The sequence below is a fragment of the Urocitellus parryii genome, chromosome 8 (assembly GCF_045843805.1).
Source record: "Urocitellus parryii isolate mUroPar1 chromosome 8, mUroPar1.hap1, whole genome shotgun sequence".
Lineage (NCBI taxonomy): Eukaryota > Metazoa > Chordata > Mammalia > Rodentia > Sciuridae > Urocitellus > Urocitellus parryii.
Genome location: NC_135538.1, coordinates 153821819 through 153891721, shown reverse-complemented (window position 1 = coordinate 153891721; position 69903 = coordinate 153821819). Strand labels below are relative to the sequence as shown.

At 46.6% G+C, this 69903-nt stretch overlaps 5 protein-coding genes and 6 non-coding genes across 11 annotated transcripts; 5 read left to right on the top strand and 6 right to left on the bottom strand.

The window, feature by feature from the left end:
* Window positions 1-69: 69 nt before the first annotated feature.
* Window positions 70-152, top strand: Trnal-uaa (transfer RNA leucine (anticodon UAA)). Its single transcript has one exon. It is a non-coding gene; the product is annotated as a tRNA-Leu (tRNA).
* A 14796-nt stretch (window positions 153-14948) lies between these two features.
* Window positions 14949-15021, top strand: Trnav-cac (transfer RNA valine (anticodon CAC)). The gene has a single exon. It is a non-coding gene; the product is annotated as a tRNA-Val (tRNA).
* A 6445-nt stretch (window positions 15022-21466) lies between these two features.
* Trnai-aau (transfer RNA isoleucine (anticodon AAU)) lies at window positions 21467-21540 on the top strand. Its single transcript has one exon. It is a non-coding gene; the product is annotated as a tRNA-Ile (tRNA).
* Window positions 21541-29733: 8193 nt separating this feature from the next.
* On the bottom strand, window positions 29734-29807 carry Trnat-agu (transfer RNA threonine (anticodon AGU)). The gene has a single exon. It is a non-coding gene; the product is annotated as a tRNA-Thr (tRNA).
* Window positions 29808-37162: 7355 nt separating this feature from the next.
* On the bottom strand, window positions 37163-37234 carry Trnah-gug (transfer RNA histidin (anticodon GUG)). Its single transcript has one exon. It is a non-coding gene; the product is annotated as a tRNA-His (tRNA).
* A 3285-nt stretch (window positions 37235-40519) lies between these two features.
* Window positions 40520-41791, bottom strand: LOC113201051 (histone H2A type 1-J). The gene has a single exon (XM_026414618.2). The coding sequence runs from the start codon at window positions 41788-41790 to the stop codon at window positions 41404-41406; it is 387 nt and encodes a 128-aa protein (XP_026270403.1). The 5' UTR covers window position 41791; the 3' UTR covers window positions 40520-41403.
* Window positions 41792-42078: 287 nt separating this feature from the next.
* Window positions 42079-44671, top strand: LOC113201048 (histone H2B type 1-K). Its single transcript, XM_077802064.1, has 2 exons — window positions 42079-42476; window positions 42937-44671. Exon 1 carries the CDS (start codon window positions 42089-42091, stop codon window positions 42467-42469), a length of 381 nt encoding a protein of 126 aa, XP_077658190.1. The 5' UTR covers window positions 42079-42088; the 3' UTR covers window positions 42470-42476; window positions 42937-44671.
* A 98-nt stretch (window positions 44672-44769) lies between these two features.
* On the bottom strand, window positions 44770-46569 carry LOC113201017 (histone H4). The gene has a single exon (XM_026414583.2). The coding sequence runs from the start codon at window positions 45601-45603 to the stop codon at window positions 45292-45294; it is 312 nt and encodes a 103-aa protein (XP_026270368.2). The 5' UTR covers window positions 45604-46569; the 3' UTR covers window positions 44770-45291.
* Window positions 46570-49628: 3059 nt separating this feature from the next.
* LOC113201036 (histone H2A type 1) lies at window positions 49629-50418 on the bottom strand. Its single transcript, XM_026414598.2, has one exon. The coding sequence runs from the start codon at window positions 50393-50395 to the stop codon at window positions 50003-50005; it is 393 nt and encodes a 130-aa protein (XP_026270383.1). The 5' UTR covers window positions 50396-50418; the 3' UTR covers window positions 49629-50002.
* A 281-nt stretch (window positions 50419-50699) lies between these two features.
* Window positions 50700-51080, top strand: LOC113201038 (histone H2B type 1-K). The gene has a single exon (XM_026414600.2). It carries the CDS (start codon window positions 50700-50702, stop codon window positions 51078-51080), a length of 381 nt encoding a protein of 126 aa, XP_026270385.1.
* Window positions 51081-60887: 9807 nt separating this feature from the next.
* Window positions 60888-60969, bottom strand: Trnas-gcu (transfer RNA serine (anticodon GCU)). The gene has a single exon. It is a non-coding gene; the product is annotated as a tRNA-Ser (tRNA).
* Window positions 60970-69903: the final 8934 nt, after the last annotated feature.

Sequence of the window (69903 nt, the reverse complement as noted above, 5' to 3'; positions counted from 1 at the left end):
TTCTGAAGCCCTTTAGAGGATGGAAATTCTAGTCCAGTAAAACCTAACAGCTAGGCGCCCTAGGCCACCACCGGGATGGCCGAGTGGTTAAGGCGTTGGACTTAAGATCCAATAGACGTGCGTCTGCGTGGGTTCGAGCCCCACTCCCGGTAAGGACTGGCGGGTGTGCTGCTTTTCCTTAGCAGGAGCTTGAGAATTTATTATGCAAAAATGTCATTTAGCGTCCCACTCTCACCGGGAATCTAGGTGCTCCTGCAGACGTGCCCAACTCTCAACACGCGGGGGACGGTCGGTGGAGTCCAGAGGGGTTAGGAGTGGTCACGGTTTCATAGAAGGAAGAACCGTGGGACCGGGTTACCTCTTTGTTTAATGGGAGACCGTTTGGATGATGGCTGCAGCCAGTTAACATTTGACCCTAGCTGTTTTCAGGCCAAATCTGCTCCTGTCCCCGGTGATACTGGTCCCCAAAGCAGTGAGCATCACTTTTGCACAAACTCCAATATTGTTTTGCAAAGCATGTGTGCCATTTTAAATTCCTGCCAGCAACGTATTAGAATTTAGGTTCCACCATTTACCCTCATCAATACTTGGTGCTATCAATTATCTTTAAAAATTTTAGCTATTCTAGAGGATATGTATTAGTATCTTACTATGGGTTTTAATCTGAATTTCTCTGAAGATTAAAGACTCTTTCTCATGTATTTATAGTCATATATTTTCTTTGAGAAAATGTGCTCAAATATGCCCATTTTGTTGCATTGTTTTCTTATAAATGAATTTTGAGAATTGTTTATATTTCCGGGACACATCACAATGATCAGGTATATATTTTACAAATATTTCCCATTCTATAACATGTCTTTTGATTTTCTCAACAATGACTTATGCAGAGAAGAAATCTTCCATGCCAGCAGTCTGGCTGGGCACAAAATAACATCCAGGTCAGGAGCCACTTGTAGGCTCAAACAGGAACTACTTTATTGTCCCAACCCCACAGGAACTCTCTAGAACTCCACCGGGAACTCTGCTAGAACTCAAAAGTAGCACGGCAGCAGGAGCCGCCCCACTGCCGGACAGCAGAGGTCCACATACACAACTGAATACACAGCTTTTTCAATTCAGCATCATCCAGTTACAGCAATCAGTCATTATCTTAATAATTATACACTGCTTAACCTAATTATCATCATCTTAATGGCTCGCTGGCATCACCTCCCAACCACTCCTTCTGGCAAAATGCCAGGCGCCATCCGGATTGGGCTGTGGTTCTCAACACTTCCATTTGTATAAGATCTAACATTAACCAAAGAAAGTAGAGCAAATCCAACGCCAAAAAAGATTTTTTCTCCTATATTTTCTATATGAATGTGCAAACTCCTTGTGAGAGTTGGTCTGAGAGGTTCTATTGGATCTTAAGTCCAGTGCCTTAACCACTCGGCCATCCCGGTGGTGACCTAAGGTGTCTAGCTGACCCATGCTTAGACTTTAGCAATTCATTATAAGTACGAATATTGGCTGAATTCCTATCTTTCTGCGTGAAGGGCCTGTCTTCATCCCAGTGCACTGGGTGACCAGAATTCATGTCCTGCTTCTGGGTGGATCCACCAGCTATTCCTTAGGTTTCAGATTGCTTTGGTTCCTCTGAAACCCCAGCTCTCTTATGGGTTGAAGGAAAGTTATGCAAGTCTGGACCTTGTCTTAAGCAACAATCTTTCTGGCTTTTTACATCCTAGCTGGAAGCTAGAGTTCTTCTGAGATTATAATCTGAACATGAACAATGGCATCCATTCTGTGGTCTACTGTATATTTTCCTAGTCTTCTGAGTATCCAGCATTTTGATAAATCAGAGCGAATCGGGAGTAGAACTACTTAAAAGAATGTCATACTAAAGACAAGCATCTGATGTCTGTTTTCCCAAAAGTCTGCTAGGAGGAAAGGAACGGAGGGAAGGGAGAGACAGGGCAAGAGTGCGTGCGGGTGGGGTAGGGGGGAAGGTGTTCAAATACATAAAAGGACAATAATCTAAAGCTAGGAGTAGCAGCAAAATTTTGGGATTCACATAGCAGATGGGATAGTGTTATATACAGGAAGCTTTGTTTTGAGACACACTTGGGAAAAACTGAATATCTTGTGGAAACCCACCAAGTGTAAGGAATTGGTGGTGCAGGTGTAAACATATGTAAGTGAGAGTGAGGCTGGTTGGAATGTCACTTTGAAGGAATTTCCATTCACATGACCTGTCCCTCAATTTCAGGGTTTGGGGATACTGGTGGAGTATCTGGAGGATGAGGCTCACTGGCCCTACTGGAGCTAACATATCCCAAAGACACCTGCCATTCTACAAACCAACTGACTCCCACCACATCACTCTAGTCTTACACCCAGGGCTATGATCTCCTGCAGTTGGCTGGAAGGTCCCTTTCTGGGAATCTGCCCAACCCAAATGCTGATCCCTACAGTGGAGATTTTCCCCAGTCAAAATGGCCCTGCGATGGCCGCCACAGTCAACTTCTCACCCAAGTGCTCTGAGCTTCCACTGAGGCCAGGGGTGTGGGGTGAGGCTGGTCTTGTTGTGCCAAGTAAAGGCCAAGACCTTGGCCTCACGCTGTCCTTCTCTGAGGCCACTCAGCTGCTGATCAAAGTGGGCTAAATCCCCAATGGACCTTCCAAAGGGAATGAAGGACCATCACCAGGCATACAGCATCTTCTGCAGAGTGATGGATCAGAGGTTTTTAAAATTTAAAAAAAGATTTTTTTTTTTTTTACCCCAATTGTGCCTGTCTGGCTAGGCCAGCCTTTCTTGAGGATTTTTGTCCATGTTAGTTGACACTCAGGATTGCTGATTTCTCTAGCACACTGTTCAGGACATATGAAGCAAAAGGGAAACGCAGATCTTCCTACCACTTCTTTCCTCAGATTCCAAGGCGCCTAGCTGTTGTGTGAACTGATAAATACAATCAAAAAGAGTGTAAGTTATAGGTTATAGATTAGTTTAAATATATAATGATAAGATTTTGATAAGTGACACAAGACAATTTATAAAGCAAGAACTGTCACAGGCAGGCCTAAGACTCCATTTTGCTGCCTTCTATGAAAAACTGTTCCAAGACCTGTTTCTGAGAAACTGAAATGAAAGCTGTTTTCTTATAAAAATTGTCTTTCTGTACTTTGTACCCGACAAATTGTACCCTACTTAGGTTGCAGCAGTGGTGGTGGGGAGCTACATCCTGGGTGTGAATGCCCCTGTGGGTATACATGACTTTGAAATAGATTCTCGTCCAGCTGTGACCCCTGCCCAAATTCAGGATAAGACTGTTTAGCTCCTGCTTGAACCCAGGACTGTGCTCAACTGAACTGCAAAGCTAATGCTCTTTTCTTAGCTTCTGTTTACCGCTTGCTTGCTGACTGGAAAATTCCAGTCCTTCCTAGAGCCCACAGGCCCAACTTATTAATGTTTTAATCTCTGTAATTGGCTAGCTTATATGACGATACGCAAGTCACCGAGTTGGGGTTTTGTGCATATATTCTCCTTGGATGGACCAGGAAGCTGCTGTCCTCCCAGAGAGCTTGAGTCTCTGCGGAGGGTGGCAGCCCCTGGCCAGGTAAAGAAAGCTCTCTTTCGATTTGAAGTTCGGACTTAGGGGGCTTTCTGGAGGGGCTCCCCATGACATAGCTGGTGTGCTGCCTCTCTCTGCTTCTCAGAGCTGTCCTATGCCTGTTAAATGAACAGCATCCAGGGGTTTTACCAGTACTGAGTGTGAGGGATAGGAAAACATCTGCTCCATCTTCTCAATCCACACTTTAGTCCCTATTCTCAGATAAGTGTCTTAAAGACTAAACTATTGGTCCACCTCATCCATAGGTTGACGCTCTAACCACCCTGGGCTGAGAAAGTGACTGTTTTTGGAGACAGAGCTTTGAAAAGGCAGTTAAGTTAGATGAGGTCATCACAGTGGGTCTTAGATTGGGCCTAATCCAATCGACTGGTGTCCCTGTAAGAAGAGTCACTTAGGACACAGACACAGAAGAGAGTCCATGGGAAGATTCAGGCAGGAGTGGCTATTGCTCCTGCAGACCCAGGAGGGAAGATGCAGAAGAAATGTATAAATACCTCTGTTGTCCTACATAAACGGCTCCCATTCCTGCTGTATCAACGTGTTAAGGTCTGTAAATAAGTCAAAAATAACACCTGGTATTTTGCCAGAGAGAGTTCGTAAACAAGTCTGGATGGTGCCTGGCAAAATGTCAGAGGGAGTGGTTTGAAAAGTAACAAAATCGAGCCATTAAGTGTGGAGATTCCTTATTGGTTGACTGATGTATCTAGTTTATGCTAATTAAGATAAGCTGTGCAAAATGTATAAATAGCTCTGTTGTCCTACAATAAATGGCTCCTATTCCTGCTGTATCAACGTACACAAGTTATTCGTCACCCCCCGGCTATTTTGCTGCAGCCGGACCCCGGCAGATGGTGGCCCATTACGGGGAGCCCCGGGACACTCGGGGGTAAGTGACGAAAAAAAGCTGCCCATCCATAGATAGGACGGGAGCAATCTGCTCATCCCTAGGCAGATAGGGCGAGAGGAAAAATGGCCATTTCGAGAAAATGGAGAAGATTGATACAGTATGTTTGTGTCTTGTTTTGTCTCAGTGTATTGTATTGTCTTTGTGATGAAAATATGGAAGGGGTGAGAAGTAAATTGATAAGGGAAAGAGACACCCCAGTGGAACCAAGAATAGTTAGGGCATGTGTTGATGAAAGCCCAGGAACTCTAGTCAGAAAGAAAAAGAAAAAGAAAGTTCAGAAGAAGAAGGATTATCAGGAAAAAAGTTGCAGCAAAATAGCCGGGGGGTGACGAATAACTTGTGTACGTTGATACAGCAGGAATAGGAGCTGTTTATCGTAGGAAAACAGAGCTATTTATACATTTTGCACAGCTTATCTTAATTAGCATAAACTAGATACATCAGTCAACCAATAAGGAATCTCCACACTTAATGGCTCGCTTTTGTTACTTCTCAAACCACTCCCTCTGGCATTTTGCCAGGCACCATCCAAACTTGTTTACGAACTCTAACATTTCTCTGGCAAAATACCAGGTGTTATTTTGACTTGTCTACAGACCTTAACAATAAAACAGAAAAGAGGCTTTGGAAATAAAATCTATGTTAGCAGGAATTAATTTATGAAGCACATAAATGTAATTGAAAATAAAATATAGGAAAACTGAACATGGCAATTTTGAAGGAGTTGCAGGTGGCCCAGCCTGAAGATAAAGGACTTGGGGGAGAAGATGAGCCAGTCACCCTGGAATATCCATCGTGCAACACTCAAAATGCACAAAGCCCATCGGTGATGGGGTCTCCTTGGCAATCTTCAGTGTGTCCTAGGTTGAACATGAAGCGACAGGGAGTGGCTCTGGGCACCTGGCCATTGTGTGGCCACCTATACCAGTTATTGGTTTATGACTTCTCAGCTTCCAATTCATCTGCTTAGACTGCTCTTTTAAAAGGGATGTGAGCCCTTTATCTTGTTTATTGAGCCCATTTAATGGTGGAATTTTATAAGCTGAAGGAGCCACAAAAAAAAGTTTTCTTTCAGGTTTTAGCAGCTCTGCAGCCTCTTAGCCTCTCAACTCTCCCACTCCATTGTATAGACCTCCATAAAATTGGAAAAAAAGAAATTGGATGTTCCTCCACCCATTCCTAACTATTTATTGGCCATCATGTATGATGAATATTGAAAGTCACAGAAAGCACTAAGACAAGTTCCAAGGGTCTTATGAAATAGAAAATAGTGATTTCTGGCAACTGTTGGAGTTATCATTGCCGGTTCTCAAAAGGTAAAGTCATGGATGAAAGACATAATAATGATTGCAAAGGAAATCACTGATGATCTCATTGTGTAGGGGAGGGTTATTTTCATCAGATGGAAAATTCTGAATTTTTTGATGGCTGAGAGATAATTTATGGAGCTATAGTCATGCTACTTGGGGAGTGGTTCTCATGCAAAGTGATTTTCACTTATTCTATTCTTTCCTTTCCTTCCTGAAAGACACCTTTTGAAATCACATCTATAAAGTAGCAAGAGGCTCTTATTTTCTACGACTTATAACAACTTAATAATACAGGTGTCACCTAGAATAAAATTCCTCAAACAATATTCCACAAAACTAGAGTCAACACTTTTCAAAACCACAGAGTCTACAGACTGTGTCCCCTAAATTGCAATCCAGGATGTCGGTGTGCTACAGCTTGGTTCCAGCCATCCAACCCAGGGGGTCCGGGGACTGCGGTTGAGGCCCAGCTGTAGAGCAGTCGCCTACCACATGCGAGGCCCTGGGTTCAATCCTCAGCACCACATATAAGTAAATAAAATAAAGGTGTTGTGTTCAACTACAACTAACAAGTAAATATTACAAACAAACAAACAACAACCAAAAGAATTAACCGGAATTAACCATTTTTGAACACCAAAAATTCATTTTGGAGGAGAACATACACACTGAAGTAAAAAACAAAAATCCATGTTCTCTGGAATACGACAACGCCGTGGAGTTAGTTCCTAGGAGCTGCATCTTTGGCAGATTGATAGGACTTGATGGATGCTACACGTCAGTAATCCCAGGAAGATGTGAGTTAACGCACACTTATCATAGATAATTAAATAATTTCCAGCACCACATCGGGAGAGTAGAAATGGGGGCTTTGGTGGATGGCTGTCTGCGCCCCGGGCGTGCGCTCCCTCCCGCGGTAGGATGCCGTCGGAGGGTAGGGTCAGTGGGGGAGCCCCCTCGGGGAGCCCAACGCCCTTTCCCGCCTCCTTACGGACTCCGTCTGTAGGTTTGGTTTTGTCTGGACCTTCCCTGGGTCCTGGTCTTTGGCCGGGAAGTCCCCACACTGACGGCAGCGGAACCCCGGCTCCAAGATGAGGCCTAACAGGACACGGCCCTGGCCCTCAGCTGCGCTTCCCAGATTCAGGATCTGTCCAGGCAGCGCCCTGCGCCTTTTTCCTGGGTGGACGCTCGGGACAGACGCTGTGCAGGAGAGAGGCGGGGTGGGAGTCCAGCCCCTCGAGAGAAAAGTTGGTGGAGAAAATCTCGATCCATTTTTATTGCTTTTTCTTTGACGCTTCCTTGATTTTTAAAAATCATACCATGCAAACCATAAACCACATACCATAAAATTGACACTGTAATTCATGGATTTTCTTTCGTCCATCCTCTGAGTTGTGCAACAGTCATCATTATCTAATTTCTCAACATTTCATCATACACTAAGCAAATTCTGTTCCCATTTCCTTCTTTCTCTAGCCATGACCACCTCTAATGCTGTGTCTCTAGATTTGCTTATCCTGGACATTTCGTATAAATAGAGTTATATACAGTGTAGAAAATATTTTATTTAAAATTATTTTATTTTATCTTTTTAAAAAAAATTTTTAGTTGTCAACGGACCTTTAGCTTATTTATTTTTTTAATGTGGTGCTAAGCATCGAACGCCAGGGCCTCATACATGCTAGGCAAGTGCTCTACCACTGAGCCACAACCCCAGCCCCATTAACTTATTATTATTATTTTTTAAATGTGGTCTTTCCTGCCTGGCTTCACTTCTTTAGAACGATGCTTTCAGAGTTCATCGATATTGTATGATGCCTCAGAACTTCATTCCTTTTAAAATACTTGCATTTGAGTTTACATCCCAAAGATTCTTTCAGTCACTCCATTTCCTCAGTATCATTAAAAAGAGGAAGATATTGGGGTTGGGGTTGTGGCTCAGTAGCAGATTGCTTGCCTTGCAAATGTGAGGCACTGAGTTTGATCCTCAGCACCACATAAAAATAAATAGACAAAACAAAGATATTGTGTCCATCTATAAGTAAAAATTTTTAAAAAGAGGAAGATATAAATACAAAATTTCATAGTGATATTTTCTTGGTGAATGGATGGAAATAGAGAACATCATGCTAAATGAAATAAGACTCAGTAAACACACACAAAGTACCAACCAAAAACAAATAAAGGAACTCTGTAATCCCAGCAGCTCAGGAGGCTGAGAAGGGAGGATCGCCAGTTTAAAGCCAGCCTCAGTAATTAGCAAGGTGCTAATCAACTGAGTGAGCCGCTGTCTCTAAGTAAAATATAGAAAAAGGGTGGGGATGTGGGTCAGTGGTTAAGTGCCCCTGAGTTCAATCCCTGTACCAACCAACCAACCAAATAAATAAAATAAATAAATAAAGGAGTAAAAGAAAGATTAGTAGAGCTGAGGAAGGAGAATAGGAGGGAGGAGTGGATGAAAAAGGGGAATTTCAAATTAAATTCCTTGCATATATGTGATTTTGTAAAAATGAACCCAACTACTATGTATAACCTAATACTGAAATTAAAAGAACTAGGAGGAGGGGGAGGGGGAGGGGAAAGAGGAGGAGGAGGAGGAGGAGGAGGAGGAGGAAGAAGAGATTATGATCCCCTACTTTTACCTCTACTCCAGGAAAAATAATGAAATCGCAGAAAAGAAGTACTTGGAGCATCCATGCAGAGTTATCAGAAAGTCAAGATGGCACTGTTGTGCAGGTCATGCAAAATAAAATCTGCCAAGAACCAGAACAGGTGAATTCCTCTCTGAAGAACTTCAAGAAGTCCTTTCTGTTATCAATTTGAACAATGTAAAAAGATATAATTTTTTAAAGGGGTAAGCACAAAAAAGGACTTAAATCTAAAATCTTCTGCTACGTGGTCGGATGCATTATCCATTGAACCACTGGTCCTCAGCGAGTATGACCGAAGGTAATTATACGTTCTTCCTAAAGAAAGTAAGAACAGTTACATCAGGATGAAAACAGAAACAAGTTGAAAAAAAAATTGTTTCAAGGGCTGGAGTTGTAGCTCAGTGGTAGAGCACTTACCTAGCCCGTGTGAGGCACTGGGTTTGATCCTCAGCACCACCTAGAAATAAATCAAGGTATTGGGAAGATCTGCAACTAAGAATATTTTTAAAAAATCATTTCAATTTGCAGAAGTTACATTCTTTCAACAGAGTTTTAGTTTGCACGTTACATCCCCTTAAAAAATTTATATTTATGAAGGAATTTTCCGCTTTTGAATATCATTTATCTGATTGAGTGGTTGTCCTTTGCATTTTCATTGATTTGGTTTCTTCTGGTTTCTGTCGTTTATACTTGTGAAAATTTCATTAATTTAGGGAGTCAGTTCCTCTGTCCATTCATTAAGCAATTTTATTTTTCTTGTATATTTATGTTGGATTGATACTGGGAATAGATCAATAATTAGTGATCCATACTTTAAACTTTTAAAGAAAGTGAAATAAAATACAATCAAGGTATCAATCATGTTTTCCATCTCACTCTAGAAAGAATCATATCTTTCGAGAAAATAATTTCAGTCTCTAGGCAGCAGAAAAGACCTTCCGAAACACCTCCCCACATCCAAATCAGGCAAACGGGCAAGAATTCAAAAAAGGTGAATATCTTAACAACCTGTTAAGGTCTGTAAATAAGTCAAAAATAACACCTGGTATTTTGCCAGAGAAATGTTAGAGTTCGTAAACAAGTCTGGATGGTGCCTGGCAAAATGTCAGAGGGAGTGGTTTGAGAAGTAACAAAAGCGAGCCATTAAGTGTGGAGATTCCTTATTGGTTGACTGATGTATCTAGTTTATGCTAATTAAGATAAGCTGTGCAAAATGTATAAATAGCTCTGTTGTCCTACAATAAAGGGCTCCTACTCCTGCTGTATCAACGTGCACAAGTTATTCGTCACCGCCCCCCCCCCCCCCCCCCCCCCCCCCGCTATTTTGCTGCAGCCGGACCGGCAACAACCGAATTGGGTCAGCAATTTAGAAGCTCGAAATGGAGACAGTCATGCAGTTAAAGAATGCCAGACGTCATCAGAAAATCAGGCTAAACCTACTTAAGGGCTCGAGACAGGCAGAGAAATAAAGCAGCTGGTCCCGCACCCCGCCCCGCCAGGTCGCGTTTCCCGCCTTGGCCGAGTTTCCAGCAGGGTTTCCTAGGAGCGCTGGCAACCCGCACCTACACACCATAACCCTGACCCTTCGGGCTCCCCGCAGCCGGCGTCCTGCTCTTCCATCAGCAGCGCTCGGAGTTTTGTTCTGGATATTTTATTTAAAAATAAATCCGAGGGCTCTGCTGCTGCTCCGCGTTTAGCAGTTGCACACACGCCCCCCCAAAGCAGGGTCCAGACTGCGAGCCCCACGCCCTTCCTTAGTTACCAAAGGCGCTCCTCAGGATCCTGGTCCACAGTACGGATCCTGGTCCACAATATGGATCCTGTCCACAGTAGGATCCTGTCCACAGTACCTATCCTGTCCACAGTAGGGATCCTGGTCCACAGTACGGATCCTGTCCACAGTAGGATCCTGTCCACAGTAGGATCCTGTCCACAGTACCCATCCTGTCCACAGTACGGATCCTGGACCACAGTATGGATCCTGTCCACAGTAGGAATCCTGGTCCACAGTAGGATCCTGTCCACAGTGGAGGAAGAGCGACACCGAGGAGCGCTGTGGCAGGATATGGGCCTGTGCGGGAAGCCTTAACCACTCGGTCACCACAGCCTAGGGTTAGGGTTAGCACCTACACACTAAAAACACGGATTGCAGAAGGCCCTGGCTGGACTCTGTCAATGTTTGGCATGTTTAATTTCAGCAATTCACAAAAAGTACTCCTCAAACCCCTTCATCAGACCCGTCCACTCAACCCCTTCCCAGCCTTATGCTTGACCTCCCCCTCTCCAGGCTCTTTGCGGCTAAATCTCACCTTTTTGACAAAGACAGCAATAGTCCGGTATTACAAGAATCTCTGATCCATGCGCTACCCCCGCCCCGCCCATCCACCCACCACGGTTTTCTGAATTGCCTGTATTCATCTCATAGTTGTAGCAGGGAATGAAGCATGGAGTTGTGTGACCAGTGTTCTATTCAATTGTGCTCTTCACAGATAATGCATCGTGCATTGCTGCTATGGAGAACAAGTTTTCAAATGCACATGCCCTTTGAAGCAGCTTTTCCACCAATGTGCAACGTATACTTGCACACATGAGAGATTTTGTAGTGTTGAAGCTTATTCTCTGCACCATCATTTAAAATTGTGAGATTGGGAGAAACTCAAGTAATTCGGGTTTTATTAAATAAGTGTTTTTAAACTTATGATTTAACTGAATAGATCAGAATTATATGATTAGATAAATTATGGCACAACCACATAGTGAAGTAGTGTGCATATTTAAAAGGGAACAAGAAAGAGCATGATGTGTGCAGACGTTTGAAAAAAAAAGTTTGGAGTAATGTGCACCAATGGGAAACAGATTTGTGTTAGATTGCATATGTATTTTACAAAGTATCTCTTCAAGAATAGGGAATTGATGAACACAGACACTCAGAAGATGGCTTCTTGGAGGCTTTGGCAATCTTTCAGACTCCAGTGATAACCAATGCTGCACTGTGGGGCTGTACCTCCCAACCCAAATTTCAGTTCAGAACCATTCCTTTTTAAAGCACTTTAATAGTTTGCTTCACTACCACTGACTGCTGTGAAAAGTGTAGGAAGGAAGCTTGCCGCAGGCCGGCTGCAGCAAAATAACCAGGGGGGTGACGAATAACTTGTGTAGTTGAGCCGTTTATTGTAGGACAACAGAGCTATTTATACATTTTGCACAGCTTATCTTAATTAGCATAAACTAGATACATCAGTCAACCAATAAGGAATCTCCACACTTAATGGCTGGCTTTTGTTACTTCTCAAACCACTCCCTCTGGCATTTTGCCAGGCACCATCCAGACTTGTTTACGAACTCCAACATTTCTCTGGCAAAATACCAGATGTTATTTTGACTTGTTTACAGACCTTCACAGAAGCTGTTTTTCTGAAGAAAAAGAGGAAGTAAAGATGAAAGAAAAGAGAGAAGGAAAGGAGGGGGGAAAGAAAACAGAACCCAATGAGACAGTCAGGTTCACTGCAATATACCACCCAAGATCTCTGAACCAAAGTGTTCTGATTAATGCTTTTGCTGACTTTGTTAAACAGGCTAGCATTAGCCAATGTGCACTGCCTAACAGGATACCCTCTTAATTAGGATGCCTAATGGGCTACTTAACAACAGTTCTGGGGGGTTCCATGATGGAGGATGCAGTTAATTTCTGGGGACCTCCTTTTCCGGCTTGTGAACAGCTGCTTTCTCACTTGTGCCTTCCTGTGATCTTCCCTCTGTGTATACAGAGAGAATGATCTCTGTATTAGATTCCTCTTCCTATAAGGACACCAGCCCTGCTGGACTAGAGCCCCATTGTGTGGCTTCCTTGAATCACTGCCCATCTCACATCAGAATTAACCAGGGCTTTAACGTCGTGAATCAGGGGAGAGAGGGTTCAGTCCATAATGACATGCAACCGGTCTTTGATGGTCTGCTGCTAACGTTGTCTGGGTTCCAGGCATCACCCTGTGCTCAGGGATTCCAGTTCAGTGGTGATTTGTAGCATATGGGGAGGGTCCGCCATTGAGCACTGTAAGGCTGCTGGGAATCTTCTCTTGACTTTGGTAAAAGGCTTTCTGGAAAAGCCCAGAGTGCATGAGGTCTTAGGTATTGCTCCATAACCCCATTCAGCATTTCAATCTACCTTAACCTTTAGATAACTGGCTCTAAAGTACACCAAGGAAGTACTGATATTTCAATCTCATTTATTTGGTCTCACCCTGGCTTTGGGTGCATAACATCAAACCACTAGCCAGAAAAACCTAGAGCTGTTTTCAGCTGCATGAGCTATAACCTTGAGTAAGGTATCTCTGCCTAGAAGCCCAATATCAACACATCAAATCTGATGCAATATTTAAAATCCTTTCATCTTGATCCCATACCCTTAAGATCCATTCCTATTAAGATCTGGGTCAGCGTTCTGTCAATATAAACTGGGTACAGTTTGTGTCTGACCCTATGGGGCCTCAGGTTCAAGAAGAGGTGTTAGCTAGAGATGCTGCAGGATACCAGCAGAGCCTCACAAGACCATTGCCTCAGAGGCCATTGCAGATTAGTCAGGCAAGAGGTCTAAATTCTTGGATTATGGAGAAGTGATGATCCCACCAGGTAGCACAAAGGCATGTAGACTAATTTTTGTAAATACGATTGAGGAAGATAACATTTCTCACCTTCCCTTCTGTTTTCATTCCAGAAAAAAAGAAAAAGTCTTCATGCTCCTATTTCAAGAAAATCTCAACATAGTCTCTTGTCACTAAAGTGTCATGCAGTTTTCCTCCTTTCCTTGATTACTAGCCCACTTTTGTCCATCCCCAGCATCGGAAGAAGTGTCTTTCCTCATCCATTGCTGGGTTGGTGGCTGAGGCCTCTAAAGCAAGACAGACCAGCAAGAGAAAAAAACGCCAATTTATTAAGATTATGTGCCACGGTGCCTTCCTAAGGACAGGAATACTTGAAGAAACAGGTAACCCTGTGTATTTATGCTAGGTTTGAAGAAGAGGTAAATAAATATGGAGAACAACTATGAAGAAATCTGGATAATATGACCTAGTGGCAATAAATGGGGGCAGGGTGCTTAGCAGGATCTGAGTGTTCACTGTCTCCCCTGCTCCTCTCCTTAGGGTGCAGGGAAGGCACCCTTGGAGTAAGGGTCTTGAGACCCAGTTAGGGAGAATGGGTGGGGGAGGTGGGAATGACCTTCCTACTTTTATGGTTTTCCCAAATGTCAAAGTGCCATCCTTTGGCGTGGCATGCCCTAAACCACATCACCCTGCAGTGGGAATTAATACTCTATATAGGTCGTTCACTTTATAGCAGTAAGTTCAGAAAACTCTATTCTGAGTCTGAGCCTCATCAAGAGTGACTGTGGCCAGTTACATCTAAAAAGCAGATTGTTAAGGTCTGTAAATAAGTCAAAAATAACACCTGGCATTTTGCCAGAGAAATGTTAGAGTTTGTAAACAAGTCTGGATGGTGCCTGGCAAAATGCCAGAGGGAGTGGTTTGAGAAGTAACAAAAGTGAGCCATTAAGTGTGGAGATTCCTTATTGGTTGACTGATGTATCTAGTTTATGCTAATTAAGATAAGCTGTGCAAAATGTATAAATAGCTCTGTTGTCCTACAATAAAGGGCTCCTATTCCTGCTGCATCAATCTACAGAAGTTATTCCTCACCCCCCCGGCTATTTTGCTGCAGCCGGACTGCGGCAGCAGATATTGTCAATTAGGTTGGCAAATACTTATTATTATTATTACTATTTTATTATTTGCTTTAACATCATATTTAGTGTACATCTGGGTTCGTGCTAAAAAGTTCTTGAGATCAAGAGTGAGGTTACTTATAACCCTTTTAAAACATTGTTGTCTGCACCCGCTATAAATTAGGGCAGTAACGCAACAGGATGATGTTTCCGTGACTTTATAAGGAAGCCTCACTGCTAGACACTGGGTCTCCAGCGCAGAGGCTGCGTCTTTTGTGTTTGGCTCTGCTGCGGGATCTGCGCCTTGCGCTTCCCAGTGTCTCCGGAAAGCTGGTCTCTCCGTGGAGCCAGGTGGCTACTGCTGGCCAATTAACTGCACAGGGAACACCGAGGGCAGCTGCAGCAGTTTTCGTGACCTCTGGCCCTCTCCCGGGCTCAGAAGTCTGCTTTAGTGTTTTCGGAGTCATTATCTGCCACCAAGAGGCGAGCATCACAGCGCTGTGCCCACGGTCACCTGTGCAGACAGCACGGGGGATCTGGAAATCAATCCACAGACCGTCACTCTTTCCGCATTTGGGACCCAGGGCGGAGGCTTTGCTGGATCTGGAGTTATTATTATTAATAAATAGAAAAGAAGGGGGGAAGCCACCAGAGTGACCCCAGGGACAGACCCCAGCTGAACGCTCTGGAACCCCACAGGGAGAGCTTGTCAATTACACATGGGAGGGAGGGCCGCCAGCAGCCGTTTCCGTAGTGTAGTGGTTATCACGTTCGCCTCACACGCGAAAGGTCCCCGGTTCGAAACCGGGCGGAAACAGGATGCCTGCAGCCTAGCTTTTAGTTACAGGATCTTATCCTTCCTTGCCACGTAGGTCTGTTACCCAAGTGTGCGCTTCTCTCAAACAAGAATGGAACCCGTTAGACGTGTCAAACAAGGGTAATCAATATTAGGACTAACTAAACAATAGTATGTGAACAGAGAGAGGTGTTTTATACTGTTTCTGTGCTCCAATAGGGAAACCTTGAAACTATGGAATACGGATACTTGTTTTGAACCTATATTGTGTTTATTCTTAAGATATTTAACCTAAAGTTAAAAAAAAAAAGAATAACAATAGGAAGATTGATTGGATTACCTGTATTTAATAAGCAGTAACAATGGCTTGTTTCTTCTGTCTCATGGTACACTACAATTTTTTCTTTTTTTAGTTGTTTTCTCTTCCCATCATATTTCTGAATTTTTTCTTTTTTTCTTTTTTTAGTTGTTTTCTCTTCCCATCATATTTCTGAATTGCTTGCAGAATTTAGAAACTTCTTTCTTTTTAAAAAATTTCTTTTGTAGAATCACACAACTCCTCCTACCTCCCTCTGGTTAGGGAAGCACCTGCCCTAAGCTACATCCAGCCTTCTCTTCAAGGTACTGCAAGCACTGTCAGGCAAGACTTTCCCTGACATGTAGCTGTGCTTGATCAAGTCCACATTTCACTCCTTTTGGGTGTCCATTTATGTGATGACATCGAACTATATATTTTTTCAATAAAAGATGCACGTCTCTGAGTGTGCCAACCTTGTCTAGAAACTATAGGATAAAAACATCCACAAGTTGGGATGGTAAATTTACATGTGAGTTAGACTCAGTCATGGTGCCGAGACACTGTGTGTGGGTGAACATTATTCCGGATGTTTCTGTGAGAGTGCCTTTGGATGACATTTTATTTACACTGAATGAAGCTGACTACCTGTCATGACGTGTGGGATTCCTGTAGTCAGCTAGGCAGAAGAAAAGGCAGACTCCTCCAGCAAGAGGCAACTCTGCCAGCAGGCTGTATTTGGATTCGAGCTCAACCCTTTCCTGAGTCTCCAGCCTGCTGGGCTCCCTTGTCAGATTCTGGATTTGCCAAAGCTCACTTAAAAAAAAAATAGGATTCAGGGACACCTGCTACACCCTGGCATGGGAGACTATTTGGAACAGTTGCAGCAGCTAAGGCACCCCTGCCACGGGGTATTCCTGTGTGGTAAACACTGGGCTCAACTTTGGACACAGCATTGGCAAGTGGGAACTCACAGCCAGTGTGGTGTGGTGGCTAGTGAACAGAAGACCACCAAGAGGAGCATCAGGGATGAGATGGTCCAGGTGATGGACACCACCTGGGGATGGTGCAGCATGCAGAACCTGATGAGCTACTGGGTTATCAGATACTGAGGGTGGAGGCTTTCTGCTCACTAGACTTGGCAGGTTCATTACTAAAACTGGAATTTATGAGCAAGTGCACAGATAGGCCCAGGAGAAGCTGCAGGAGCTTCACTAGAGTTAGGGCAAGCAAACAGTCTTCATCACCCTCCTCAACTGTGTGAGCCAGTTCCTTAAAACAAAGTCCTTCTGTATTTGCACACATGCTTGCACACATGGTTGTGTTTCTGGGGAGCCCTGACCAGTGCAACTCTTGTTACTTGACACTGTTTGACTCTGTCAGACATAGCAAACAACACCTACTGAAATTTCAACAGCACCATTGCAATGCAGGTGGTTTTCAAAGAAATCTTTGTCTTTGGGTCTTTGAGAATGAGGAGCATTGTGGTGTCACAGGACAGTTGACAATGACAGGGCAGGGGAGTCTCTGGGGGTGGTGGGTGGCACCCTGTCATTCTCTGTCTTCAACTTGGCAGCCTTTGTGGAAAGCAGCTCGGGAAAAGTCCTGCCAGTGGGATCTAGGACCAGACCTGTGGATCTAAGACCAGACGTGAAGATCACTTTCAGTCCATGAAGTCATACCTAGGACAGGCTTTCTGTTTTTCCTTCCCTTCAGCTGGCTCGAATTTCCCAGAGTGGTTCAAAATAGAACATCCCAATTATTGGCCTTCCACAATGTGCTGACAGCTTTCCTTGGCACACTGGTGTTCCACAGGGGCGAGCTTCAAGGTCATGGCTTTTTGTTTTTTGAAGAAAAATTGTCATGAAAGAAGCACTAAAAGGAAAGCACAATGTCCCTGGTGAACAATGAGAGTGATCACCAAGGATCTTGGTTTCTTCTTACCTCAGGAGAAAATCTAGACCACCTCGATGGTGTTGTGCAGTGTCTGGAAGGCTGACAGAAGGCCTGGACATAATTAAGGAAATAATGAGCCTTTGTTGATGGGGACTTTGACTACATCATGCTACTGGAATAAATCAGAGTGATTTTTAGTGATTTTAGATCAGTTGGTGACCTCACCTGATGGGTCGCCAGAACCTGCAGAGGAGCAACCAGGTAGTTGCTGAAGAGAAGCAGATGGAGAAATCTTTGAATATTTCAAAGGAAGATTATCTGAAGAAATAGAGAAAATAAAGGCACAAAAGAGGCCAAAACCATTGGAAGTGGTGAAAGACCTTCTTGAGGCAGATAAGAAATATCTAAAAACCGTGCTGCTACTGTAAATTGAATCCAGCGATCACAGATGAGGATGGGAGATGAGATTCTTAGCATTTGAACCAATGAGGAGTTGTGAACTCATCTGGGACCCAAGGATGGGAGAAGCCCTCTGCTAGGTCTGCACTGGGAGAAACTCTTTGACATGGACAATGTACTTGGATGATAGAAGAATGCATGTCAGTTTCAGTCATCCCATTGCCAAAGTTATGGGGGAAAGGAACAGGTGGGAAACACAGCAAGAGCGATTTCAGTGTGTGAGAAGAAATAGGGTGAACTGGTTCTGGAAGTCAAAGTCCAAACAAAGTTACAGTCATTAAAGTAACAGTCACCTAAAGTTATTAGATGAGCAGACAGAAGATTCAAAATCAAGTCACTCACATGCAAATTAAAGCACAAGAAGCAATCCATTGCTGCGGTGAAAACCAAACAAAACCAAGGATGACGACTTGAAGACTAACTGCCAATCAAAAACACTAACTGGGCTGTCCACCAGGAGAAGGGTTTTGGGCTCTGTGAAGAAAGCTGCTGGAGTGGGGGTGGAGCAGAGGGGGGTGTGGGAGAGAGAGAGAGGGAGGGAGAGAACACATGGTTTTCAAAGCCTGAGTGGAAGCTGATTCCTCCAGGGATGACCATCATAAAGCCAGTCCCCATTGTTAAAAGATAAACTTGGCGTGGTCGTGCATGCCTGTAATCCCAGTGGCTTGGGAGGCTGAGGCAGGAGAATCACATGTTTAAGGCCAGCCTCAGCCACTCAGTGAGGCCCTAAGCACTTTAGCAAGATCTGGTCTCAAAGTAAAAACTTAAAAGGGCTGGGGATGTGGCTCAGTGGTTTAAAAGGTCTTGGGTTCAATCCCTAGTAAAACAGCAAAAACAACAACAAACAATTTAGGCACTGTAAAGATTTAATCTCAGCAGACCACTGTGCCATCTGGCAACACCAGATGAGGGGGCCACAGGAGGAACTATTGCCGCAGTCCAGTCTGCAGCAAAATAAGGGGGGGGGGTGCCGAACAACTTGCCGAACAACTTGTGTAGATTGATACAGCAGGAGTGGGAGCAGTTTATTGTAGGGCAACAGAGGTATTTATACATTATACACAGCTTATCTTAATTAGCATAAACTAGATACAGCAGTCAACCAATAAGGAATCTCCACATGGCTTGGCTGGCATTATTCACAAATCACTCCCTCTGGCAATATGCCAGGCGCCATCCAGACTTGTTTACAGACTCTAACAAACTATAGGTGTTCAGGGAGCAAGACACAGAAAAGGCATTTGATTGATACTAGTTTAATACCCCTAGTTAGAGGCCAGTTTGGTGGTTTCTGATTGGTGAGTCTTAATTTTAGTAAACTTAATTTACTGTTTACAGTGAACTTCAGTTTGTGTAGGAACCCAAGGTATGGGAAAGTCTCAGCCTACTAACCACCCAATTAACAAGGCAACAACCAACACTACAAGAGAGAGTGTAAGGGTCCCGAGAGACCACACAAGAGACCAGCCTCATGCAATTGCAGGGGGGAAGTTTTATTGAACCAGCATGCTGGGGCTCAAGGCTCACTCAGGAAGGGAGAGCAGCCCAGAGCCCAGAGCAGAGGTCAAGCAGAGCTTAAGTACACTTTTTGGAGAGGGTGGGGGGCTTTGCATACATCAGAACAAATCATCTTTAGGCGAGGGAAAATTGAACAACAACCCTGAGCCATGATTAGTGCATACATTGGCGGGAACAGATTGGACAGGGGTGATTGGTGCTCCTAAGTGGGGTACACATTCAAACTGATTGGTTTAGGTCCTGCAATGCCTACGTCTGAGCTATTTGGAGCCCTTAGCTAATAAACAACCAGGGAATCAATGGAAATATTTACTGGGCAGTTCAGGTATTGTTCTAACAGCTACAGAGATTACAGGTTCCGGGGGTAGCAGAGGAATTTTAACAATACCTGGCCTATTATTATTATTTTTAGCCCAAGCCTTTCAATTTAGAAACCTTACAATCCCCAGTCTTTTACACTTTAACTCAGACTCTTGCAGCTTAGAATCAGCTTAGAAATTTTACCTTTACAAGAGATACCAAGATATTTGCTCTTATGTAAGAGTACCAAAAAAAAATAGTAGAGGTTTCTGAGTTTTATAGAAATGGTATAATGCTAATGTTAACAAATTGAATCAAAGGCAATTGAATATGTTTATTGCTCTTAGTAATAATAACTGATTTCACTGGTGATACACAAATAAATATAACTAAATATAGGATATGAATAAATATAATATGCTTACAAGTAAACACTAATACATTACCTTGTAATACAATCATACCTAAGTTTTATAGGTGCAATCAGTCTACTAGTAAAAACATTCAGATAAAATGATAAATATAGGTATGAAAACATGTCAAGGTTTCTGGGAAGATGGTATCGATGTCCCTGTCCTTATCCTCCTTATGGGAATAAGCCCCCTGGATGTCATATGTAGGATGGACATAAGAAGACCCCCGAAAGATGGAGAGTGAAATGCGCCCTGTTACTTTGGACCATGGCCCAAGTGGACCGCAGAGCAAACCCGGAAGTGAGCAGGCGGCGGAAGGGGCGGGGTTTCCGCTGTCCCTGGGGAGGGAACGTCTGACCTGAAGGCCTGGCTAACTCCTAGTGGCTGCCAGCGTGCTGGGGACCCAGCCTGGAACACAAGGACCTGGGGGACATTTAAAATCCAAACTGTAGCAGCGGGGAAACCAAGAGAGGCCAGCCTAGGGCAGTTTGTGTTTGCACTGTCGGGTGGAGAGCCACGAGGAACCGCAGCCAGGATTCCCGACGAGAGATCTAGACGAAAACAGCCTGAACCTGGAGAGCAGAGGCCGCCCGGCGCCCAACAGTGGGCCGGGCTGAGGGGCAGAAAGGGTCTCCGGGCTGGGAGCCGCAGGAGGGGCAGGCGCACGCGGAGGGAAGAGGGAGGGCGGTGAGCACCACGGAGCGGGAGAACCGGAGGGAAGGAGCAGATGACTTTGGTTTCCCCATTTCCTTCCTTGCATTTCGACTAGAGCACAGAACAAATGACGACGACCAACGCAGACACGAAGTTAAGAAGGTGCTCAAATAAAAAGCGCGAGCTCACCCCTTTTTAAAAAATAACAATTTACAAATTTCTTGGCGGAAAGGATGACCTGGCTGATCAAAAGATAGAGGACTCCTTTCTCCAAAAGAAGGGAAAGCGAAGAGGAGCAGGAGTCCTTCCAGCATTGATGGGGCCTCAACTTCAGATGAAGCAGGGGGAGAAACACGGACACTGCGCGGCGGCTGGAGAGGCGCAGGGCCGCGGGGCGCGGGGTGCTGCCGCCGCTCCTGGGTGGGCTCCGCCAGCGGTGGGTCCGGCGGGCGCGGGCTCGCGCCGCTTCCTGCCCGCCAGCTTCCGCACCGGCCGGCGACCCGCGTCTTCCGACCCCTGCGACCGTCCCGGTGCTGGACGCCACGGCCTCCAGCCTCCACCGGCCTCGTCGCTGGCGCGACTCTCGCGTTTTGCAGCGCGGGAAGAGAGCTGCGCTCTTCAGGGTGCGTCCTCGAGGCCCCGGCCGCGGCGTTCGGTACGCCCCGGCGTCCCCGTGCGTCGCCACCCGGCGACAGCGCCAGGCGGACCCCGCGCCGAGCTGCCTACGGAAAACACAGAGCGGAGGGGTCGCCGCGCACAGGGCCCAGCCTCCCAGAGGGAGCAGCTCTCTCTGGTTGGTGCGGAGTCCTTCCCTCTTCCTTTTAAAATAATGAACAATAAGAAAGAGCGGAACTCATTCTTCATAGAAGAAAAACGTCCCGGACATTAGAGATAGTTCAAACCGTGAAAGAAAGCGCGGCCTCGCACAGCCGGCCGGTTAGCTCAGTTGGTTAGAGCGTGGTGCTAATAACGCCAAGGTCGCGGGTTCGATCCCCGTACGGGCCAGCTCCTCTTTAACTTTTCCCAACTTTAACCGGCTCCTCGATGGAGAGCCGCTGCCGCCCTCGCATCTCCCGACCGTACCCCGCTACTCCTGGGCGCCGCTGCGCACGTCTTAGCAGTTAGGAAGGAAATCGCTCGGAGGAGTTCGCCCCCAGAGCAAGCCCAGCGGTGGGACGGTGGGATCAGGGGCCGGGAAGCAGGAGGAATTTGGAAATTCCCCGCATTGTTTTGGGGAGTACCCGCGGCGATGCCTGCGGAGAAAACGCCGGCCACTCCGGCCGCGGTGCCCAGGCGCCCGCAATCTCCCGCCCGCGGCGGCACCGGGCGCGCCCAGGGGTCCACCTGCTTTCCGTGCTGACCCGACCCGGAGGTGGGCGCGCCGGGGCGGAGCGCGGGGTCTTCGTGCCCTCAATGGTCCTCCGTGTCCTCGCCGGTCCTCCCCTGTCCCCGCTGCTCCTCACCCATCCTCACCCGTCCCCGCTGCTCCTCCCGCGTACCCCGAGTCCTCCGCGTCCTCCCGCGCTGTGGTCGTCCTCCCCTCGGAGGCCAGTCCTGGGTCTCCGCGGCCGCCGGGCGACTCCCTCCGGTCCCGCTTCTCCGCACACTTGGCCTCGCGGCCTAGGGTGGCCCCTCCTTTTGAAGGGGTGCGGTGGAAACGGCGTGGACACGGATTCCCGTGGGTAGGTAGCGAGGTGAGGGACGGCCCCAGAACGGGCCGGGGCGTGGCGGGTGCCGGCTGGCTGCAGGGTTAAAGCACAAGGCAGGCTGTCGCTGACCTCGGAGGGGAAGGAGCCGCCAGGGGATGGCGACGTCTAGGAGTGGACCCGCCAGGACGGACCCAACGGAGGGGAGCGGAGAGCCCGCCTCCTGGGGCGCGTCTGCTCCGCACTCCACACCGGGGTGCCCCCAGCTGAGCGCGCAGCGCGGAGCCGTGCAGGCAGTGGGTGCTGCTCGGAGCCCTACCTCTGTGCGACGGTCACCGCAGCCGCAGTGAAAGGAGCAAGCAAGACCCTCAACCCCGCGCTGCGCACTGCGTGTCCTGCGCCGGGTGTCTCCTTCTCCTCGGGGCAGTGCACGAGGAATAGATCTCAAGACAAGGAAGCACGAGGGTCAATGACGGAGATAGCGAGCCAACAGCCCCGGAGCGGGAGCGAGCCTTTAAGGATGATTTGAAGACCATTGGAAATTAAGGAAATACACATTTTTTCCCCTTGGATAAGAAAATGCATTCAAATGATCAGGAACTAAACAGGTACACAGCGAAGAGTTTCCTTTATCCCTCACCCCCCGTCTGCCCACTTCTCAGCACTACTCCAGTATATCACTGTCATTCAGAGTTCATAGTATCCTCCTTGATTTTCTTGGTGCATATAGATGGATGTAAATATGAATATGCATTTTATTTTTCCCTTCTAGTTTCCTATCTTCTGTCCTACTTCATATATGCTGCAACATACACATGTAATATATATATGCAAGATTGGAGGGAAGGAGACAAAATAGCCCCTTTTATTTTGTTTTAATTGAATAAGGCTCTTTCTGTGTGAAACTATGTGGCATTTCAGAGACCTGAAGTAGGGGCTCCAGAACACTTTGTTGATCAAAGGAAACTACATAGTCGTCTGGCAAAAGATAATTTAAAAAGATAAAACCATTACTCTCACAGATGTAAAATGAACACATGATAAAGAAATACTGAAGAATGAATTTAATCAACAAGATGTGAGAATTGTACACCAGAAGCTGCAAAACGTTGCTGAGATAAGTTAATGGAGACCTATGAAAAAAGGAAAGACTTCTGTACTAGTGAGGGCTCTCCAGAGAAATAGAACCAATAGGGTGTGTGTGTGTGTGTGTGTGTGTGTGTGTGTATGTGTGTGTGTGTGTATGTGTGTGTATGTGTGTGTGTATGTGTGTGTATATGTGTGTGTGTGTGTGTATATATGTATGTGTGTGTGTGTGTGCAGAGAGAGGTGTTAGGAAGTGGCTCACATGCTGTGCAGTCTGAGTTGGAGGTCCGCAGGGCTGAACAGCAGGCTGGAGTCTAGGGAAGAGCTGATTTTGCAAGCCAGAGTCTGAAAGTATTTTGTTACAGAATTTTCCCTTCTTCAAGGGATGTTAATCTTTACTCTCTTGTGGACTGCAGCTGATAAAGCCCACTCACACTTAGGGAGGACAGTTCTACTTGAAGTGCATAAGAGAGAAAAGACACTAATTCCATCCAAAAAAAAAAAAAAAGATGTTTCTTCACAGAAACATCTAGAATAGCTAAGTACTGTGGTTTAGTCAAGCTGATACATAAAATTAATAATCACAATATCCCATGTTCATGGGTTACAAGAGTTAATATTGTGATGATTCCACCCAATTCTGTCTATATATTGAATGCAATCCCAGTGATATTTTTGGAGAAATGAAAAATCTGATTTTAGTTGATATGAAAGTGCAAGGCACTCCAAATGAAGAGGAAACCAAAGTTGGAGGATTCCTATTTCCTGATTTCAGAAGTTATTACAAAACTATCATAATAAGTGCACTGTCGGACTGGGGTTGTGGCTCAGTGATAGAGTGCTCACCTAGCACATGTGAGGCCCTGGGTTCGATCCTCAGCACCACATAAAAATAAAGATATTGTGTCCATCTACAATTTAAAAAAATAAAATATTAAAAAAATAGTGCACTGTGGTTTTGGCCTAAGGATAAGCATATACATTGACAGAGTTGCACTGAAAGTCCAGAAATACGCCCATTCCCTCACGGCCAGCTGGAGTTTGGCAAGGGCTAAAAAGACCATTCAATAGAAAAAGAACAACTCTTCAACAAATGGCGCTAGAACAACTGAATATCCACATGTGAAAGAGTGAAGTGGATTTCCACTTTATACAAAGTCTAACTCAGAATGGGTTAGAAACCTGAAGGTAAGAGTTAACATAAGACTGTAAGAAGAAAATGGATGAGTTTTCATTACCTTACACTTGGCAAAGGCTTCTTAGGTCACAAATAATACATGCAACAAAATAAAAACATATACATTGGATTTCACTGAAGTTAATAAGTCTTGTGCATAAGAAGACACTATCAAAATGAAAAGACAACCTAAAGAATGAGAAAATATTTTAAAATAAGGTGTTTGGTAAGGATTTTGTGTCCAGAATATATATAGAACCCTTAGAATTCAATGAAGAAAAACAAACCTATTAAAAATTGAGCAAAGAATTATACCCCATTTGATTCAAATGTATGAATTGTTAAGATCATTGTACTGTCATGTGTAGCTAATTTTAAAAAAATTGAGCAAAGGACTTGAATAGATAGTTCTTGAAAGAAAATATCAAAATGACTAACAAGTACATGAAAAGATGCTCAACATTATTGTTAGGGAAATAAGAACAAAACCCACAATAGGATGTGATTTCCTACCCACTAAGCTCAAAGAAGACACTCAAGGGTCAAGTACTGGTGAGAATGTGGAGAAATTGGAGCCCTTGTAGACGCTAATGATTTAAAACATGCTGCAGCCACCCAGCAAAAGCTTGGTGGCTCCTGAGAAAGTTAAATGTACAGTTACCTGATGATTCCACAGTCTCACCCCTAGGATATACCCAAAGAATTAAAAGCAGGTGTTCAAACAAATACTATCAATGTTTGTACCAGCACTATTTACAAGAGCCCAGGGGTGGAGCCACCTCCAGTGCCCATCACCTGGTGAGTGGATAAATATGTGGAATATCCGCTTGGTGGAACCTGGCTTGAAATAAAAAATAAGGAGATGCTGACAACCAGCACAACCTAGAACCTCAAATGTGTAAGGGAAGGAAGTCAGTCGCCAAGATCAAACAAGGTATGACTCCATTCAGCAAAGTGTCCAGAAGAGGTCAATGCAGAGGTGCAGAACTAGCTCAGTGGTTACTCAAAGCTGGCGGCACACCCCCGAGGACCACTGCTGAGTGAGTGGTCTCTGGTCCGAGGTGAGGAAAGGTTTTAGAACTAGACAGGAGTGATGGCTACACAACACTGTAGACACAGTGCCACACGACTGTTCAATTTCGAATGGTAGACTTTTTTGTTGTTTGAATTTTGCCTCAATAAAAAATGAAGACTGATTAAAGATCTTATTTATTCAATGCTATAACTAGTGTGGAGGGAAAGTCAAAAGGTACCAATTTATATGGAGCAAAGGAATTGAGCTGGAAATGCAGGCATGCCTGTCCACAGGACAAGGCAGACGTTTCATGCCTATTGTTTGTCAGCTTTCTGTTACTGCAACCTGAGATAACCAACTTAAAAAGGAGAGGTATTCTGGGGTCATGGCTTTGGTGTCTGTTGCTTCTGAGCCTTTGACAGAGGCAGAACACCATGGCAGTAGAGTGGTGGGGCCAAAAGCCAGTCCTCTTCTTGCAGTTAGGGGCAGGGAGACAGGAGACCAGGGCCCTACAACCCCTGTCCAGGGCAGCCCCTAGTTACCTGGAACCTCCCACCAGACCTACCTCCTAAGCTCCCACCACCTTGCAGGAGCACATGGTCTGGGAACCAACCCTTCCACATATGGGCTTTTGGAGAACTTACCCAAATAATAGTGCCTATCTATTTACAAAGAACTATAAAATTGCTCAAAGGCAACAATAGGTTAAAATGTGACGAGTTAGAAAGATGTTCTTACAGACTGGGCCTGCCAGGAAGTGTCTTTCCATACTCACAGGCTGGGCAGTAGACTAGCTTCCCAAGATGGCTCTGTAAGTCTCCATGAGGCCAGCTTCAGTCTATTAAACACGTCAGGTCATATCGGATCAGATGAGCATCCTTTTCAAATATGACATTAAAGGCAAAGCTTTGGCTCCAATTAGGTTCCATAGAAAAGGAGGACAGGGTCTTATTGATCTACATAATTACTTATGATACTCAATACCAGTTTCCTATTTGGGAGGGGTCAGGAAGGATAACAGACATTCACGAATGTTTCAGTTTGCAAAAGAATAGTCTACTAAACTGTTCTAAGTAGATGGCTCCTAATAACTTAGGAGGAAATAAAAAGGAAAGCAGACCACTAAAACACCACACAATCCTGATTCTTTGTTTTTCTTTTTAGTCTTGAGGATAGCACCCAGGGCCCTGGGCATGCTGGGTAAGTGCTCTACTGCTGAGATACACAGGGCCCTGGATCATGCCGTCCTGTCCAGTTGATTCTTGTTCCGCTACTTCTTGACTTAGCCACTGAAGGGTCAAAGAAAGTGATTTTCTTCATTTATGTGGGGCAGAGTGCCCACCTCCCCAGGCTTCCCACAGTCTTTCCTTGCAGCCTCAGTGAGTCTAAGTTCTGCTCTAACCTTGGAGTAGAGATAAATGCTTTTAAGATTAAACCCAGCCTCCAGTTTTTGCAAAGTAGGCTATTTCCAAGATCATGGGCCCAATTAACGTTGGATCTGTGAAAATGTGCTTCTGGAATGTGCTCAGGGGCTCTCAGGTGTGTGGGAGACCGACATGAGCTGCACTTCTTGGCTTCTCAAGGGGTTAAGAGAAATTACCACCCTCTTGGGTTTGCAGTATAAAATGAATGAGACATAGTTCTCATTTTGCCGTTACTTTCGTGCACCTTCATGTGTGTGTAGCTCTGTCAATGCTAAGTCAATGAAGCATGCTCTGCTTCTTCAGGAAGTGCCTTTCTGTTGCCAGGGCTGTTTGTTTCCCCAGCCCAGTCTCAGGAGCCCATTCGAATCTTGAAGTTCTGTACATGCTGACTGAGTAGAACCCTGTGGTCCTGAAGTTGGGGAGGCAATGTCAGTGGGGAGTCTGTGCCCAAAGGCACCTGCATAGGCTGTCCCATGAAGCTTGGAGCTGGTCCTTTTTCTGAGTTCTCAGTTCTATAGCTGGTTGCAGGGGCTTTTGAGAAGCATCAAAATAAAACAAAATAACTACATGCAGGCAAAAAAGATTTAAAATGGTTGTAGTTGATTTATTGTTTGTAACTTTTTTAAAAGTGAAAGATCTGATGAGATTTCATAACAAGAATAATGACACAAATAAGGAATTTTGGTTGTTCTGTGGCATTTTGCAAAACAAGATTATAAAACCAATCCAAAATGAGTTTTAGACGTAATGGTCATAAATATGACCATCAACCACATTTTCTTTTTTTTTTTTAATTTTAAAAAAAATTTTTTTCATCAACCACATTTTCAAAGAAGACAGCATTTAATTTAATAAAACATTCAGTCTATAAAAGTAGACAAACATAATCTTTACAGAGAAAAAAAAACCTTGAGATGTAAGATAATAATTCTGAGACATAATAAACCACTAACATGTAAACCTGATTGAAAAATACATCTGCAATATTGAGAGAAGGATTTGATAAGTCTGCAGTAGGTCCTACTCATTTGTATATTAATGGAACTCCATAGGCAACTCAGGTAAGTTCCCAGTGGTAGACCTCTGGACTAGTTAACAAGGAAAACAGTGACTAAAATGATGGCTATTAGACCTGATTACTGTTGCTTCTCTCTGGCCAAAGGACACTATGCCGCTATGGCCAGGGCCCACACCGAGGGCCTTAACCTTCATCATTCCACAGAGGTCCCTCCAACTTCCACAGTAGGATTAAGTTTCCACCCCTTAGCTCCCCACAGTGGGAATTAAATATCAAGCTGGCTGGGTGGAGGTACTCAAACCAAAGTACTGAGAGTTTGCATGGCTAGGCCCTTAATGTTTTCAACAGCAGCAAGATAATTCCTTTAAATATAGGTCTTCTGACCAGCAGATCCAGGGGCCCAGTAGAAGATAAAGCCAGGGAAGAAGGCTCTTGAGATGAATGATTTGTTTGAAGAATGTTCTGCCTGTTTCAGAGTGTACAAAAAAAAGATTGAAAGTTATTAATTAAAAAATAATTTAGCCAATGGCTAGTAAAAATTCGGTTGTTCTATTTTCAAATGTTTTCCTCTTTCTTGAAGTCTTCTTGTTTGTTTGATTTATTGAATTGTCTCAATGTGATCTTTTAAACAACATTTCATGCCACACTTCTGCAAAAAAAATTCACAGAATCTCTTGATGTCTTACAAAGCCTTAAACAATGGTGGCGTGATTATTCTGCTGCAACTTCTTCTCTGAAGTGACTTCTCTGGGCTTTTCTAAGTACAGGAGAAGAGAAGGCCAGGATTCCACTTTCCTGCTTCAGCAGAGCTGTGGGCAGGCTGCGGGCCTTAATCGTGGACAGACTTGGAGGAACTGGCAGGTTTTAACTACCAGCCGGAGTTTGCACTTGATATTTCAGTCAGAGACTGTTTGGGGCCACTTAACAGGAGTGTACCTACTTTGGGTAGCTGTAGGATAGGAATAACCCTTCCACCTACAAGCCTTTTGGCCTTCACCGAACTTGATTTTTAAGGCGATCACATAAAGCCATGGGACAGTTACCTGGGGCTCTCATTTTGCTCAGGTCCCTGGGAAGTAGACTAGGGAGCACTGAGTTTAAGTTCAGGGGAGGGGTGACCAGCCTTTCAGGCCTAGGGTGGAGTACTCCCCCTGAAGAGGGCCGGGGTGCTGCCTTCGACCTCTCTGGATGGAACCCAGAGCCTCATGAGCAGGCCCGAGTCCCCAAGGGCACGCTCCTAGTTTATGGCCGACAGTGCCATTGAAGTTTCAAGAGAATGACTCAATTTGTGACTTATTTTCTCAAAACACCACTGAGCTACATTTTTATCCCCATTCTCAGGAGGATCCTGTGATGCATAAATGTAGCAATTTGCAGGGTCCTTCAAGACCAGAAGGGCCCGAGTCTAAATTGTAGCAGGGCTGTTTTCCTTGGTCTCAAAAAATGAATCTGATTCCAAATCAAATACCAGGACTTATCAATGCTTTGCCTCCTATTGACAAGCAAAATCCATCATTTAGCTGAAGATTTTGGTTATTACAGGCTGAGACTGAAAATGAATTTCCAGGACAGTTTGAAATGGCTGTTTCTATCACCCGCTGCAAGGTGATTTTTTCACAACCCTTATGTGTCAGTCTCAACAATCAAGAGCAAACCTTTTGCTTTTCACTAGCTTTAGAAATCTTCGTCATTTTCTCCCTTATCCCAAATTACCCATCATCATGCAAATTGGAACAATTCAGTACAGATCTTAGCCACTCATAAGTTCCTCAAGGCATTCTTGACACACTCGGTGACCACCCACTGTGGAAAATACAAAAACCTAACCACCTAGGCCCCGCTGGGATTCGAACCCAGGATCTCCTGTTTACTAGACAGGCGCTTTGACCAGCTAAGCCACAGGGCCCCTCTTGGGCCTCTGCTCAGTTCTATCATAGATATAACTTTTATATGAAATATAGCAATTTGCCAACTTATTTGTTTTGTGACAGAGAAAATTCACCAATATGCCCAAATTCGTATCAAAACAAAAAACTCCGTTATTTAAGAAATATCTTCTTCAATACAGGGTTTAAAATTGATTAAAAAAAAAAAAAAAAAAAGGTGGATTCTCTATTTCATGGTGACTATCGCCCCCTCGAGTCAGTATTGGACATTGCAGCGTATTTTAAACTGATTTCTCCTTTTACTCATTTTGAACCTGAAAGTGGAGTTAGAGTAGGTCTCAGAGACTTTTCTGGGCCCTGGAGAGAGAACCGCGAGGAAAACATCAGCAGATTAGTATGACATAATCTGTATCCAGAGGGACACGGAAAAGCAAGAGAAAAAAATGGCCACCCCCGCCCCAGCAAACCCGAAAGCCTAACGACAGACAGAGGGTAGAGACCCGACTCCCCCGCGGGTCCCGGGGCAGGTGAACCCGCACCCACCTTCCCCGCGTCCCGGCCACCCGCACGGCCTCCCCCCAGCCCGCCCGCACCCACCTTCCCCGCGTCCCGGCCACCCGCACGTCCTCCCCCCAGCCCGCCCGCACCCACCTTCCCCGCGTCCCGGCCACCCGCACGGCTCCCCCCAGCCCGCCCGCACCCACCTTCCCCGCGCCCTCCCGCACGGCCTCCCCCCAGCCCGCCCGCACCCACCTTCCCCGCGCCCTCCCGCACGGCCTCCCCCCAGCCCGCCCGCACCCACCTTCCCCGCGCCCTCCCGCACGGCTCCCCCCAGCCCGCCCGCACCCACCTTCCCCGCGCCCTCCCGCACGGCCTCCCCCAGCCCGCCCGCACCCACCTTCCCCGCGTCCCGGCCACCCGCACGTCCTCCCCCCAGCCCGCCCGCACCCACCTTCCCCGCGTCCCGGCCACCCGCACGGCCTCCCCCCAGCCCGCCCGCACCCACCTTCCCCGCGTCCCGGCCACCCGCACGGCTCCCCCCAGCCCGCCCGCACCCACCTTCCCCGCGTCCACCCGCACGGCTCCCCCCAGCCCGCCCGCACCCACCTTCCCCGCGCCCGCCCGCACGGCCTCCCCCCAGCCCGCCCGCACCCACCTTCCCCGCGTCCGCCCGCACGGCCTCCCCCCAGCCCGCCCGCACCCACCTTCCCCGCATCCCGGCCACCCGCACGTCCTCCCCCCAGCCCGCCCGCACCCACCTTCCCCGCATCCCGGCCACCCGCACGTCCTCCCCCCAGCCCGCCCGCACCCACCTTCCCCGCGCCCGCCCGCACGTCCTCCCCCCAGCCCGCCCGCACCCACCTTCCCCGCGCCCGCCCGCACGGCCTCCCCCCAGCCCGCCCGCACCCACCTTCCCCGCGTCCACCCGCACGGCCTCCCCCCAGCCCGCCCGCACCCACCTTCCCCGCATCCCGGCCACCCGCACGGCCTCCCCCCAGCCCGCCCGCACCCACCTTCCCCGCGTCCACCCGCACGGCCTCCCCCCAGCCCGCCCGCACCCACCTTCCCCGCATCCCGGCCACCCGCACGTCCTCCCCCCAGCCCGCCCGCACCCACCTTCCCCGCGTCCCGGCCACCCGCACGGCCTCCCCCCAGCCCGCCCGCACCCACCTTCCCCGCGTCCACCCGCACGGCTCCCCCCAGCCCGCCCAGCCCGGAATGCAGGTCCAGGGCAGCAGGAGGAGAGAAGGCTTCCTGTCTCCTGTGACCCCGGGCACACTCCAGAGCGGGCGGGGACCTCGGGCAGGGTCACCGCCTGGGCCTGGCCTCCCTCTGTGTGTGCCATGGCCACTGAAGCCACTGGTTTCTCAGTCGAGCGCGATTTTGTTCTCAGAAGCCACGAGAAACTCTTGGGCCTCGTCGAAGAAGGATGGTGCGGATCACACCCAGGCTCGGAGGGCCGGTGGCCCTTGCTGCTGACTTTAAAAAGGCCAGAGACTCTTTGCCAAGGCTCTGGAGAGCAGCACCCAGGAGGAGTGTGAGGAGACTTGTCCGGACAGCACGGGGTCACCAGCAGGGAGAGGGGTGGGGGTGGGAGAAGGGGGAGGGGTAGAAGAGAAGAGGATGAAGGTGCTTGCCTGCAGACTTCGGGCAGCTCAGATATCCTAAACTTCATTGGTCAGCTCTGACCAAGACAAAAAGAGGACCTGTGGTCCTTGTAATTTCAGTTATAATTTCCTTGAGATCAAGGCATATTTATTCAGCTCCTATTAGCACTAGGAACCACAATATGAGGTCCATGCACACAGGGGTTTTAACTGTTTAACTTGACCCATACCTGGAGGGGCATCTGACTCAAAATAAACTTTTTTTTTTTTTTTTGTTTTCATGGGTAGATAATTATAGATGAGTCTAGAGGTACTTGAAGGAGGCCAAGTCAAGAATGCAATTGAAATAATGAGACCAATATTGTGAATATAAAAAAAAAACCTTGAATGCAGAGATATATTACGTAACTGAAACCAAAAATATACTAAAGTACAAAGCATTAAATCAATCACTCAATCTATGTATCTACATATATTGCTCACAATTCTAACAGATTCCCAGTATCTTAAAGAACAAAAGAATTTTAGCATTTTCAATCACTGTTTTTTTAAAAAGATGATAATGGAGTTGCTTAGATGTATTACGAAAGTAATTAATATGCATCATGTTTTTCTAGAGATAAAGAAATCATGCAACAGAATTAATAGTGTAATATAGGCCAAACTGAGTGTAACCATCCCTTGAAATATAAAGGGATTGGTTCTAGGACCCTAAGGATACCCAGACCTGGGATGCTGAAGGCCCTGATGCAAAAGGGCCTAGTCCTGCACCTGACCTCAGTCCAGGCTCCCATAGGTCCTATATCACCTCCAGATAACTAATGGCACCTAACACTGTGTGAATCTGGGCAGATATTTGTTGTACTTTGTTCTTTAGGGATAGTGTCAAGCCTCAGCAAATTGGTGAGACTTTGAGCAACTTAGTGATACCCTGTTTCAAAATAAAAATGACTGGAGGGGCTGGGGTTGTGGCTCAGCAGTAGAATGCTGACCTAGCATGTGTGAGGCCCTACCATATAAAAATAAAGAGATAACATATAAAAAAAAAAAAAGACTGGAGTTGTGATTAATTGCCCTTGGATTCAATACCTGGCACCCCCTCCCCCCAAAAAAAAATTAGTTACAGTTGGATTACAGGCTCATTTGTGCAAAACAAAGCATTCAGACATTTTAGCTGGAAGCAGTGGAAGACAGTTGCTAAAAGGGGCCTTTCTCTTCTCACTGAGGTCACTTTCACTAGTCAACTCTGACTGGAGTTTGCTATTGCATATGACCATGAAATCTCTCCTCCCTGATGGGGGAGAAGTACAGCAGAGATCACATGGCAATGACATGCCTTTGGAGGATCTTGAGGTTGTTTTGTGTTTTTGCGCTGGGGAGGAAGCCCAGGGCTTTGTGCATGGTAGGCAGGTGCTCTACCATGGAGCTACAACCCTGTGCTGAGGATGAACCTTGAATAGGGTCACTCTGGATCCATCTCATTGTGGGCCTGAGCTTCTACTTCCGGCCTAGCTCATCCCATGGCCAGGAGCTATACATTTCTCAGCTCTCTTAGCTGAGGTTTTTGTGAAGTTTTGTAAGTGCTTTATAAACCTTGCTAAGGCCTAAGGTCTGTGAAAGAGCTCTTTGCTTCTCCTCCTGGAAAGTCTTCCGAGACAGGAGCCAGCATTTCACATAAAGTAGGTGAGGAGTAGCTGCCCACTGGAGGGAAATGAGCCCTCCCACACCTGCCTGGAGGGCTCCGGCTTTGTTTCTGCTACTATTAGAAGAAAGGCTTGTTTTTCTGATTCCTCAACTGAGGGAAAATGCCATTCTCTCTAGGATTCCCCTTTATGCATGACTTCTGTGACTTCCCCAAATTTATGGCCTACTGAAGCCAACATTTTGGCATCATCAATCTTATTAAAAAGCCTAGTTCAAATCTTCAAATAAACCTTAATCCCAAGAACAGATAAAATCCTGCCTGTTGTGGTTGGGATTTAGCTTATTAGTATACAGAACAAAACAAAAGAGGATGCCCTCTATTTAAATAGGCAGTGAGTCTCCTAACAGTGTTCAAAGTATCAATGCTGTACAAAGTCCTTCCTTCAGCTAAGCAGCAATGCTATACAACAATAACAAAAATGACTTGTTTCACCACATTTTTGTTTGCTTGTTTATCCTCCCCCTCACCATATTTTTGGTTTGGAGCTCACTGAGCTATTGCACATAATATCCTTAGGTCTTTACAAAATCATAGGAGGTGGTAGTTTAAAAATCAACTTAAGATTTTGAGTACCACAGGCAGAATTAGGGCATTTATTATTCTGCAGATGTAATTGGTAATGTGTGTCAGATGTTCCCAGACCAACATTAGTACATTCATAAAGATAAACTCTTTATTTTGCAATTCCTCTGATCAGTTTAGACCAGATTTATAGTGGTAATCAATCAAAGCTACAAAACATTATTGTAAACAGGGTCATCTGATACATCTCACATAAACAGATAAACAAAAAGAGAGTGCATCATGATCAAGTAGGGTTCATCCCAGGAATGCAAAATTGGTTCAACATACAGAAATCAATAAATATAATCCATCACATCAATAGACACAAAGATAAAAATCATATGATCATCTCAATAGATGCTGAGAAAGCATTTGATAAAATACAGGACCCCTTCATGTTCAAAACACTTGAAAAACTAGGGATATCAGGAACATACCTCAACATTGTGAAGGCTATCTATGCTAAGCCCCAGGCCAACATCATTGTAAATAGAGAAAAATTGAAGGCATTCCCTCTAAAAACTGGAACAAGACAGGGATGCCCTCTTTGACCACTTCTATTTAACCTATTTCTTCAAACTCTAGCCAGAGCAATCAGACAGATGAAAGAAATTAAAGGGACACAGATAGGAAAAGAAGAACTCAAATTATCACTATTTGCAGATGATATGACTCCATACCTAGAAGACCCCAAAAAATTCCACCAGAAATCTCCTAGAACTAATAAATGAATTCAGCAAAGTAGCTGGATATAAAATCAACACCCATAAATCAAAGGCATTTCTGTACATCAGTAACAAATCCTCTGAAAGAGAAACTAGGAAAACCACCCCATTTACAATAGCCTCAAAAAAATAAAATACTTGGGAATAAATTTAATGAAAGAGGCGAAAGACCTCTACAATGAAAACTACAACATGCTAAAGAAAGAAATTAAAGAAGACCTTAGAAGATGGAAAGATCTCCCTTGTTCTAGGATAGGCAGAATTAATATTGTCAAAATTACCATACTACCAAAAGCACTATACAGATTTAATGCAATTCCAATCAAAATACCAATGACATTCCTCATAGAAACAGAAAAAGCAGTCATGAAATTCATCTGGAAAAATAAGAGATCCAGAATAGCTCAAGCAATCCTTAGCAGGAAGAGTGAAGCAGGTGGCATTACTATTCCAGACCTAAAACTATAGAGCAATAGTAACAAAAACAGCATGGTATTGGCACCAAAATAGACCTGTAGGCCAATGATACAGAACAGAGGACCCAGAGACAAACCCACATAACTTCAGTTATCTCATATTAGACAAAGGTGCCAAAAAGGTACATTGGAGAAAAGATGGCCTCTTCAAAAAATGGTGCTGGGAAAACTGGAAATCCACATGTAACAAAATGAAATTCAACCCCTATCTCTCACCATGCACAAAACTTAACTCAAAATGGATCAAGTACCTGGGAATTTAACCAGAGACCTTGTACCTAGTGGAAGAAAAAGTAGGCCCAAATCTCCATTATGTCAGATTAGGCCCCAACTTTCTTAATAAAACTCCTGTAGCACAAGAATTAAATCAAGAACCAATAAATAGGATGGATTCAAACTAAAGAGCTTTTTCTCAGCAAAAGAAACAATTAGTAGGGTGAGTAGAGAACTTATAGAATAGGAGCAAATCTTGACCACATGCACATCAGATACAGCACTAATCTCTAGGATATATAAAGCACCCAAAAACCTTAACACCAAAAAACCAAACAACCCAATCAATAAATGGACCAAGGAACTGAACAGACACTTCTCAGAAGAGGATATAGAATCAATCAATAAACATATGAAAAAAATGTTCAACAGCTCTAGCAATTAGAGAAATGCAAATCAAAACTACTCTAAGATTTCATCTCACTCCAGTCAGAATGGCAGCTATTATGCATACAGACAACAGTAAGTGTTGGAGAGGATGTGGGGGAAAAGGCCACTCATACTTTGCTGGTGGGACTGCAAATTGGAGCAGCCAATATGGAAAGCAGTAAGGAGATTCCTTGGAAAACTGGGAATGGAACCACCATTTGACCCAGCTATCCCTCTCCTCGGTCTATACCCAAAGGGCTTAAAAACAGCACACTACAGTAGGGACACAGCCACACCCTTGTGTATAGCAGCACAGTTCACAATAGCTAAACTGTGGAACCACCTAGATGCCCTTCAGTGGATGGATGGAGAGGGAAACTGTGCCGTATACACACCATGGAACATCACTCGGCATGAGGAGAATGAAACCATGGCATTTGCAGATAAATGGGTGGAGCTGGGGGATATCATGCTGAGTGAAGTCAGCCAATCCCCCCAACCAGAGGCCAATGTTTTCCTGAATATGAGGATTCACACGCGTCATGGGATTGAGGGGAGCCTGGGAGGAACGGGGGACCGCAGACGGGGCATGGGGAGGGAAAGACGGTGGAACGTACATCCGAGAGGGCAGGAATGGTGGGGAATACTCTGTGTACAGGGACTTGGGGTGAGCTGCGTTCTGCCCTCGTGCACACAGATGGGACGAGTTACAGCGACGGTCCTCGCACCAGTGTCACAGGGCGCCACCGAGCAAACTCCTTCCAGCAGTCACCGAGCACAGGTCTTTTTACCCGCTGCCCACCTGGCACTAGGCATTGTCTCTTGCGCTGGGCGGAGGACGAGCCATCTCCACAGGAGGCCGCCTCTGGGCCGGTCAGTGTGACCCCGGCTCGGAGAGCAGGAAAAGGGCAGCCGCTGCAAACCCGCCTGCTTCTAACCGGCCTTTCTCCTCCTCCCTGCCGGTGATTGAGCCTTTTACTCCCTCAGTTCCTTGTTACAGGGGTTTCTTTTGCAACACGCCCAGTTGGGCCTGGGTAGGGCGAAAAAGGACGGCCTCGCACACTGCGGGGCGGGGACCACGGGGCCACTGTGCCCACGAGCTCCTTTTCGGAGGTGCGCGGAGGAAAACAGCGACCCCTGGTGACCTTCACCTACTGCCGTGACTCGGATTCGAACCGAGGTTGCTGCGGCCACAACGCAGAGTACTAACCACTATACGATCACGGCGCGCCACGGGGCCGCCCGCCACGCCGCCTGCGCTCTGCGCCCTTCACAGGGAGGGACGTCTTCTCCGCCCCAGGGCGGCGCCAGGAGGTGCGGTCCGCGGCAGTCCCCGCCCGCCTCCCGCCGGCTCTCCGCCCTCCCGCGGCTCACTGCTCGGCTCGCAGCCAGCGGACGGGCACGCTCCGGGTTTCCGGGCCGAGTGCCCCGCGCTGGCTACGCCGGCCGCACCTGCCTCCCCGCCGCACGGGTCGGGTCGGGGGCCTGGCAGCGGGTCCCGGGTGGCGGGCGGCCCGCGCCCGCGGCTCTGCCCGAAGCGGGGGGCGGTGCGCGCTCGGGGGCGCGGGCCTGGCAGCTGCCCGTGGTGCAGAGCGCCTCCGCTGCGCGCTGCGGCTGCGGGGCTCCTGCCCCCGCGTCGGCCACCGGGGAAGCTTGACCTTGCTCCCCTCGTCTAGGTCACGGATTAGCCCCCCGCCCTTTTAATCTTTCCCTCGTGCTCCGAGGTGGGTTTGCCGGGTTAATGCTCTCCCCGTCCTCCAGCGGGCTCCGAGGGGACCGCTCTTTACTCAGCAGTCCCACCCAGGGCTGTAAAGGTCGAAGGTCACTGTCGCACCTGCGGAGCGGCCGGGCGGACCCACGGAGGCGCCCCCAGTGCTTCCCGCTGGCAGCCCCCGTAGGGCGCCGGCCAGGAGGCTCACAATCCGCAGCTTGACTTTCTGCGGTTTTGTCTATCTCCTTTCCTTGGGTAACAAGACCGTCCGATTACCCAGGCTGGCCGGATGGACTACCCGCTCCCCAACAGTTATCATTTTGATCAGGAAAGATCTGGTGGCATTCTTAGTCTCAAAGAGATCTTCAAACCTCAAAGAAATGAAATGCTGCCAGTAAGCAGGGGGACACAGGCTTCCCCTGGTCCCAGGCCGACTGGAATGGGACTTCTTTCCTTTGCAGAAGGGCTCTCTCCATCCCCTTTACCGAGCCACAGCAGGCCTGGGCACGTGGCCTCTTCAGCCTGTGCCAGGCCTTGGGTCCAGTTCCCAGCCCCTTCAACTGCTGTAAGGCTGGGAGGTCAGCTGCTGTGGTGGGCTGGGGAGGCGAGGCCAGAAGCTTCTGTGGGTGGAGTCGCAGCTGCGGGGTGGGTTTCCTGCTGGGGTTGATCTGTGTGAGCTCCTTTGTGGAAATAGGACACAGGGTGTCACAGGCCCTTTCTGGTGCTAACTTGTGAAGGCCTGAGGATTTTGTCTATCATTACGAGATTCTGAGGAAGGATGAGAGGTTGCAGGCACATCCTACCAGCTGCACATCGCCAGTGCCCACACTCTTCCACTCCAGGGCATAGTTTAGCAATTCTTTCCTGTCTCCTCTTCACATCTATAGATGTATGTATGGGAGAACTATTTTATCTCTGTAGGATCTTTCCCACTGGCATTCCAAGTTGTTGTTTCTTTTATCAGGAATAATTCTGTCTCCTTTCAGCTACCGATGAAGCCAGAATTAGACAGGCAGTCGGTATAGACAGGTAATTCGAGTGGGTCAGATCAAGGAGGCCAATTTGAGTTAGAGACTGCCCCTCCCCCGCCCCCTCAGGGATTGAAAGGCCTTCAGAGCCCTGCCTCCACCATATCCAGATAACTTGCCCCTGCTCCCCTCTGTTGTCCCAGGAGTTGTCCTTCCCCCTCACCCACCTGTTTCCCACCTTTTGGCCATTCCACACCCAAAGAGCATTTCCTAGGCCTAGTCACAGGCCTAGTCGAATACAGAGGAAGGAGAGATGGGGGAAGGGAGCAGAACAAAGGAAACCCAGGACACATAAAAAGGACAGAATACCTTGCTTTTGGGGATACCAGGCTACCAGCTATGGCCCCCTTCTCCCTTCTGGGAGAAGTCTGTGTTTCCCCTTTGAAAATAAACCCTGCTTTATAATGCTTACCTTGGTGTGCTCGCTAATGATCAAACTTCAACATGTGAGGGAGCAGAGCTGGTCACCGACAACCTGGGGTATCACCAGCACTATGGTCAGCCAGCTTTCAGCCATATTCTCCCAGTGCCATGGAGCTCCCTCTTGTTTCATCTCACTCCTTCATCTAATCTCCTTCCACTTGCATTCCCGAAGCCTCCCCTGGAGCTGGTCTTGTTCCACTAATTGAAATGGTGTCTCCAGTACTTGTTGAGGGGTTCTCATCTTGTCAGCTTTGGTACCGGGGATCCCCAGACCTGTTATCATTATTTGGCACAGGTTCTCACTAAATCGCTAGTACCTTACCAAGTTGCCCAGGCTGGCCTGGAATGTTCCTGTCTCTGCTTTGGGAGCAACTAGGATTTACAGTCCTGGGCTATTGCAAGTGGGCCCGGCTTCTGGATAGCAGTAGATAGAGCAGCTGGATCCCTGTCTTGGAAACTGACGCGGTCTGAATGTGTCCCTGGAATCCAGATGTTGAAAATTACTCGCCAATATTGATACCGCTGGCTATTGGTGATGAGTTCTGCTCCCTCAGACACTGAAGTATAATATTAGGAACCCATGCCGGGGCCAGCCTATAAAGCAGGGTTTATTTAAAAAGAGGTAACAGACTTCTCCTGGGAGGCAGAAAGGGGCCATAGCTGGTGTCCGGGTACCCCATGAAGCGAGGGTGTTTTGCCTTTTTATATGATCCAGGCTTCCTTTGTTCGGCTCTCTTTACTTTCTCCTTCCTGTGTTTGTGTCTAGGCCCAGGAAATGCTTGGTGGGATGGCGAAAAGCTGGGAAACAGGTGGGCTGAAGGGGAAAGGGCAGGATGGAGCAATTAGCTCCCTGTAGGGAGGGGCAATTCCTGGGACAGATGACCTTAGCAACAGGTTGGAGCAGGGGCAGGTTCTTAATAAGGGTGGAGGAAGAACTCTGAAGGAATTAACATCTCAATCCCTCCAGGGGCAGTCTCTAATTTCTTGGAGTCAGTCACCTGGCCTCCTTGATCGACCTGACTGGATTTACCTATCTCTGCTAACTTCCTAATTCTGGCTTCAATATGTGAGTATTAAGAGGTGGGCCTTTAGGAAGTGAGAGCCATCATGGAATAATTACGTATAGTTTTATAGTTTCATGTGAAGTGAAAGCAAGCCATATCAAGTTGGGGTAGGAACAGGGGAGAGGACCCAAAGTACAGGGCTGTGTAGAGCATGTCAATGTGGAAGAGCAGTCAGCAGCAGCAGTCTGAGGCTTAAAATTTTGATAACACAAAATAGAAAAAGTATGGAATCCAAGCTACTTAAGGGACTCCATAAAAATAGTATTTATCATGTGGTTCACAAGCTGAAAGATTTACTAGGACAGTTTACAATTAAATATACAGCCAGATTTATCTGCTATTCCCATCTTTACTTGCAGAAGTCTGTTGAATAAAATGACAATTACAAGAAAAAACATATGGTAATGGAGTGACACATCTGGGGCTCTGTGTAAAAACCTGCTGAGATTCCCACCCAAAAAACATCATTGTCTCAAGGCCCTTGCATTCAGTTCCCTCTTCCCGAAATACTCAGTCCCAATAAGCCTCCTGCCTTTGTGTCAATGTAAGAATCTCAAGTAACACCTTCAAGGTCATTTTGGTAACCTTATGGTAGTCCCTGTAGCTTTGTAGCTGGTTATAATTGATGTGCATCACCTGGCCTAGTACACCTTGACAAGCTTATCATCCCCACCCAGAAGAAATTCCTAGGGAGGCAGACTTTCCAGGTTGCTTTATCCTTAGCAACAAGTAAACACCTGTTGCAAACAAACAAATGGGATCAATGGGTCAACAGGGTTCTTAGGAAATTTGTTTTTTAGCACATCAACTTCGTTTCCAGAATCTAAGCGACTAATGAAGTGTCAATTCCATCCTCTGCAAAGTTACTCCTTGTCACTCAAGCAGGTGACCCCCATTTACACAAGACCGCCATGCTCAATTTACTTTTTTAGTCAGTACATCCTGGAGTTTAATATTGCCACTCGTGTTTCAACCAGTTGTAGAATTTGACTACCCCCACTTACTGCTACTGGACCACTACATCCCTGTGCTTCTCAACTCAACGTAAGAAAATTGCCTCCCACAAATGTTGTGCAACAAGAGTGCAAACAGTGCCAACAGCTTCTTCAAGGACAGTTTAGGGTGGCTCTGAAAAGAGCCTTTGTTTTGCGATATTTCCAACCTCGCTCCTTATTTGGTCTTGTGGTGGCTTTCCGTCTTCTTGGGCAGCAGCACGGCCTGGATGTTGGGCAGGACACCGCCCTGCGCGATGGTCACTTTGCCCAGCAGCTTGTTGAGCTCCTCGTCGTTGCGGATGGCCAGCTGCAGGTGGCGAGGGATGATGCGCGTCTTCTTGTTGTCGCGGGCCGCGTTGCCAGCCAGCTCCAGGATCTCGGCCGTCAGGTACTCGAGCACCGCCGCCAGGTAGACGGGCGCGCCGGCCCCGACCCGCTCGGCATAGTTGCCCTTGCGCAGGAGACGGTGGACTCGCCCTACCGGGAACTGCAGGCCGGCTCGGGAAGAGCGCGTCTTAGCCTTGGCGCGGGCTTTACCGCCTTGCTTACCACGTCCAGACATATCTCGCCAAACTAGCAGCAAAAGGTCCTAAGACCAAACGCCAAAGCGGCACCTTTTATAACCACTATTGGGCGCGAAAAAGTAGACTTGTCATTGGTTGAAATTGTAACTTCATTCCAACCAATAGAAAAGCGTCTTTGAAATTTACGCATTCTGATTGGGCAAAACTAACTTCTGACGTTCATCAGAACAACCGCCAATGAGAAACAGGCTTTAACTCCACCTTATTTGCGTACAAGGATCTATATAAAGCCGCACCGTGCCTCTAGCTTTGCTTTGCAGCTTCTGCTCTTCCACGATGCCTGAGCCAGCGAAGTCCGCTCCTGCCCCGAAGAAGGGCTCCAAGAAGGCGGTGACCAAGGCGCAGAAGAAGGACGGCAAGAAGCGCAAGCGCAGCCGCAAGGAGAGCTACTCGGTCTACGTGTACAAGGTGCTTAAGCAGGTGCACCCCGACACCGGCATCTCGTCCAAGGCCATGGGCATCATGAACTCCTTCGTGAACGACATCTTCGAGCGCATCGCGGGCGAGGCCTCGCGCCTGGCGCACTACAACAAGCGCTCGACCATCACGTCCCGGGAGATCCAGACGGCGGTTCGCCTGCTGCTGCCCGGGGAGCTGGCCAAGCACGCCGTGTCGGAGGGCACCAAGGCGGTCACCAAGTACACCAGCGCCAAGTAAATGCCATGTAAGCGTCTTTGCACCTAACCCCAAAGGCTCTTTTAAGAGCCACCTACATTTTCAATATCAGAACTGCAAATGTGTCTTCTGATCTTTGTTAGGCTGAGTCTAAAAGTGTCCGAAGTTTTCCATTACACGGTAGTTAGGAATGGTGTTCGTCTCTTGTCTCGGGACTAGGGTTTTGCAGGGGAGCTTCACAATCATCTTGAACTAAAATTTGCTTTGTGGCGTTTTGCGTGACTCTTAACAAAACGGCGGTGGTTACGTTACCTGGACTAGAGTTTTTGCTTACTAATTAAAAAATTCTTAGTCGGGTATACCGAGTGAACATAATGTAATGAGTTGTCTGCTCTTTTGGAAGTGTGTTGGGGATTAACAGGGTAGATAAGTTCACTGTTTATCCAGGTCTTATTCTATCAGTGATTTATGGGTTACATTTGATAAAAAGATTTACTTTTTAGTTACAGGTGGGCAACACAATCTTTAGTGCTGAGGATTGAACCCAGTACCTCACTAGTGCTAGGTGAGCCCTTTACCTCTGAGCCATAACCCCAGCCCTCAAATAATTTCAACACAGTTTTTATCAACATTCCAAGCACTGTTCTGTATATGTGCCTGTGATGTATTATCATCTGATGTGGAGGTTATTACTTACATTTTCAATTGTGGAAAGTCACCTACAAAGACTTGGAAGAAATGTCTTTTTTTGAAGAGCAAGGGCATAAGCAACGGAAGGGCAGAGTGCCTCATAAGTGAGGAGAGGTGTGAGTGTAATTTGAACTTTCTACAGACTGGTTTCCCTGCCAGGACATCTTTGGATAGCATCTTTGGAGCTGTTTGACCCCTAGGCCGATGGGAGAAAACTACCAGGGTAATGGCACTGCCTGGTTAGATTTCAAGGGGAAGAATGGGATACTAAAGGAAATGTTTGCATTACATTACCTTACTTTCTTCAATGAGTATTGCAGGCCCTAGCTATGTAGGATTTTGGTAGTTTGACTAAAATACACCAATGGTGGTGATGAATTCCACCTACAAGGTATATTTTGCTATTTTTTAGATTTTTGGTTTTGGCCTGGAACTGTATAACTGGTGTGCCGCTGTCATTAATAACAGGCTTATAACCATTTTTGCAAAAGCTGTATCTTGGCTTTACAAAGTTTACTTTCAGACTTTTTTGCTCCTGTTCCAGAATTCTGAAAGTGCATTTTATTTTAATAGAAAACATGAATGGAAGTTTAACCATAACTTTCACCAGTACCTCTTTCCTCATTATTTTCACCTGGATCTCCTTTTGTTTCTCTGGCTAGTTCAGAATAAAACAGCTAGAAAGAATCACAAAGTTAAGGTCAATGTTCTGTCACAATTAACAAAGCTGTGCACAGTGCTTAAATAATTTGCTCAAATTAGGAGAGGTAGAACAAGGATCTGTTATGCCCTTGTTTCCCCCTATTGTACCACTCATGTACGTCAGTCTTTTCCTCTTTCGACAAGTATTAATAACTTGATTTCATTTAGAACAAGAATAAGACTGCTTGTATCTTTATAATCTCTTAAATTATCAAAAAGTTAAGTGTGCTTACTATCTCCTAAAATTATTTTGTCATGAGTAAGTAGTTCATGCTTTAGAACAGTTGTGATTGTGCCATAGCAATTCAGTCTGGAAATTGTTATAGTGTCCAGAATTACACCAACAGTTACAGCTCCTGGTTCTGCCAGACTGGGAAACCAGGAGAAGCTTGCAATGGAGATATGGAGGTTTATTTAACTCTGGTTCATAACTTGGCAATCACATATTTAGTCTATAGACCAAGAAAATGGCATGGCTTTATTCACTGAATAGCAGGGAAAACCTTAGGCATATTTACTGAGTACTTAAGACAGGACAAATTCCACAGCTCTGTGCCCATGAGTAGTGTAATATGTCACCGTGCTTTATTTATCACCTTAGGTCTGAGTAGAACTGGAAGACTTCATTTTCAGGAATAATTAGTGGAGGAAAAAGAAATTCTATCTTCATTTTATTGTTCCAGTCTCTGAACTATTCATATATTTGTGTCTGAAAGCTTAAAGCCAATTTGTTACTCTAATAGGCACTGTTATAGAAATGTAATGTAATACACACAATTTTTATTTTTCTAGCACCCATATTTTTAAATAAGTAAAAAAAAAAAAATTTTAATGTTCTGTTTGACCCAGCATGTTATTTCAGCATATACAGAATTTATTAAATGAATCTTTATTGCATTCATTGCATTGCTTTGTTTTTTTATTTCAAGATTTCAAAATATGGTGTGAATTTTACACTTTTACAGTACATCAAAATTATAAAATGTTCATGGAATTCTTGGTCTGTATTTAGTTGTTGTAAGTTGAATTATTCAGATTTATGAATCTAAGTTCTCAAGTATAAATATTACCCAAAACCAAACCAGCACCCATTTAAATGAAATATAAACATTGATTAGAATATTGCATATAGTAACCCATGTGAAGCATTTGACACACATTTTAACATCCTAAGCATTCTCTCAATTTCACTATTTTCATTTGCCTCAACACCTAATCACAAAGCTAAGCCTTTTACCCCCTAATTGATGCTTGCAGTTTTGTATTCCCAAATGAAGTTCAAAGTGTATGAAGAATGTAAATGGGGCAACACTTGAAAACCGAACAGATGACTGTCCTCTAGACGGAGCAGAGACTCCTTCCCCGAGAACCCCAGACGCGGGCGTGTCAGCCTGCAACTCTTTCATTGAAGGTGTGCGGCCCTGAAAAGGGCCTTTAGTTGAGAAAAGCAGGCGACGGCGGCACCAGGACGCTCAGCCGCCGAAGCCGTAGAGGGTGCGGCCCTGGCGCTTGAGCGCGTAGACCACGTCCATGGCCGTGACCGTCTTGCGCTTGGCGTGCTCCGTGTAGGTGACGGCGTCGCGGATCACGTTCTCCAGGAACACCTTGAGCACGCCGCGGGTCTCCTCGTAGATGAGCCCCGAGATGCGCTTGACGCCGCCACGGCGGGCCAGGCGGCGGATGGCGGGCTTGGTGATGCCCTGGATGTTGTCGCGCAGCACCTTGCGGTGGCGCTTGGCGCCGCCCTTGCCCAGGCCTTTCCCTCCCTTGCCACGACCAGACATACTGAACCGAAGGAAGAAGGTGGAAGACTGTCGGGTTTGGTCGGAGGCACTATTTTATAGGTCAGCTCGGCGGACCGGAGTGAAAACTGAAAGCGCGGTGGCGGGAAGGCCCTCCGGGTAGGGGGAGGGGCCTTGAGGCGCCCGAGCCCACAGTGCTGCAATTTACTTTCGGTTCGTTTTAATCTTAAAGATTTGATCTATTAACTTTTTTCAGTTAATGTTATTCTTGTCCTATCCGCAAACAACAAAACTCTAAAGTTGTCGAATATACGTGAAAAGCGAAAATACTCTGTTCTTTCCTCTGCCTGTTGCACAGGTCTTAAGCAGCGTGTGCAATGACTGGGGTATTTGTAGTTTTTCTCCTTTCTGTGCCGTGTGAATGGACTCCATAGGCCAACTTTTAGAAACAGAATAGGTGGACTAATAAAAGTCAGACTTCTAAGCTCCCTTAGGTTGTACTGCCAAAGTATCTTCCCGCAAAGGTAGACTGTTTTTGAAGGATTCCAACGGTGATTACTAATCCATTATAATTTGGATTTTATTTCTTGTAAAGAGAAGTTTTTAGACAGTTAACCGACTGGCCAAGCAGTGCAATATTAACTATTTTCCTTCCAGATTTGAAGAATCATTTTACAGTGTATTGAATGTTTCAATTAAAATGATGACATTTCTGCTCAATTGATTAATTATGTGTAGTGTTGGAGTAATTATGATTATTTGTAGCATTGAAGACTATCGTAGTTTTTGACAGTGTAATTCCCACTCACATAATTATTCAAAATAATTTTATACTATTGTCACCATTTATACTTTTTGAAATTACAAATAGTTCACTTACAATAATGAAATCTTTTAGGATTTTGTTTGAAATTGTTAAATCTTTATATTTATTTGGGTAAATTTGCTGCCTTTGAAATATTGTGAACTCCCAACCTGAAAAATACTGAATCTATCAATGAATGTGTTTCACAGTAGGGTTTTTTTTTTTTTAATAATATGTATTAAATTTAAAAATATCTTGTATAATTACAAGAGCTATTGTCTTCATTAATGAAAAAGTAAAAAATTCAAATGCAAGGAAGAGTGAGTATGCTTTTATCTTTCTAAGACAGTTTTTATTCAAGTACTTATTATTTAACATGCTTTTGGCTGCATATACTTGATTAAAATAATGTCATTTTACTTTGCTGATGTCTGGCTGTCACAGGGCTGGAACGTTCTGGGAAACAGATAATTCTTGGGATCAAATCAGATTTCAGTTATCTTGCTCTGTAACAGTTTCTTAGAAGGGCTGCAAAAGGTGGAAAGGTGATACTTTCAAGGGAGATAGTGGATTCTCTGAGAGGACCTCTCCTCCTCTCCTGCCCTCCAGTTTTTTTGGGGGGTGGGGTGGGTCCTAGGGAAGTTTCCAGAGAGTCTTTCCCAGATCACTTTTTGTTTTTTGACTTCAGGATGACATCAGACTTTTAAGTCCCCACTACATTAATAACTCTTGGTCACTTTGGCCCTTGCTCACCAGTTCTTACTGATTTTATGGCTAGTTGGAATTATCCTTATTTTCGTGAGTTCTGGCATCTGGATTTTGAAAGGGTCACAAAATCTCCCTCTTTAGAGTGACTCGATGTTATTTCAGGCCTGCATTTTCCCTGCAGATAATAGGCAGTTTGCTGAGGAATGTAACATACCTGTCCAGGTAAGACAGGCAGGACTGCAGGTAAATAGCTTCTTAAAAAGAAAGCACGTGGGGGTCAGTACAAAAGGCCCAGTTCAAATTATTCCCTTAATCTCATGTTTCCAGCACTCCTAGATTGGGTCTCTCTGTCCCTTACCATTGAGACATTTTAATCACTTCTTCCACCAGTAACTTGTGATTCCTTGTTATCCCGTGACTTTTCTACCTTTTAATGAGAGATCCCTTAGAGCAAAGTTGCATTACAGTATTTTCTTTCTTTTTTTTTCTTCTCCTTTTTTGGTGCCAGGGATGGGTACTCAGTAGCACTTAGTTTTTGAGCCATATCTCCAGCCGCCCCCCCCCCCCCCCGCCCTTTTTTTCTTTTGAGACAGGGTTTTGCTAAATTGCTTAGGGCTCACAAATTGCTGAGGCGACTTTGAATTTGTGATCCTACTGCCTCAGTCTCCTGAGCCAGTGAGATTACTGGTGTGCACTATATAGTATATCCATAGTATTACACTTAAATCTCATAAAATAAATAAAAATGTAAGTAAATGAAAATAAACTTTTCAATGAAAAATTTGAGATTTTCTGTATCTTATGTTTCAATAAAAAGGAAAATTGCTGAACACTTTTGGAAAAACAAAAACAAAAATGATTCAACAATAAATGTAGCCAAATTCCACCTAAATTATAGAGAAGGTAGATCACATAGGCAAACTAACAAGTTAGTTTAAGGGCAAAGACATGTTAAAAATAAAAGGCTTAATTTTCTCTTGCAAATAAGAGGCTTTCTTCCACTTAGAGGTTTTCTAGCATTTTCAAATGTATGGAAATCTTTTTATTCAGCTTCAAAATGCAGGAGTATTTTTTCAAGGACTGGAGAGTCATCTCTTCGAAATGTAGTAGTTAACAAGGAATATAATTAGATTTCCTCAGTTTCCAGATGGAGATGGTCTAACTTCAGCTGTCACCTGACCCCTAGTTTTGAGATCAACTTAATGTAGCTACATAAAAGACAAATTCCTTTGCCTTTGCAAGCTGTTTATAAGATTGCCTGCGATTAGTGTTTAATGCTGGCTCAATGTTTATTCAAAAATAAAGTTCTTTCTCTTCATTGGGGGAGTTTTGGTTTTTTTTTGTTACATTTCTCCAATATTAACTGGAACATATTTTAAAGACATAAAACATCAGTACAATTTCCATCAACAGGAAGCCTCTATCCTTACTTGATTTCATAGGTTTTTTGCACAGCAAGTCATAAGGACAGCAATAGATGGTGAAGGTGGGAGAATCTGCCACAACAAAGTATACCACTTGGCATAGGGGTTATTTTGAGAGGAAGGCAATTAAAGCCACAGGTGCAAGAAGTGCTCTCTGGTGACTCCTTTCTATCCTGGAAGAAGTCCGGCCAGCATGGACAGGAAGTTGAGGCCAGAGAGAACTCTTGAAGATCTTGTTAAGGTAATTCCTAATTATTTTAAAAATGTGATGCTTTAGTCTTCTTCCACAGTTTTGTTGCTTTTCCAAGATTAACCTTGTTACTTTCAATTCCTTATGACTGCGCTCTTGTCACATAAAACTTACATTAAAGAAACTTGTATGCTTTTCTCCTGTTTCTTCTGTGTTTCTCAGACCTAGCTACTAAGCCCTTCCCTGGGTAGAAGCAAAATTTTACCACCCTTGCAATGGAGGTTTGACAAGCTTGTTATCTTCTTTATTTCTAAGCTTTATAGCCAGAAGTGTTTGATTTTTCTACAAATACCTAGAATTATTTAAAAAAAGTGATGCTTTTCAGGCTTTTTTCTAACATGGCAATTACCCAAATGAACTTACTTTAAATCAAGGTATTTCCCTTGAATTCTCACATTCTTCACCCCTCCCTCAACAAACTCTATTCATTTATTATACTTTCCTTTGGCCAAAGTGATTCCAATCACATTCGTTTATGTTACAAATCTGGCAGCAAACTTCTTTACACTTACAGAATACATCTTGCACCTCTCACTACTGCATGTTTACTTATTAATTTAATTAAACTAGTAAAGTGGAAAACATTTAAGGCAGGACTGAATACTGAATAAAGTTGATAGTTAACACAGCTTCTAAAAATTCTACCAAAAGCCAAGTATATATTTTAGTTTTGAGGGGCCATTTCAGTGCCTATCATTGCTGGGTATCATTAACACTTCTATTTCATAAATCATATTTATACTAGATTGAAAAGTGGGTTAAACACATGGAATAGAAAAGGATGTGAATATTTATGCAATGTCCAAATGTCTAACATCCAGATTTATACATTTACGACTGTGCATAAAACTACATTAAATAAACATGTTTTTCTCCTATTAATGCCGTCCCAGATAGTTTTCAGTAAAAAAATTAAAGCTGAACAATGGGGTAGACAAACAAAACTTCAGTTTTAACCTTAGATCCAGACACACTTTAAACTCTTTGCTGACCACTAAGTTGAGCTGAAACGTGTTGTGTGCGATGGTGACCTGCAAAAGGATGGCAGAAGTTGGTGTCCTCCTAGTAAGGGCTAGGTAGCCTGCCGAGGCCTTAGCTGTACAGCTTCACTTGGGCAGCGCAACACAGCGCCAAGCCTTAACTTTCCCAGACATCTCTCCTTCAGCCAGTGTTCAGTTCCTTCTGAGAAGCAGTGAGTGGCTCTGAAAAGAGCCTTTGGTTTGGATTCGGTTTGTCGCAAGCCAATACAGGGCGTTACTTGCCCTTGGCCTTGTGGTGACTCTCGGTCTTCTTGGGCAGCAGCACGGCCTGGATGTTGGGCAGGACACCGCCCTGCGCGATGGTCACTTTGCCCAGCAGCTTGTTGAGCTCCTCATCGTTGCGGATGGCCAGCTGCAGGTGGCGCGGGATGATGCGCGTCTTCTTGTTGTCGCGGGCCGCGTTGCCAGCCAGCTCCAGGATCTCGGCCGTCAGGTACTCGAGCACCGCCGCCAGGTAGACGGGCGCGCCGGCCCCGACCCGCTCGGCATAGTTGCCCTTGCGCAGGAGACGGTGGACTCGCCCTACCGGGAACTGCAGGCCGGCGCGGGAGGAGCGCGTCTTGGCCTTGGCGCGAGCCTTGCCACCCTGCTTGCCGCGTCCAGACATAGCGTTAGTTCGTCGATCTCACCGCAAACTACCGTAAACGAAAGTGCATTTGCTTCATCTTTTATAGTTATTAACAGGCAAGAAGAATTAGACTTGTCATTGGCCGAAATTGTAACTTCGTTTCAACCAATAGAAAAGCGACTTTGGAATTTACGCATTCGGATTGGAGAAAGCTACCTTCTGACATTCATCTGAACAACCACCAATGAGAAACAGGCTTTAACTCCACCTTATTTGCGTACAAGGTTCTATATAAAGCCGCACCGTGCCTCTAGCTTTACATTGAAACTTCTCCTCTTCGACCATGCCTGAGCCAGCGAAGTCCGCTCCTGCCCCGAAGAAGGGCTCCAAGAAGGCGGTGACCAAGGCGCAGAAGAAGGACGGCAAGAAGCGCAAGCGCAGCCGCAAGGAGAGCTACTCCGTCTACGTGTACAAGGTGCTCAAGCAGGTGCACCCCGACACCGGCATCTCGTCCAAGGCCATGGGCATCATGAACTCCTTCGTGAACGACATCTTCGAGCGCATCGCGGGCGAGGCCTCGCGCCTGGCGCACTACAACAAGCGCTCGACCATCACGTCCCGGGAGATCCAGACGGCGGTTCGCCTGCTGCTGCCCGGGGAGCTGGCCAAGCACGCCGTGTCGGAGGGCACCAAGGCGGTCACCAAGTACACCAGCGCCAAGTAACCGGGGAATTAGTTGCAAGTTCAAACCTAACGGCTCTTTTAAGAGCCACCCACATTTCTTAGAGAGCTGCTGCTTGTCTATCATTTTGGTCTACTACCGGGTCTGGCTAATCGTGAGGTAAGTAGCGGTTTAGTGTCCACGTTCTAATTGGACCTAAGTGCTACCGCTCTACGGCACAAGGGCGCCGCCTAGGTGGTATGGGTCTCGGCTGGCTTGCAGATACTGCGCGGGATTTTTTAAATTCCCCGCGCTGGCGGCGCTTTTGCCTTTACATTCTGATTGGTTGCCGAGATATGGGACCCGCGCGCACGCGCGCGCAGCTCGCAGACTGGGTTAGTCTTGCTTTTGAGTTTGCAAGTTTCCCAAATTCTTTCAGGACGTCACGGAGTCCGGAATATCAATTCTAACGGATTACCTCCCTTAGTGCAGTCAGGAAAGCTGCAGAGGGAAAAAGAGAACGGGTTTGCAGGTCTCACTTGACCCAATCACTCCCAAATATTTTAAACCACGGTGTATATAAGCCATGGGGAGCTTTCCTTGTGACTAGTTTTGGTTTAAAAGTAGTAGCCAGTTTCAAGTTACTGTTTTATCTAAGCGAACAAATTTTGAATGATGAATGCACAAAATAGTTTTGAAAATTATTCAATGATTAAGATGTCTTATTCTAAGCCATGATTTTGGAGGACTTTTCCTGATAACTACTGAATGATAAGCAAACCTATTTAGGTTACATTTCTTTCTGCACATTAGGCTACTCTGTCTGCACGTGAAAGTGGAGTGGAAATTTTGAATTTTAATTTTAAAATGAGGATTCCTGTGGAACTTGTTTCATGTGTTATTGATGGTTTCCTTGGTTGTTGGCAAGTGCATCTTATTGTGGAAACTACTGTACACGTGCCACTGGGAAACCAGAGGGCATGTCTGTGCATCCCTGTGTTACCTGCACATTATCAGATCTATGTAACTGATCCCCACCATACACCTTAATCACTGAGGAGAGCCCACAATGCTGCATTCCTGCCCCACAGTTTCCTATTCTAACAATCTCCCTTTCCCTGTTTCCTAATTCAGAATAGTGAACTGTCAGGTGCCTTTAGTATTTTGCCTATTAATATAGGAAATAAATTATTTTTCATTGTATATGGAGTTAAGATTTGTAGATTAAGTTTCAATTACAAATTTACAGACATTAAGAATACTTTTAACTTTAATCTGAATAAAAGTGAATTTACAGGATTCTATTTTTTTTTTCCTTTTTAGAAAACACCTACCCCCCCCCCACACACACCCCAAGCATTTGTCATAGAACAATCTAAAGGCAATGATAGAAACAATCTAAAAGCAATGATCTATGATCAGTGAGAATTCCCACCACCCATATCAATCTTCCATTATGGTTTGGTATGAGGTGTCCTCCGCCCCCCTCCCCAAAAACTCATTAGTGCAGGGATGTTCAGAGGTGAGGTGAGTGGGTGGTGAGCTGTAACCCAAGCAGACCACCCTAGCTTGCATGGACTGGGTGGTAACTAGGAGGGCAGGTATGGCTGGAAGGAGATGGGTCACTAGGGACATGTCCTGCCTCTTCCTTGTGACCAGGATCTGCTGCCTCCTCTTGGGCCCAGAGCAACGGAGTGAGCCATCCATGGACAGAGACCTCTGAAACCATGAGCCCAAATAAACTTTTCCTTTTTAAAGTTATTCTTGTTGGTTATTTTGGTCACAGTCATGAAAAGCTAATTAATACAAGCTCTGAGTTCCTTTTCGAAAGAGTAAAGATGGCTGCTTGGAGGTTTGGGTAGGTGTTATGGATTAGAGATATTTAAGAAGAGGAACCAGATACCATGTGTGGACCTTGGGGGGATCCACACTCAGACAAAATCATTGTAAAAAAAATTTGAGGCAAATAGAGATTTTTTTTTAAGGACTAGGTATTGGGTAATGTTACAAGTAATTTTTAAGTTTTCTTAAGTGAGCTCATATTTTTTCTTTACATTCATGTCTATGAGGTTGTTTATGAAAATATTCATGATTGAAATGGCATTTGGGATTTCTTTACCCTGCCTCCCAGCCTGTGTGGGTTGGGTAATGAAAGATCAAGGACAACAGGCTGGCAATTGAGGTGTATGTGTTCTGCACTTGGAAGTACAGTATTCTCTCTGCTTTTGCCTAACTTGTACTACAGTTTTTCCATAGCCCTCCATGCTGAACCCCCTAAAAATAATTTAAAAATGTTGCCCAATCAATGAACATATTTCTGTTTTGTTTTACAATGGAGCCACACTGAAAGGAACCAAGCATGGGTGCAGAGAAATTCCAGCCAATGAACTAAGGGAACCACAGGAAGAGAACTGGAATCAGTTGTCAGCATGGGGAGGAGCTGGCCCACTGACCCTTGTCCATCCTGAAGTCATTAAGGAACATGTCGCCATCTTGTGGCCCTTTAGGGTAATGCAGCTGAATGTGTTTATGGTTTCCATCAGCCGTTTCATTAGCTGCGGGTAATAATGGCATATACCAAGAACACAGTTAATTCCATTCCCAATCGTCCACAAATGCTCACTTCCCCATCTACCTGACAAAGATGCCTTCCTTGGTCCCACTCTGGTCAGGCTCTTCTCAGCCCTTCTGACTGGCTCCCCCACGGGCCTTGGCCTCTGAAGACCTGGCTCAAGGCTGCGTCCTAGGAACAGCCCCTGTCTGAGAAATCCCAACCCAGGCTGCCTTTACTCTGTCCCCATCAGCTTCTGAATTCAGGGCTCCTGGCCCTGGGTCTGTGGTGGGAGCCAAGGTAGGAAGTGCGAGGGCCAGTTAGCAAACAGACGGGCTTCCCTGGACTCACTGCCCGTGCTGGCCATTCCTTTCCTCCTGTTACAGGCCCCCAGGGCCTCTGCACACGTCAGAAGGCCCGGCTCCTTCCCTGGGGTAGTCAGAGTCATACCAGTTCACTGCATTCTCTGCCCTCTGCTGTGTTTGTCTTCGATATTCTACGTTTATTCGTTTATTATTAGTTATTTATTAGTTTCCTGTGCTCCCATCTGAAACGTCCTTGTACAGAGACAAACGCAAATGTGGACTCTGTCCACCCTTTGATGCAGCTGGCCGGTGGCCTCGTGTTCCTCGCACCATTCTGCACGTTGCTTTCCTCACCCCTCGCTTGGAGCCCCTCCTGTGTGCTGGCACGTGGCCTGGAGCCCCTCCTGTGTGCTGGAGCCCTTCCTGTGTGCTGGAGCCCCTCCTGTGAGCTGGCGCAGTGGCCTGGTGTGGCCTGGAGCCCCTCCTGTGAGCTGGTGCCCTGGCCTGGAGCCCCTCCTTTGAGCTGGCGCCCTGACCTGGAGCCCCTCCTGTGAGCTGGCGCACTGTCCTGGAGCCCCTCCTGTGAGCTGGCGCACTGTCCTGGAGCCCCTCCTGTGAGCTGGCGCACTGTCCTGGAGCCCCTCCTGTGAGCTGGCGCACTGTCCTGGAGCCCCTCCTGTGCGCTGGCGCGGTGGCCTGGAGCCCCTCCTGTGAGCTGGCGCAGTGGCCGAAGGTCTCCTTGGCCTCCACTTGTGACCTGAGGAGGGAACCCCGCCTGGCAGCCCTGGCGGCTCATATTTGAGGGGAAGGGCCTGGGTGGACTTCCCCTGGGCGCTGCCAAGGGGCACAGCAGAGCCACTGTGGGGTTGTGGGCTGGCCTTACTTCTTGGGATGGGACCCCTTCTCTTTAAGGAAGGCCCGGTGGTCCTGACGCCAGGAGCCCGTGCTGCCAGCTGACCTTCTTTGCCTGCTGTACTGCGCTGCCCTCTCTGATTTTCCTGACCCTACTCACTGCTCTTTTTTTGTCATAAAAATGTGTCAAGATCTGACGTTCTGTGTTCCTTACCAATTCGTTGGCTTATCAGCTTCACCTTCCCACCTCCCCACCAGCACGAATTCCTGGAGACTCGGGATTGGCGGAGGGTGTGTTGATCCCCTTGTGTGGAACAGAGCCTGGGCATGGACCAATGGAGTAACAGTCCTTCCTTCTGCTGCTGCCAGCTGAGAAAAGGGAAAGAACCTCCTTCAGCGGATGACTCAGAAGATCAAGGAGAATGCTCATTCCTATGGCCCTTCTGTGAGTGTTTCTGGTGGAATTCAGAGTTTTCATTTCTGGAAAACAAACAAAACAAACTTGTTTTGTGGCGGCTCAGATGTCTCCTTCTTCCTAAATGTTTCTGATTAACGATTATTGATAACATAGTATCTGCTTTCTTTTATATGCCAAATAAGGCAGTGGCACAGCACATCTCTTGAAGGCAGGCCTGCCCTGTCCTCTCTGAAGCCTGAACTCAGGCCTTGGATTAGGAAAGAGTCTCAGGTTGGTCAGCTCTGGGCTCCAAGTGGCAGGATGTTGTTTCCGGTTTCCCTTCTCAGCCATCTGGATTTCTGTTTCTCCTGGAAGAGAAACACTTGCTTCTAAGGACTTCTCCTCAGGAGTCAACAAGGCCTCGGCTCAGAAGGATGCCACTCTGGTGGCCATGCTGTGACGCCACTCCTTGCTTTCCCAGGGTGGGGACACTGTGTCTTCTGGGCAAGGACAGTTGTGCTTATCTTTGACCTAGACTTTATTTTCTCTTCTGATTGGTTTAGGATCCTTCTTCGCTGTCCAAAGTCTCCCCTCTGGCTATGCTGCAGAGGGTCCCTAGTCCCCAGGAAAGGGTGCACAGCTGGCTGCCTGACTCCTCACTTTAACCCTGCACTTGCAGCCAGGTGGCCTCAGACACTTCTCCTCCGTGTGCTCACTGAGGACCTTGCAGTGCTGACTGCCACTGCCTGGGCAGGGCTTCCAGGGTGCTAACCTGAGTCCCTCATGCTGTTTTGTTAAACCCAATGTACTGTTTTTGCATGAATCTTGTCATCTTCACTTTAGAGAGAAAGCTGAGAATCAAAGAACAACAACTTCTAGAGGAGGGGAGGAGTAGGGAGGATAGGAAGGGCAGCAGAATAGAATAGACAATATAATTGGTGTATGTACATTCCATGTATGTATTATATATCAAAATGCATTCTACTGTCATGTATGACTAAAATAAATAAATAAAAATTAAAAGAACAATAACTTCTGTTTTTTTATGTTTCTTTTCTCAATTTAAAAGTTTTTGATTGAGTTTTTTATTGGTGCGTTATAATCAGGCTTGCTAGTAGGATTCATTGTTACATATTCTTCAACGCACACGACATGAATTTGTCAGTGCCATTCCCCAGTACCTCCCCTTTCCCTCCCCCACCATCCACTTCCTTTTCATACAGTCTCCACCTTTTCCATTCTGAGTTTGACTTATTTTGCTTAACATAATGGTCTCCAATTCCATCCATTTTCCTGCAAATGACAATTTATTTCTCTTTATGGCTGAAAAAAATGTCATTTTATGTATATATACACCCCCCCCTTTTTAAAAAATCTATTCATCTGTTGATGGACACCTAAGCTGGTTCCATAGTTTGGATATTGTGAATTGTGCTGCTATAAACATGGATATGCATGTGTCACTGCAGTATGATGATTTAAAATTTTCAAAATTTTCAGTTTAAGTACCGAGGAGTGGTACAGCTGGGTGGACCCTCCACACTGGTAGCCACTCTGATTTCCTTAGTGGTTTACTGTCTGACCAGCAGTATCAGGGTACTTCTTCTCCATTTCCTCTCCAGCATTTATTATCTTTTTTTTTTTTTCTTTTTATGGTGCTGGGGATTGAACCCAGGGCTTTGTGCATGCAAGGCAGGGACTCTACCGACTGAGCTATATCTCTGCCTATTATTTGTTTTTCTGATGACTGCCTTTCTGAGTAATGTGAGATGAAGTCTCTGTGTAGTTTTGATTTGCATTTTGATTGCTAATGATGTTGAACGTTTTTTCACGTATTTGTTGTCCACTATGTTTCTTCTTTGGAGAAGTGTCTGTTTATTTCATTTGCCCATTTAGTAATTGAATTATTTGATATTTTGCTGTGAAGTTTTTTGAGTTCTCTATATATTCCAGATATCCATCCTCTGTCAGAGAGTAGCTAGCAAGACTCTCCCACTCTATAGGTTCCCTCTTCACATTCTCAATTATTCCTTGCTGTGCAGAAAGTTTTTAATTTGATGCTGACCCATTTGTTACCTCTTGGCACTCTTTCCTGAGCTTTAGGGTCCTGCTGAGAAAGTCCTTGCTGGGCCTACTTGCTGGAGTGCTGACCCTACATTTTCCTCTCGGAGTTGCATAGTTTCTGGCCTAATTCTCAGGTCTTTGGCTCATTTTGAGTTGCTGTTTGTTCACGGTGAGATGAGGGCGACCGGATGTTTTCTATCCATGCATGCATTGATGGCCCCTGGACTTGGTTCCCTCGTTGGCTTTTTCTACTGCAATGAAGGTAGGATTTCAGAGCCTCCTCAGGAAGCTGATTTAAGATGGTTGGGATTCATGCCCACTGGTGGGATGCCTGGATACAAGGTAGTCCTACGGCCAGTGTTATGGAACGGCACAGTGTTTTCCTAAGAGCTCCATTTACTTTCCCTCTCACCTGCAGTCTGTAAGGCCCTTTCTCTCCACCTTGGCCAACACTGGTTGTCTCTTGTCTTTTTGAGAACACCCACTCTACCTGGGCTTGTGAGACGAGATCTTATTGCTTCACCCTAGTGATTACCTTGAACAATCATGTGTTCTTCTGAGAAATTCATACATAAGTCTGGTGCCCATTTTTAAATCAGGGCATTTGTTTATCTTGGCTTGTTGTTTTGTTTTGTTTTTACAACTGAAGTTTTAGTTTATTTTCCTATTGAATTTCGTCTTACATTTTTCTTTTGTTTGATTGTATATGTTTTTGTTCTTCAGTGTTTGGGATAGAAAACAGAGTTTTGCAAATGCTAGGAAATTACTCCATCAGTAAGGTCTACCCATAGCCCTTGCTATTGAATTTTTATGTTTTTTTATATACAATCTGAATATTAAATTTTCATGAAGCATATGTATTGCAAATGTTTTCAACTATTCTGTAGGTTGTCTCTTCACCTTGTTCAACAATTCATGTTCATTCCAGTGGCCTAGGGCTTTCCTGTTTACATCTACCAGTTTTACCGTTTTGGGTCCTTTACGTCTCTAATCCATTTGGAATTGGTTTTAACTGGTGAGAGGCTCTGACTTCATTGTTCTTCAGTGGGTATGCAAGTTTTCCAGCACTGCTTTCTTGAAAAGGCTGTTTTTCTCGGGCCTCTTCTAGCACCTTTGTTGAAGATCATGTGGCTGCAGACGTGGGTTTCTCCAAGCTCCCTACACTGTCGATCATGTATGAGTCTTTCTTACGCTAACACCACGATGTCCTCCTTACCACAGTTTTGTAATATGCTTTGGTTCTATAATACTATAATGCCACCCAGTTGTTCTTTTTGCTTAAGATTGTCTTGTTGACATTTTTTAATTCTTTGTAGAATTTCCATATACTTTTTCATAAGGGTCATGGCAATGCATTCCTACTAACAGCATAAAAAAATAACCAAAATGCCATATTTTTATATCAAAAATCATTTATTTTCTCCACACCCACCTGCACTAATACTTTTTATGCATTGTCCATTAGAGAGCGGACAACCTCACAGGCATGAGGAGGCATCTTGTGGTGGTTTTGACTTACATTTCCCAGATGATCAGAGATGTTGGGCACCTGCTCGCATACCTGCTGGACATTTTATGTCCTTCTTAGAAAATTGTCTTTTCAGACCCCTCGCCCATTCTTCAGTGGGGTGTCTGTGGTGTGAGTTTACAGGGAGAGAAGAGCCACACCCTCGGGGAAAGGCGCCCTCGGAGTCATCTAATCTGCTTTGAGAGGAGCATGGAATGCTTTGGGAAAGCGCTTCCAAATGAGGTTTTGGAGGTGGTGACCTCCGTCTTGCCCCTCTCCTGGCTCTTCTGGCGGGCTGGCTGTGTGGACCAAGCCACTCTGCTGAGACTGTCCTGCAGAGTGCGGAGGACAGGATGGAGAGTGGCCCCCAAACAGCAGGCGCTCCCACCCAGGGACTCTCACATCCCGAGGGGGTCAGGGACCACTCTGACCGTGGTGTTGCTGGACCCACGCTTGGTTGCCGTGTCCTGAGGGACGTTGAGCAGAGGACCTGGCTAAGTCTCAGAAATGAGAAGATGATAAACGTGTTAAGCTCCAGGGCGGCTTCCTCCTTGGAGAGATAATGAAGACAAGTGATGAATAGGTCGCAGAGTATTCACTCTGTAGCATTCCACACAAAATCACAATAGAGGAGTGACAGCGACACAGAAAAATGAAAATTACGGAATATTAGCAAAAAGTAGAAAATATATATGATTTTATTTATATAATGCTCAGGTGTAAGTAAGGATTAGCATTTAAGAATAAATTGGTGCTAAAATAATAAGAAAATGCAAAGTAGTAATGGAAGCCAAAGTCCATCAGTGGTTGCTGTTGTGGGAAAGGGACAATGACTGTACTGGAGTCCTCTTAGCCAGAGACAGACACCACTGCATGGCCTTTGCCAGGGCTGCTCAGGTGCTTGCTATGTGATTAAGTTGGCACAACGTTTATGGACTTGTGCATGCAGGGTAAGGGTCCAAGAGAAAAAGTTTAAAGATTTAAAAAATGCTATTTTGTAAATAGAAATTTCAAAATGGAAAAGATGAAGTTCTGAGATAATTTCATGGATATTTTATAGTAATATAAACTTCAGTGTATTTTTAAAGTTTCTATGATTGAATTATTTTAAAAATTATTTGAGAACAGGAAAAATATTTGCAGTCAGTCTGATAGGCTTATAGCAAACAAAAATACATAGAAAATGGAATTTGAAAGATTCTAGCCATGCTACCCATGAAGTGGGCTTGAGATACATTTGAATATGCTGTGTCTGTTGCTGCAGCCTGGCTGGCTGCAGCAAAATAACTGGGGGGTGAGGAACAACTTGTGTAGATTGATACAGCAGGAGTGGGAGCCGTTTATTGTAGGACAACAGAGGTATTTATACATTTTGCACAGCTTATCTTAATTAGCATAAACTAGATACATCAGTCAACCAATAAGGAATCTCCACACTTAATGGCTCACTGGCCTTACTTCACAAACCACTCCCTCTGGCATTTTGCCAGGCACCATCCTGACTTGTTTACAGACCCTAACAGTCTGTTTCACTTTGTCTAGGTATAAAGTGTATAAATCACCACTGTTCCAGTCTGGCCAGGGTCTCTGGGGGAACTGGGTCCCTTCTGTCCAGACGGAGGTACTGAGAAGAGGGAGGACAGAACCTGGCTGCTCATCAGCCACAGCCAGAGATGTGCAGGGCCTTTGATCTACTTCTACAACCATCCCTTAAACCATCAATCCTCCTAAGAGACTGGACATTTCAAAAACAGGAGCCTGGTAAACTGGATGGTAGCACATCAGCTCCTTGGGCTGTAATGCAAATGAAAACAAGAGTTTAAAAGGAAGTGTTTAGGACAGACCCTCACTCAAGTGAATTTTTGTCTCTGCACAGTTATCAAGGCATATGAAGAACCGGGAGGGTCTGCAAGAGTAAATTTTTTGGATTTATGCACGGTCCATGAAAACCCTGGCCATCTCTTCTGGGCCACACTTCAATGTCGATTTATCTTGAGAATCTAATTGGATTTCTGCCTTGGTGTCTGCTGACTTTGTCTTTCTGCTGAATTTTACTGCTCACATTAGCAATTTGTAAAACTAGTGGGAATGGGCTTCTCTCCAGCTGAGGGTGGTGATGCGTTAAACCAGGAGAACTTAGGGGGTCCTGATACACTTGGCCAGAACTGAGCTCCAATCCCACTTTCTAAAGTTCCGACGAGGGTGGGATTCGAACCCACGCGTGCAGAGCACAATGGATTAGCAGTCCATCGCCTTAACCACTCGGCCACCTCGTCACGGGGCACTGGCACTGCTTTCCCCCACACTAGCTCAGGCAGGTGCTTGACGGACTGGACCGAGGACCCGGCCAGTGTCCGCACCACCCGCCACAGCCCCGCGGGAAGCGCGATGACTCCGCGCGCCAAGGCGCCCGCTGTGCTGGGAGACACCTGTGCGCGCAGGCAGCCAGGCCCAGCCCGGGTCGCCCTCTGCGCCTGGGAGCCCGGGTCTCAGCAGGGCGGTTGGTCACTCAGTGCAGCTGAGGCTGGGCTGCGACAGGGAGGAAGCTAGGGGCACAACCTCCACTCCTGGCTCCGCGTCACCTTCGTTATTTATGGTCCGTCCCCCTACTTGGGCGGGTTTTCCATTCTGTGCTAAATGTGAGCCGAGTGAGATCCAGAGACAGTGAGTCAGACTGAAAGGGGGACCGGCCGGAGTGCGCAGGTGGACCAGCAGCAGAGGCCACCCTGTGTGAGGTGGGGCTCTGCTCTTGGGTTCCAATCTTGATGCTGCTATCTATTGTATGTGTCCTGAGCAAGGATGATCAAAACCCAGTCTCCAGGCAACCCCCCAAACCGCTTCTAAAGGGAGAGAAAATGACTTTAATCCTGAAGAGATGCAGGAACTGCCTGGAGGCTGCCAGCGCAGGGCGGTCCCCTTGTACAGCCAGCAGGCACAGGCCGCAAGGACAGGTCTGAAACCCATCTCTTCCTCAGTTAGCACAATTGTCACCCCAGGCTCATCTCCCGGTGACGTGGTGATGGGAGTAACTGGGTTTCATTAACTGTCTTTATTCAAGAGCTAGGACCTCTCACCTAGATTCCATTCCTGAGTGTAAAGAAGGACTTGAAGGAAGGGAAGAGACTCATCCTGTGTGTCTCAGGGGGAGCTGCACCTTGTTAAAGGACTGGTGCAGAGCTTGTCTGCACCCAGCCACCAAGGAGAGTGGGCATGAGTCCTGCTTTCCCCACGGTGCCGGGTGACATTTCCTAAGAAGCACAGGTTTCATTCTCTTTCCGTGGATACAAAATAGTTGCTGAGAGGGTCTGAGCCTTAGGCCTTCACTCTTCTGGCACCTGTAGGCACCTGGGCCAGCAAGATGCAGGGGCCCTTCTCAGCAGATGTCCCTGTAGATGAGCTGGAGCCTATTTGCCCTGTGTTCAGGATCTGGATTCATCAGAGAGCTCTGTGTGTGCTCTGAGGTTCAGAGACAGAGGACTGCCTGCCTCCGGGAGACACTCAGCTCTCCTCGGGCTCCGTGCTGTCCTGCATTAGGACTGCCAGCATCTTTAGCTTCCCAAGGTCTCTGCCCCTAAGTTTTGGTGTGTTACTGTGCTGCAAGGGGGCAGCCTTTGCACATGTACTTTATTACCAGGGCCCCAAGTGCAGAGTGCTTACTTCAGAGGTCTTCTTTCTGCATCCATTCCTCAGCTCTCTCTTCTTACACCTAACGGTGTGCCATCCAAGTAAGTCAACTTCGTTCTTTGTAGGTCTGCCATTTGGCGGACTTTCTGCAATGATTTTTATTTAAAAACACAGTTTCTCTCTTGAGAATTAATCATTACTGGTGCTTTTCAGCCTGATATTATTATTTGAGGTAACACTCTTTAAATTTAGTTGGTATTATGCAGCAAGCAACACTAATCTCACATTTGACTGTAGACAACGGGGCCTGGAATGGAGGGGCTTACCTGCTTCAGCTGCAGGGCGTTAGGCCCGGAAGGGACACTGCACATCTCTCCGAGTGCAAAGCCTGTCTTTTATAATAGTTCACGACACTGTTCCTAATGCAACTTGGGATAATATTCCTCCTCTGTCATTCTTCCTTCTGTCTGAGAGGTGTGTCTGGGAGGTGTGTGAGGCTATGAAAGTCTGGGAAAGTGAGAGAATCCTGGGAAAATAAGAGTCACTAAAAAGATGTGAAAGAAGAACAGGTTTGGTAAGTGCTCGGGGTACTGAGGTGTATTGACTGTAGTCACCTTTATGGCACCCCGTCTCAGAATAAGCAGTCCATCCACTTATTCCCCAGAGTTATTACAACTGCTGTGCCTGTCACATCAGAATTCAGTTCTGTGTCCTTGGGATGCCTTTCTTCAAGCGCCCCCCCCCCCCACACACACACACCTGCTGCCTTTCAGGGCTGCCTTGCATGTGTACCTGTCTTGAAGGTCTCTGGCAGCACCATCTGCATGAACCTAGGCTTACAGGCAGGTTTGGTGCGAGGGAGCCCAGGGAGATCAGGCATGGCCTCACAGCCCCTGTGTCCTTCTCCCCTGAGAAGTATCAGGAATTTTCTGAAGAGCAGCTCTAGTTTTATACACACCCTTTGCTACCAGGTTCCTCCATCAAACTGGCAGGAAGTGAATGGGCTTTACTCACACTGTGATATATGTTAGGACAGGAGAGACCGTAAGGATGGGTGCAGAGAAGCCCTCCAGGTAGGCGCACACAGAGCCATGCTCACCTGCACGTCGAGGGAATAAAGACTGAATGGAGAATGTTGAGAGCCACAGCCGAGTTGGGATGGCTCCTAGCATTTTGCCAGTACTTTTGAGTTCTCGCGGAGTTCCCATTGAGTTCCGGTTGAGCTCTCGCGGGGATTCTGGGGAGTTCGAGATGGTTGGTGAAGTTCCGGTGGAGGGAGTTCTGGTTGGTGTGTGGTGTGTCCCGGAGAAAGCCGCGTGGGTGGCATTCGCGGGAGTTCGGAAATAAAGTTTGTTCCTGCTTGAGTGGCCGTGATTTGTGCCCAGCCAGACGGCGGCAGGTGAAGACAACATTTGCTCATGTGTGAAACCCAGAAAGAGGTGAAGACATTTATGAAAGCTAATTAATGGTGACAATCATGATGCAAGTGAAAATATGGGCTGACATCAAGCTTTTCTAAGGACCCAAAGAGTTGCTGTGACTCTCGGATTCCCGAGAGAAAGAACAGAGTTGACGTGTCCCAGAGCCCCAGCCTCTCCGAGCTCTCTGAGGACATCTGGCCCAGGGAAGGGAACTCAGAGGTTCAGGGTTCCCAGAGCTCCCTGTTGGAACTGCCCCTTCATCTCCCTGGCCCAGGGACATATTTTAAAACCAGAGAAGTGACTGTCCTGACTCTGGCAGACTCTCTCATTTAGTCAAAGAGAAAAAGCAAAATCCACACTTCTGAGGAAATGCCCCCGGCACCGTGCAGTAGACCAAGGAAGGGAGACCCTCACCTGGTGGCTGTGCTGCGGACCAGCTCTGTGTGGCCAGGACTCCAGGGGTCACAGTGACCCCTGCCAGGGAGAAGCCAACTTTATGCATAACCTCAGTCCCTGAAGTCTCCATTTCCTTCCCCTTCCACAATTACTGCATTTTTTTTTTTTTTTGGCTCAAAAGGCTTTTGAGTCTTATTTAGAGTTTAATTACTTAAATAGAAGAATGTCCAGTGAGAAAGTGAAAAACTAGCTAAGCTTTTGTGAGATTTCCCACTTTCTGGCCTTCTCTTCAAATTCCTCAAGTTTCCAGGGTGAATCAGAATGAGGTCAGCTTCAGAAAAACAGAATAAGTCATCTCCCCTCTTTTCCAAGATGCTCTTCCAACACAGGGATGGGATGCCTGATGACCAGCACAGGGCCTCTGCCTTCAGGGCATGTTCCTAGCATGCACCCGGGATGGGGGGGACAGGAGACATCTAGGTTCACACAGGGTCTTTGCCATCACTGATTGCTGTCTCCCTTGACTATTAGACAGCAGATGGGGCCCAAATGAGAGGGACCCTCCCTTTTAAAGCCCAGCCCTGTCCTGTGATGGTTTGACCCTCATTGCCTGGAGGGCAGCTGACACCTGACAGGGCTAGGGCCACTCCTGCTCCCAGGGAGAGCAGCCCTGGGGTATGAGAACTGTCTTCATCCTCCACGTCCAGGCACAGTGATGCTGAGGAAGGTCTGGGGACACTTGTCAGCTTTGATACACAAAGGAAATAGGGCATTTATCCACCCTTCCTTGTTTTAGAGCATTTTCTATGTAAATCAGGTGATTCTAATTTTTCCTTGCCCCTTTGAAGTGTATGGACATCTTTTTCAAAGCCAAGTAATGCTCTTGACAGTATTAGAACTCAGAATGTTTTTCTTCGAGGCCTGGAGTGCTCCCGTGGGACCAAGCTCCGCACTGCAAAACCAACCTCTGCCTTTTTTTAACTATTCATTTTTTACTTAGAGGTGAACTCATATATCTTTATTTTACTTATTTTTTTATGTGGTGCTGAGGATGGAACCCAGGGCCTCGCGTGTGCTAGGTGAGCGCTCTACCTCTGAGCCTCAACCCCAGCCGCCCGTCCTCTGGCTTGAAGGGAGCGGTGCACTCATCTTGTGATAAAGGCAAAGATAACCCAGGGTCCGCCTCAGGGCCAGGTGAATTTCAGATGAACCATGTTTGCCAAGTGGAGGAGTCAGTCCTCTTACTTGAAGCTCCGTTACACTTTATCTTGAGAACATATGTTTTCTGGCTTGTCTCCATTTGAGTGTAAAAGGTGAGTGTAAAAGGTGAGTTTTTTTTTTTTTTCTTTTTCTTTTTGGCACTGGGGATTGAACCCAGGGCCTTGTACATGTGAGGCAAGCACTCTGCCAACTGAGATATGTCCCCAGCCACAAAGGTGAGGTTTTAAAACTTGCTTCTGTCATGTCTGCCTTTCGGCCTTGGCTTCACTGGATAACTTTTGATGTGCATGACATTCTGGCTTAATATTTTTCAACAAGAAAATCGTTTTTCTTTTCCTCCTTTTTAGACAGGCTTTATGGATCAGAAACAAATTTTGCTTTTGATTATCTTCTCCGCACACACAGGTGACACCAGATCCAGGTGAACCCAGCATGTACCCAAGGGACCAGGGCCTGCTGTCTGCTGGGACTGTCGGTGGGCAGGGTGGTTTGATGTGGGTGCGCTGCCTTGTGGCTGGGAGGTGGAGTAGTGCACGGCAGGGCCTCCACCTGTGAACTCGCAGTGTCCCAGTGATCCCCAGCAGCTCTCGGAGAACCAGTGGTGACAGTACCAGGGACAGTACCCCGTGCCCAGGACGGCTTCTCAGCCACAGTCACCACACAGCAGGTGTGGGTGGTCAGCAAGGTCCACAGCAGCTCGTGTCCACCGCGGTGAGCCGCATCCAGCACCAAAACAGTGTGGACAGGCCACGCAGAGCACTGGGGACCCCAGCAGCAGGAGGGGTGGGGCAGCAGCGGTGTCCACCGGGGAGCTCCAAGAGCGGCTGCTGCAATGCTCCAGAGAACAGCAGAAACGCAAGGCGTGGGACATTCCAAGTGTGCACAGAGAGCAGAGAGAGGTGACAGTGGCACCCCGGAGGAGAGAAAATAAACCAATAAAACTCGCCAAGATGGAGAAGAGGACAGGAAGGAGGGGAAGGGTAACAAGAGAAACAAAACCCCAAAGCAAACCAACGGAATGACTCCCACCGTCAAGGAGAGAACATGGCAAGTGGATGAAACCCATGAGAGAAGTGGGAGAACTGTGTGCACCAGCCACGGCCGCCCCACAGAGAGGCAGGGAGGTGAGGGGCACCCTGCGGAGGTGCAGAGCTCTGCTGCCGGTGCCCACTGCCCTGCCTCCTCCTTCCTGGGCCGCCATCACCCAGAGAGCAGGGCTGCGGTCACCCTGCCTTTCTGGCGTCTCCCTCCACTCTGCCAGCTGGGGGCCTGAACTGACTCTGCCAGAGAGAGCGCTGGGCTTCCCTTCCCAGGAGTTAGGACAGCAGGGTCCACTGGGGTTCTGTCCAGAAGGACGAGGTCCGTGAGCCCCAGCGCGGCCTGATGCCGAGGTCTGGAGGGGACGTGCTCGAGGCTGGGTGCAACTCTGATGGGGACTTGGGACTTTGTGCCTGGGCATCTGCTCTGGAGAATGAGCTCCACATGTCTCTGCTGGGCACCTGGGTCTCAGGGGCCTCCAGAGAAGTCTGCTCTCAGGGCAGGTGGTCAGCCCACCACCTCCTGCCCACTTCACTGCCCAGGAAGGTGGACTTCCCAGCTCAGTCCTGAGTCCACGCACCCCATCCAGCTCTTCCCCCCTCCCCTTCCCTTCTCTTTCCTTCTTTCTCCTTTCTCTTTCTTGTTCTGGGGATTGATCCCAGTAGCACCTCGCCCCTGAGCTCTCTCCCCACTGTAGGGACAGGTCAGGGCCTCACTAAGTGGCGGAGCTGGCCTGGAGCTTGTGATCCTCCTGCCCACTTCTCAAGTCCCTGGGGTTCCAGGTGTGGGCCACCACTCCCAACTTCAATGTTTCTTTCTTAAAAACAAAATATCACCTCACATACCAGAGTGCAGTAACCAAAATCAGGAGATTACTCGTTAGAGCATGTTTAGATTTTACCAGCTGTACCAATGGATCCGTGTCTGTCAAAGGGTGATCCCAATCCTGTGCTACAGCACCAAATGTCAGTCTCTCGAGGCTCCTTGATTCTCTAAAATTCCTGAGTCTCCCTTTGCCTTTTATTTTTATTTTTTTAAAAGAGAGAGTGAGAGAGGAGAGAGAGAGAGAGAGAGAGAGAGAGAGAGAATTTTCAATATTTATTTTTTAGTTCTCGGCGGACACAACATCTTTGTTGGTATGTGGTGCTGAGGATCGAACCCGGGCCGCACGCATGCCAGGCGAGCGCGCTACCGCTGAGCCACATCCCCAGCCCTCCCTTTGCCTTTTATGACACTAATGATTTTGAAGACATGGGACATTTTACAGTCTCCTTTCTGCCAGGGACCAAAAGGGAGTTCTCCTTCAAAGAATAGCCTGACAGTTACAAGAAACAGCCCCCTGGGAGACACCTGCCTGGGAGACACCCTGCAGCCCTCCATCTCCCTGAGACATCCTGCGGCCATCTGTCTTCCTGAAACATCCTGCGTTATCTCACCTTGTGAAGACATACAGCAACTGCCCATAAGAGAGCTTCCCCATCCCCAGCCCATAAATACCCCTGTGTGAACAATAAAAGTTTGCAGCTTGATCAGAACTTTTGTCTTGCTGTCACCCTTCGTGTCTCTTGTCCCTTCATTCCTCCCCATCTAGGTTCGCTGCCCACGTTGATGTGTCCTGCCGGTCGGGACACTTTCGATGGACTTCTTCTACTTTTCCTGGAGCTTAGACTCGGGAGAGCCCTGTGCAGGTGCAGTAGAGAAGGGTGCTGAGTGCTGACCACAACTTTCTGGGCTGCGTGTTGCTGGAGGGTCCTCTCTGCACAGCACTGCTACCCTCTGTGTCCTCAGGTGTCTGTCTGGTGTCCAGCACCATGTGATTCTTTCATTCTTTGGCATGAGTGAGTCATGGGGGAGACACTTCCAGGCCATAGGCCATGTTGATTCCCGTGACACCTAAACCCTCACCCACTGGTCTGAGCATCCACAGATGGTCTCTTCCTGGAGAAATTGCTGTTAAGATGTTACAAAGGGCGATTTTCTAATTTCACTGCTCTCCTTTTGCATTTATCATTTGTGTGTTCCATGCAAGTAAGAGCTTTCCCTTCACACTGGTTCACTTACGTTCATTGTGCACCTTTGTGTTCTTCGTTCATGGGAAGGTGATGTCATTTTATGTCATTACTCAGTTTGACTCAGGTTTTCTCACTTTGGCTCGTAGAGCCTTGCAAGGAGGCCCCCTGGTTGGCATGCCTGTCCCTCTTGGATCCCTTCTTTACCTTGTGACATAATAGACGCTCAGTCTCATCTTACCTTTCTCTGAATTAGCCGTGAAACCACCTCTGTGGTAAATGCTCTGCTTCCTTTGTATCAGAAAACGGTATTCAGAACCCAGACCTGGACAGAGGTGAATCAAGTAAACCATTTTATTTCCCTGCTTTCATACCCGAGACATGGTCTCATCCAAATGAGCCCAAATAGTGCTCTCTTCAAAGGGCTCGTCTTCCACCAGATGCACAAGTGTTTGGGGTCTGCTCTGGCCAAGTGCACCCCTGGGTAAGGGAACAGGGTCACACAGGAGTGAGGGGACAGTGACCAGGGCCCTGGCTCCCACCCAGCCCTGTGCTGTGCTCCCTGGTGGAGAAGCCACACTCCTCTCACGTCAGCTCGGCCCTGAGATCAACATGTTGGTGTCCTTTGCACCAGGGACCAGGACGGCAGCAGAGTGAACACGTGCAAGGGTCATTCTTGTCTGTAGATGACCGTGGAGGTGTCCTTGAGCTTTGCACCAGGACTGATTTCTAAAGGAGGGGTGGGAGGATCCTTCTGAGTGTCCAGGCTCACTTCCTGTTTCACGTATGAGGAGTAAAGCAGCCCGTCAGGGCAGCAATGTGAGCTCCGTACACAGATGTAGGACGGTGACTTTGGTCCTGCCCAGGTCCTGGTTGGGGCTTTCTCTGAGAGCAGAGTCCCCAGTGCTGGTCATCAGGTGCCACATCCCTGTGGGTGGAGAAGCCTTAAACATGAGTGGGGGTGACCCTCTGTGTCTCAGACCCTGGCCCCATTCTGATTCAGTCGTGGGCCTTTGGGAAGGGGAAGGGAAGGCCAGGAAATGGAACCTCAGACACAGAAACTTGGACGGTTGTTCACTTTCTCACTGCACAAACTTCTACTAAAATAATTATGTCCCAATTAAGCCTGGGATTACTTCTGAGCCAAACAAAAGCAGTAATTGTGGAGGGAGAGAAAGCCCTACTCCAGGGACTGAGGTCTCAGAGCGGTTGATGCTCTCTGACAGGTGTCACCTGTGACAACTGGAGTCCTGGAGGTGGTTTATGTAGCGAGAGCCCCACAGACCCAGAGGTACAACAGGACCTGGGGAGCTGCCCTTGTCACAAGGACCAACGCAGAGCTGTCTGCAGCACAGCCACCAGGTGAGTGGCCTGAGGGTTCTGGTGTCCTCACAGGCACACGTGACCTTTCCGCAGCAGCACGGAGCTGACCCTCTGTGGCTGAGCAAGGGGGTTGCTGAGAGGGTCATGAGCCTTAGGGCCTCACTCTGCCTGTTTGTAG

What these genes read in the sequence shown, in the direction of transcription:
- LOC113201048 (XM_077802064.1), top strand. Translation starts at nt 42,089, where the DNA reads ATGCCTGAGCCAGCGAAGTCCGCTCCTGCCCCGAAGAAGGGCTCCAAG.
- LOC113201038 (XM_026414600.2), top strand. Translation starts at nt 50,700, where the DNA reads ATGCCTGAGCCAGCGAAGTCCGCTCCTGCCCCGAAGAAGGGCTCCAAG.
- LOC113201051 (XM_026414618.2), bottom strand. Translation starts at nt 41,790, where the DNA reads ATGTCTGGACGTGGTAAGCAAGGCGGTAAAGCCCGCGCCAAGGCTAAG.
- LOC113201036 (XM_026414598.2), bottom strand. Translation starts at nt 50,395, where the DNA reads ATGTCTGGACGCGGCAAGCAGGGTGGCAAGGCTCGCGCCAAGGCCAAG.
- LOC113201017 (XM_026414583.2), bottom strand. Translation starts at nt 45,603, where the DNA reads ATGTCTGGTCGTGGCAAGGGAGGGAAAGGCCTGGGCAAGGGCGGCGCC.